This window comes from Eleutherodactylus coqui, chromosome 3, assembly GCF_035609145.1.
Source record: "Eleutherodactylus coqui strain aEleCoq1 chromosome 3, aEleCoq1.hap1, whole genome shotgun sequence".
Classification (NCBI taxonomy): domain Eukaryota; kingdom Metazoa; phylum Chordata; class Amphibia; order Anura; family Eleutherodactylidae; genus Eleutherodactylus; species Eleutherodactylus coqui.
In genome coordinates, this window is record NC_089839.1 from 113,244,064 (window position 1) to 113,316,152 (window position 72,089).

Here is a 72,089-nt window from a genome sequence, read left to right on the forward strand (position 1 = left end):
TTCAGGATCCTCCTCCTCCTCCTCATCCACAGGCCATACACGCTGAACAGATGGGAGGCAAACAGCATGGGTATGGGTACCCTCTGCAGTGGGCCCAGCTGTCCCCTCCTCCTCCTTCTCCTCCAAAACGCGCTGAGATATAGACATGAGGGTGCTCTGACTATCAAGCGACATACTGTCTTCCCCCGTCTCCTGTTCCGACCGCAAAGCGTCAGCCTTTATGCTTTGCAGAGAACTTTTCAGCAGGCATAGCAGAGGAATGGTGACGCTAATGATTGCAGCATCGCCGCTCACCATCTGGGTAGACTCCTCGAAGTTTCCGAGGACCTGGCAGATGTCTGCCATCCAGGTCCACTCCTCGGTAAAGAATTGGGGAGGCTGACTCCCACTACGCCGCCCATGTTGGAGTTGGTATTCCACTATTGCTCTACGCTGCTCATAGAGCCTGGCCAACATGTGGAGCGTAGAATTCCACTGTGTGGGCACGTCGCACAGCAGTCGGTGCTCTGTCAGATTAAACCGATGTTGCAGGGTCCGCAGGGTGGCAGCGTCTGTGGTGGACTTGCGGAAATGTGCGCAGACGCGGCATACCTTGCCGAGCAGGTCTGACAAGTGCGGGTAGTTTTTCAGAAACTGCTGAACCACCAGATTGAAGATGTGGGCCAGGCATGGCACGTGTGTGAGTCTGCCGAGCTGCAGAGCCGCCACCAGGTTACGGACGTTGTCACACACGACCATGCCTGGTTAGAGGCTCAGCAGCGAAAGCCAGAGGTCGGTCTGCTCAGTCAGACCCTGCAACAGCTCGGGGGCCGTGTGCCTCTTGTCACCTAAGCTGAGTAGTTTCAGCATGGCCTGCTTAATTGAGAGGTAGAGGTTGCGTAGGAGCAGGAGAAGGGGGAGGGTTTAGAGGAGGTGGCATAGACCACCGCAGATACGCGAACCGAGGAAGGACCCGCAATTCTGGGTGTGGGTAGGACGTAAGCAGTCTCAGGCTCTGATTCGGTCCCAGCCTCCACCAAATTCACCCAATGTGCCGTCAGGGAGATATAGTGGCCATGCCCGACAACACTTGTCCACGTGTCCATGGTTAAGTGGACCTTCCCAGTGAGGGCACGATTGATGTTGCGGGAGACGTGCTGGTGTAGGGCTGGGACGGCACGCCAGGAAAAATAGTGGCGACTGGAGACCGAGTAGCGTGGGACCGCCGCCGCCATCATGTTTTTGAAAGCCTCCGTTTCCACAAGCCTGTATGGCAGCATCTCCAAGCTGATCAATTTCGCAATGTGCACGTTTAAAGCTTGAATGTGCGGGTGCGTGGTGGCGTATTTGCACTTGCGGTCCAAGACTTGCGCTAGCGCCAACTGGATGCTGCGCTGAAAGACATTGCTGGATGGGGCCGAGGACAGCGCAGGTGAGGGTGTGGGTGCAGGCCAGGAGGCGCTCGTGCCTGTGGCCTGATAGGGGGGTTGGATCTGAGTGGCAGGTTGGGGCACAGGGGGAGAGGCAGTAGTGCGACCCGGTGGCGGTGAATGGCCTTCGTCCCACCTTGTGGGGTGCTTGGCCATCATATGCCTGCGCATGCTGGTGGTGGTGAGGCTGATACTGGTGGCTCCCCGGCTGATCTTGGCGCGACACAGGTTCCACACCACTGTTCATCGGTCATCCGCGCTCTCACTGAAAAACATCCACACCTTTGAAAACCTAGGCCTCTGTAGGGTGGCTTGGCGCGAGGGGGTGCTTTCTCAAACAGTTGTGGGAGTCTTCGTTCTGGCCCTGCCTCTACCCTTGGCTACCGCACTGCCTCTTCCAACCTGTCCTGCTGCTGCACTTGCCTCCCCCTCTGAAGACCTCTCCTAAGTTGGCTTAGCGAACCAGGTGGCATCAGTCACCTCATCGTCCAGCGGCTCTTCCTCCGAATCCTTTGTGCGCTCCTCCCTCGGACTTACTGCCCTTACTACTACCTCACAGATAGACAACTGTGTCTCATCATCATCGACCTCCTCACCCACTGAAAGCTCTTGAGACAGTTGCCGGAAGTCCCCAGCCTCATCACCCGCACCCTGGGAACTTTCCAAAGGTTGGGCATCCGTCACGACAGACTCCTCAGCTGAGAGAGGAACCATTTTTTCCCAATCAAGGCAGGGGCCCGAGAACAGTTACTGGGAGTCTGTCTGCTCATCAGAATGTGTCATTTTCATGGAGTAAGGAGGCTGGGAGGAAGGAGGAGCAGCAGCGAGAGCATTCAGAGTTGCAGCAGTGGACGGCATAGAAGACTGGGTGGTCGATACATTGCTGGATGCATTTTCTGCCATCCACAACAGGACCTGCTCACACTGCTCAGTTTGTAATAAAGGTCTACCACGTGGACCCAAAAATTGTGATATGAAGCTGGGGACCCCAGAAACTTGCCTCTCTCCTAATCCCGCAGCAGCCGGCTGCGATTCTCCTTGACCAGGAACTCGGCCTGTGCCCACACGCTCACATGGACCTCCGCGTCCTCGCCCGCGTCCACGTCCACGTCCTCTAGGCCTACCCCTACCCCATAGCATGGTGGATTACGAATAGAGCAGACACAGAGCAGTCTGAATAATTATGTAATTATTGGTGTGCAGTTGGAAGCTGACAGCGGTTATGTAACGCACACTGCAGTCCCAAAAAAATTATACGCAAGGCTGCAAAAAGGCCTAGCTGGGTAATAGTGAGGCAACTCCCAGCAGCGACGCAGTATAATGCACACGGTCACAGGTAGCCCTAAGAAGGTGCATTTCTTCTAATTTTTTTGAAGAAGCTAACAGCCTAGAGAGCGCGTATATGTCTTTCCCTCTATCAGGGGCTGTCGCCGCACGCTGTGCGTGAATTTGCAGGCACACACAGAGCGGTCTTAATAATTATGCAATTATTGGCATGCAGTTGGAGGCTGACAGCGGTTATGTAACGCACACTGCAGTCCCCAAAAAATAATAAGCAAGGCTGCAAAAAGGCCTAGCTGGGTAATAGTGAGGCAACTCCTAGCAGCGAAGGTCACAGGTAGCCCTAAGAAGCAGTTTTTTTGGGGTACTTGTTGACAGGATTCTACACTACCCTATACTCTGTATAATTGACTGCAGACTGAGAACGCAATAGTCTGCACAGCCCAAGATGAAAAAAAAAATTGTGCAAAACTGCTCACAGCAACCACAACAGCAATGCACACGGTCAGATGTGTCCCTAAGAAGGACCGTTGGGGTTCTTGAAGACACAAACAGTAGCCTAACACTCTCCCTATAGCAGGAACAGCACTCTCCCTAATCTCTGCCAGCGTGTGTGTGAGGCGAGCCGTGGGCGGGACCTCTTTAAATACTCGGCGGTCACTTGATCTCACCAGTCACTCACTGCAGAGGGGTGGGATAGGGCTGGAACGTCACAGGAGGAAGTTGTAATGCCTTCCCTGCATGTCTATTGGCCAGAAAATAGCGCAAAACATGCAGGGAAGGAAATGGAATTGACTCGAGTACCGCGTGGTGCTTGTCTCGAGTAACGAGCATCTCGAGTACCCTAATACTCGAGCGAGCATCAAGCTCGGATGAGTACGTTCGCTCATCTCTAGCTATTATGCCTAGTGGGGCTGGAGGAAGTTCATGTCCTACTGTTTGAGATATGAAAGTCCAGGATTGCAATGTAATCTCCAGCAAGTAGTTGCTGGAGATGTTTTCTTTAAAAGTCTTTGGGCCTGGATTTTTGTAGTGGATAGCAGGTTGGTAGTGGGGCCATCCATTCCACTTCCTCCACTCCGGGTTAATCAGCACAGGTGCTAAGAATTTGCCAGGAAGAGGTATATAAGTGGCAGTTTTCACAGACACAAAAGAGACTGGATGGCTGCTGGACCCAGGCGGCCTGTTAGACCTACTGAAGGTAAGTCTTGTTGTTTTGTACACCTGCAGCAAGTGACCTGTACAGACAAGGACTGTCTCTGTGAAATTAATGCTGGAGAAGCTGGACTGTTGTTTTCATGCCTGAAGCCAAGGCTGTATTTGCTTTGATTTATTGGACTGAAAAATAAACACAGGTCACGACTGTACTTGGACTTTAAAATGTGTCTCTGTCTCTGACTGCTGAACACCCCGCAAACCCACACTCTACCGAGCTGTCTTCCCACAATGCCAGTAGTAATAGGCCTATGGTTAATACCTGTAACAAATCAAGTCACAGACTTTGTCTTAGATTTCTTTGCCTGTGTCTTGTACAGCAGTTCGGGAGCATCTCTGTGGAGTGTCCAGCAGTAGTCAGCCTCCATGGTAGTGGACAATTTTTCTCTAGTATCTTTGTTCCATTGCCACGATATCTTGAAGAAAACATTTGCCATGTTTAACCAATACCATAGTTGTCTGGAAAGAAATCCAGATGGGAATGAAAGAAGTGGATCTTTAGAGACTAGAGATGAGCGAGCGTACTCGTCCGAGCTTGATGCTCGTTCGAGCATTAGGGTACTCGAGATGCTCGTTACTCGAGATGAGCACCACGCGGTGTTCGAGTCACTTCCATTTTCTTCCCAGAAAAGTTTGCGCAGTTTTCTGGCCAATAGAAACACAGGGAAGGCATTACAACTTCCTCCTGTGAAGTTTCAGCCCTATCCCAACCCCCTGCAGTGAGTGGCTGGGGAGATCAGATGACACCCGAGTATATAAACTGGGGCTGGCCGCGGCTCGCCACAGATGCACGCTGAGAGACATTAGGGAAAGTGCTGTCCTGCTGTAGCTGCTATAGGGATAGTGTTAGGCTGTTATCTTCGTCTTCAAGAACCCCAACGGTCCTTCTTAGGGCCACAGCTGACCGTGTGCAGTACTGTTGAGGCTGCTTTTAGCAGTTTTGCACATTTTTTTTTTTTGTATATTGGGCGTGCGGACCATAGCGTTCTCAGTCTGCAGTCATTTTACTGAGTATAGGGGCAGTACTGGTGAGGCAGGGACAGTGGTACAGGGAAAGAGATATACTGGCCATATAGGCAGTGGGCTTTTTCAAAAAAATTGGAAAAAAAAATCTTTGGGCTGCCTGTGACCGTGTTCAGTTTACTGCATGTCTGCTGGGGGTAGTAGTCGCTCACTATTACCCAGCTAGGTGTTACTGCAGTCTTGCGCATAATTTTTTCTGGCTACACTGTGCTTTCAATAACCACAGTCATCCTCCAACAGGGAAATCCATATACAGGCTATATAGGCAGTGGGCTTTTTCCCAAAAATTGGAAAAAAATACTATATTTGGGCTGCCTGTGACCGTCTTCAGTTTACTGTGTGTGTGCTGGGGGTAGTAGTCGCTCATTATTACCCAGCTAAGCCTGTGACCGTGTACAGTTTACTGCGTGTCTGCTGGGGGTAGTAGTCGCTCATTAATACCCAGCCTTGCGCATAATTTTTTCTGGCTGCACTGTGCTTTCAATAACCACAGTCATCCTCCAACAGGGAAATCCATATGCAGGCTATATAGGCAGTGGGCTTTTTCCCAAAAATTGGAAAAAAATACTATATTTGGGCTGCCTGTGACCGTCTTCAGTTTACTGCGTGTCTGCTGGGGGTAGTAGTCCCTCATTATTACCCAGCCAAGCCTGTGACCGTGTACAGTTTACTGCGTGTCTGCTGGGGGTAGTAGTCGCTCATTATTACCCAGCTAAGCATTACAGCAGGCTTGCGCATAATTGTTTCCTGGCTCTGCTGTGTCCGTTACATGATCGCCGTCATCCCGCCAGAGGGAAAGAGTATATATATACGCTGCATATGGTGTCTGTCTGGTTTTTCACCTCACCATTTTAAAAAATTGAAGCAAAATACTTGACTGGTTCTGCCCTGTGAATTCCAGTAGCTCAGTCATATGCACCTAGGTCTAACTACAGGCTTGCGCATAATTGTTTCCTGGCTCTGCTGTTCGTTTCGTAAGCGAAGTCAGCCTCCAACCACAGGCCAATAAGCGGCACATTTAATTACAGCGTTCTGTTTCTGCTCTACTCGTAATACACCATGCTGAGGGGTAGGGGTAGGCCTAGAGGACGTGCTCCCCCTATACTGCTGCTAGTGATATGTTACTGGGGCCTGTCTAGACTGCAACTACTACTGAAATGTAACTAATACTGTGCTCCCCCTATACTGCTGCTAGTGATATGTTACTGGGGCCTGTCCAGACTGCTACTACTACTGAAATGGAACTAATACTGTGCTCCCCCTATACTGCTGCTTGGAAATTGTTACTGGGGACTGCTACTATTACTGAAATGGGCAGTTGGGCAGCATGTTACCCAGGAGAAGTGGCAGCGGAGTGTCATGCAGGCAGTGATTGTACTTTGTTGGAGGTAGTGTGGTGCTTAGCTAAGGTATGCCTTGCTAATGAGGGTTTTTCAGAAGTAAAAATTGTTGGGGGGTGGGGGGGGGGGCACTCTTGCCGCTATTGTGGCTTAATAGTGGGACCTGGGAACTTGAAATGCAGCCCAACATGTAGCCCCTCCCCTGCCCTATCCGTTTCTGTGTCGTTCCCATCACTTTCTTGAATTTCCCAGATTTTCACAAATGAAAACCTTAGCGGAGCATAGGTCCCATACAAAAATGCTCGGGTCGCCCATTGACTTCAATGGGGTTCGTTACTCGAAACGAACCCTCGAGCATCGCGGGAAGTTCAACTCGAGTAACGAGCACCCGAGCATTTTGGTGCTCGCTCATCTCTATTAGAGACATATTGCAGCCAAGTTTCTGATACTGCATCAGCATGTCTTGTACTATTTCCTTGTAGTTTTCTGCCCTAACATTCCCAAGAAAGGTTGTAGACGCTAGGCAAAAAGCATTCCATGCTTGTTTCACATCACCCTGCAGCAAGTTGTTGATCCGGTCATCTTTGAAGAGCTCTCGAATCTGAGGACCCACAAAAACTCCCTCTTTAATCTTTGCCTCGCTGAGTTGAGGGAATTTTTTATGAAGGTATTGGAAAGCTGACAAAGTCCAGTCCATAGCTTTAACAAAGTTCTTCATCAAACCTAGTTTTATGTAAAGGGGTGTTAGCATGATTTTATGAGCCGCGACCAAAGCTGGGTGCTGGATATTCTTCTCTCCAACTGCTATATTTTGTCTGTGAGTCCATTCTTTCCATAGATAGCGTAATTCCCTTGCTCAGCTATCTCACTCTCATAAGAAACACATGTATTCTGTATATCCCATGGAACTGGTCTCAATGCAAACGGAATGTGGGACTAGAGTATTCTCGACTTATTTTGCTTCATTATCCCATCGGAAAGAGGAGGAAACAAGCAGAAGTAACAGTTATTTGTGTGGTTGCTTGGCTCTCTCCACACCATGGGGACGGCATTGGTGGTCTTTTGCCATTCAACCACTGTGAAAGCTGTGTTGTACATGTAGCACAGCATGCATACGGGGCCCAAGGCTTGTCTTGGTCGGTAATCTTGCATCCAAAGTAAAGATTATATGCCTTCTTCACTTGAGAAATGATGTTTTTTTTCTGGTTGGTAAATGTCACTTCCCCACAAATATAGCAAAAATTGTCCAAGATATTTACGCATTTTCGAGGCATTAGTGTTCTCATTGTAACTAAATGGAAAAAATAACAGTTTTACGTAACAGCAGCTTAAACTGTATCCCACGAAGCATGAAATATTTTAAATGCTCAACCTTTCCGACTGGGCTTTATTAGCGATTAGGTGTTGATACGGATACGTACACTAGTAATGTGGGAGTTAACATGGTGTATTGGTTATGTTGGGATTAGGTGTGAGGTAATGAGCTCAGTGGCAGTGACTGATCACATGATGTGACATCTTCACAGCTCCTGTAAGCACACAGCTGCCGTCTAGCTCAAACTGTAAGGATCTTGTTACAGTCCTACTGGATAAATTTACACAGTGAAACACAGCAAATGAACTATACGAAATATCTTCAAAACGAGATCCAATAAAAAAATGTTCATGGTCATATTTGCGTTCAATACACCAAGATAATACAGAGTAGGACCTTTTTAAGTCAGTAACAATTTCAGTGTTTTAATAACCGTGAAACTGACCTCAAATGTTATCAATGCCTAAACTAATGTATATAATTCCAGAAAAATCATCTTGCAGTGTCTCTAACCCAATTTTATAGGGTTCGATTATAAGTAGAGATTAGCGAGTATACTCGCTAAGGGCAATTGCTCGAGCGAGCATTGCCCTTAGCGAGTACCTGCCCGCTCGAGACAAAAGGTTTGGGTGCCGGCGCGGTGGAGTGGTGAGTAGCGGCAGTCAGCAGGGGGGGGTGGGGGGGGAGAGGGAGAGAGAGATCTCCCCTCCGTTCCTCCCTGCTCTCCCCCACAGCTCCCTGCCCGCCGCCGGCACCCAAACCTTTTGTCTCGAGCGGGCAGGTACTCGCTAAGGGCAATGCTCGCTCAAGCAATTGCCCTTAGTGAGTATACTCGCTCATCTCTAATTATAAGTCATCATGAAATGCAGGGGCTTTGTACCATTCTTGTGTGTATAGTTTGTGTCTGTTGTGGGAAGCACAACTCTATACCAGGGGCCTAGCCAAACAAAATCTCAAAGAATTAAGTGACATATATTTATTTGGTTTGTTCCTGATAGAGTATAACGTAATGAGTAGACATTATTAATGGTTTCTGTTTCTTCTCTTTGGCCTCACTAATCATAAAGTTTCAGGCTCCCATTGAGCCTTTCTTCCTTGCCCCTACTTTGAAAAATGTGAAGTTTGAGACACTTGTATAACAATCAAGAGACTCTGAATCCTCTCAAAACTCTATTAACAAAATGTGATCTCCTATCATCCTTAGGGACTTCATTTTGATATACTACCTCAGACAATAGCTGCTTAGTCATATTCTTATCCGTAGCTGTGGTCACAACTTAAAAGAGATCAAAACAGACATATCAGTCCACCTCTAGCAGTTGAATGAAGCCCACTTGCAGTCTCTGGAATGGGTAAGATGGTCATATAGCACATTGGGCAGGTAACTTTAACATTTTACCTGTGCTGTGACAGGCACAGACCATGCTGGCTTGTACAAACCTTGTTGCAGTATTAATGAACCCCTGGGAAATCCAAGCAGAAGACTATACCACACATAACCTCATTTGACTTGTGAGTAGAGATGAGCGAGCACCAAAATGCTCGAGTGCTCGTTACTCAAGTCGAACTTTCAGTGATGCTCTAGAGTTCGTTTCGAGTAACGAACCCCATTGAAGTCAATGGGCGATTCGAGCATTTTTGTATATGACTGGTGCTCCGCTAAGGTTTTCATTTGTGAAAATCTTAGCAAATCACCAAAGTCATGTAAGAAACACAGGAATGGATAGGGCAGGCGAGGAGCAGCATGCAGGGCTGCATTTCGGGCTCCGAGGTCTCACTGGCAAGAGTGAGACCCCCCCCCCCGCACTATCAGCATAAAGATCGTTCTCCTCTGCCACAGCTGTAACAGCTATGGCAGAGAAGAACAATATTAGCCCATTGAATTCAATGGAGCCGGCAATACAGCCGGCTCCATTGAAAGCAATGGGCTGCCGGCGAGCGCGGGATGAATTTTCGGGAAGGGCTTAAAAATATAAGCCCTTACCTGAAAATCATCCTAAAATGTGTAAAAAAAAAATAAAAATGTATACTCACCTTTCCACTGCAGCCGGAGTTCAGCCGCGTCTGGCCGGCAGTTCTTCTGAACTGCACTGAGTAGTATTCAGCAGCCGGGGATTTAAAATCCCCGCCTGCTGAATGAGCTGCCTCTGATTGGTCACAGCCTCACCAATCAGAGACAGCTCTCACTCACACCCCTTCATGAATTCATGAATGGGTGAGTGAGTGCTGCCTCTGATTGACTCAGCGCAGGGACCAATCAGAGGCAGCACTCACCCATTCATGAATTCATGAATGGGTGTGAGTGAGAGCTGCCTCTGATTGGCGAGGCTGTGACCAATCAGAGGCAGCTCATTCAGCGGGCGGGGATTTTAAATCCCCGGCTGGTGATAGATAAGCAGTTCAGCACCACAGTGCAGGGGACAGCAGGAGAAGACGCGGCTGTGCCCCGGCAGCTGAAGGGAGGTGAGTATCTATTTTTTTTGTTTTTTAAATCACTTTTAATTCATTTCCTGGGAATGGCTTATATGTAAAGCCCTTCCCTGAAAAAGAATTCAGGTGTGCCAGCAGACCATTGTCCTCAATGGAGTCGCCGGCAGCAGCAGCGGCTCCCTTGAAGAGAATGCCTGCATTTTTATGCTTTTTTACACTAAAATCTTTCTTTTTCAGGGTAGCGCTTATATGTAAAGTCCTTCCCTGAAAAGGAATGCAGGGAGCCAGCAGGCCATTGTTTTCAATGGAGCCGCTGGCAGCAGCCGCGGCTCCATTGAAAACAATGCGTGCATTCCCTATGGTGCACGCATGTCCTATCTTTGCAGGCACGCACCTGCAAAGTACGGACATGTGCACACACCATAGGGAATGCAGTGTTGTAAATACAAGCGTGTTTTTGTGCGTGCGTATGCACGCACCAAAACACGCTCGTCTGAACGCACCCTTAAGGATGATTTTCAGGTAAGGGCTTATATTTTTAAGCCCTTCCCGAAAATTCATCCCGCGCTCGCCAGCAGCCCATTGCTTTCAATGGAGCCGGCTGTATTGCCGGCTCCATTGAATTCAATGGTCAGTGCTCGTTTAATCGAGACGAGTACTGCGTGGTGATCGTCTCGAGTAACGAGCATCTCGAGCACCCTAATACTCGAACGAGCATCAAGCTCGGATGAGTATGCTCGCTCATCTCTACTTGTGAGTTAGTCCGTAGCTCAAATGGGAAATCACAGAGTAGAGCATTGAAGGGAAGCATATGTGATTACTTTTCCTCCAGATATCCAGTTTGGTTACAACCAGGTTAATAGCCATTACCTTATTCAAGGGGAGTCAGGCTGCTGTTTTGGCTTTCTAGGCCCTCAGGTGTAGTCTCCTTGGTTTGAGCTTGGACTCTGATAATGCCTACCTGTTTTGGAAGAGCTAAGGCCTTGTACAACAAAGACACTGCTTTTGCGTTCCATATTGGTTTACCAAAAGATCCCACAAAGCTTCTGCTACACTAATAGGCCCATAATTGCGGGACAATTCCCAAAGAGTACCTGGAACTTGTGTGCAGCTTACCTTTTACCTTCAGCCATCCTACATACTTCAGTGAATGCTTTCATTTCTAACTACTAGGAAGAGTGGTTATCATAGTAGTACTTTAGGGTGGCTTCACACGAACGTGTTTTTGTGCGTACATAGGTGCGTACATAAGTGCAAAAACACGCGTGAATGCATGTCCTTGCATTGTTTTCAGTGGAGTCGCGGCTGCTGCCAGTGGCTCCATTGAAAACCGCGGTCTGCCGGCACACCTGCATTGTTTTTCAGGGAAGGGCTTTACATATAAACCCTTCCCTGATAAACAAAACTTTTTAGTGTAAAAAAAAACAAAACTTACGTGTCCGCCAATGCATGCGGCACATGTTTCCATCATCCCCGCTAGTAAAAGTAATTCCCTGCTGCTACATCTGCCACATCTGTGACAGATGCAGCAGAGGAACTCTTAAATTTTCTACCGCAGCTGTCACACATGACAGCTGCGGTAGAGGATTCTGCTGCTGGCACCCCGTCAATTGATTTCAGGGAAGGGCTTCAAATATAAGCCCTTCCCTGAAAAGCCAGTAAAAGTGCTGTAAAAAACAAAAAAAATAGATACATTGCTTCAGCTGCCGGGCTCCTGCCGTCCCCTGCTCTGTGGTGCTGATGTATCAGCAGGCGGGGATTTTAAATCCCCGCCTGCTGAAAGAGTTGAATGTGATTGGCTGAGGTGCTCAGCCAATCACAGGCAGTCCTCGCCCATCATTCATTTGGCAAGAGCTTCTTCAGCCAATCACATTCAGCTCTTTCAGCGGGTGGCAATTTTAAATCCCTGCTGCTGATAGATCAGCACCACAGAGCAGGGGACAGCAGGAGAAGATGCTGCTGAGCCCCAACAGCTGAAGCAAGATGAGTATCTATTTTTTTTGTTTTTTACAGCACTTTTACTGGATTTTCAGGGAAGGGGTTATAGCCCTTCCCTGAAATCAATTGACGGGGTGCCAGCAGCAGGATCCTCTACTGCAGCTGTCATGTGTGACAGCTGCGGTAGAGATTTGAAGAATTCCTCTGCTGCATCTGTCACAGATGTGGCAGATGTAGCAGCAGGGGATTCTTTTTACTACCAGGGATGAAGGAAACATCCCGCAGGTGGCACAGCAGTGGCGGACAAGTAAGTTTATTTTTTTATTTATTTATTTTTTACACAAAAATTTTTGTTTTTCAGGGAAGGGCTTATATGTAAAGCCCTTCCTTGAAAAACAATACAGGGGTGCCGGCAGACCATTGTTCTCAATTGAGCCGCTGGCAGCAGTCGTGGCTCCATTGAAAACAATGCGTGCATTCACCATGGTGCACATATGTCCTATCTTTGCAGGCACACGCCTGTAAAGCACGGACATGTGCACACACCATTGGGAATGCATTAGGGCTAATAGACGCTCCTCTGAAGCCACCCTTACTTTGCATAGTCAGTGCATATCCTGTCTTGCATGACCCATCTTGTAATACTTGAATCCATCTAAAAATAAAAACTACATTAGCAATTGGAATTCTCATTCTTAATTTTTTTGATTTGATGAGTTAAAGGCTGTTGTGGGTTGTGGTCTTTACCATCTTTCTGTTTATTTTCACCTTTATCTCCTTTTTGGACCTATATAGGTGGGGTCAACGCAAAACATATCCCAATGGTGATATTAAGTATAAGCTTTTCCCTGAAAAACATCCCTTTTAGTGTAAAAAATTAAAAAAACAAAATATATATATATACTCCCCTCTCCGCCGCTGTCGTGTAAATATTCCCGACGCAAGTCCCCTTGCCATTGAACACTGTGACAGCACTGTCACAGTGATCAGTGCCAAGGGGAATCCCCGCAGGGAGTAAAGAATCCCCTACCACAACTGTCACAGCTGTTACAGCTATGGCAGAGGATCGCAATGTTCTCCCATTGCTTTCAATGGGACCGGCACTTCTGCAGTCCCATTGAAAGCAATCGGCGGCTGTGAGCCCTGCAGGGATTTTCAGGGAAGGGCTTTAAATATGAGCCCTTCCCTGAAAATTATCCCTAGCATGTGGTAAAAATAAAAAAATATATATACTCACCTCTCCTCAGCTGCCGGGGCTTAGGCGCGTCCAGCCTGTCTTCTCCCTGCACTGCTCTGAAGCTCTTTCAGCAGGCGGAGCTGAAATAGCTGTATCTGATTGGCTGAGCGCTCAGCCAATCATAGGCAGCTCTCAGACGTTCATTGAATGACAGCTGAGTGCTGCCTGTGATTGGTCACAGCACTCAGCCAATCACAGGTAGTGCTTGGCCATTCATTGAATTCTATGGCATTCTCATCATTCTCGGTTATGTGCAGTTGATCCATGTAGAAGCCGGTGACCACGCATGGGAGGGAAGCGGGACATGGTGGCGATTGGATACCTTATCATGTCACACCTGTAGGTGGTACTTACTCTGTCCAAAATGATTGATTTTATTGGTTGAAGTATTATTAAGTTGGTTGGGATTCTGTATAAAGTCGGTATACTGTGTAGTCACAAGCAGCTTGACAAAGTCTCCAGAATTGGGGTCAAAACGTTGCTGCTGGTTTGTAAAGAAAATAAAGTTGCCCCATTTGGGGGTTGAATTTGCACCTGTTTTGCTGCTGGGTATTTCTTTCTCTCTTATATTGACTGTAATTTCCATAGTGACATATTTTGTAGGCAACAACTTGATATTGGATGAAACTTTTATAATTTTGTGATACATGCATGGTATGATTTATATATTTTGAAACTCCTTGATATCCACTTACTTAAAGGGGTTTTCCAGGCACAAAATTGAAATTCTAAAAAAATGCTGAACTGTAGGAGGTATAACTGAGTAGTGGCAACCTGTACCTTTTATCTGCCATTCTGGACACTCTTCTGAACTATGTGCAGCCACTGATCTGCTGCTTCGCACATGCAACAGACTTACCTACAACTTCCAACATGCATAGAGCTTTACTCCCGATCAGCGCTGTATCTCTGCCCACAGGTCCACCAGCTTACTAGCACCAACATCCATCTCACTCAGCGTGCCAAAGAAAGCCTACTGAAGCATACAGACAGTGTAATGGTCTGGGGGGTTATTGCATATAACAGGGAAAATGACAGCTTAGCAATATGTTCAGGACATCCTGAAACCACATGTATTGCCTGTCATGGCAGCTTCAAAGAGGCATTTTCCAGCAGGATAATGCTTGGCTGCACACACAAGGCTGTCACAGAAATATTCCCACAACATTGTCACACTTTCATGTCTTGCCTGGTCAAATGATTTATCACCAATAGAACATGTATGGGACCATCTGGAAAACCAAATTTGATAGCCTACTAGTTTGCATGATTTAGATGCTCAGTTACAGCAAATGTGGACCAATATTCCCCGGGATACCATACAGAACCTGTATGCCTCCATTACCACCTGTATCATATCCTGTATCCAAGCTACAGGCAGCACAATGGGGTACTAGAGCCTTCATGCCCGCCCATATCACATCTTGTATCCAAGCTAGTGGAGACCCAACAGGATACTAGAGCCTCTATGCCCATCTGTATGGCATCTTTTATCGAAAGCTAGAGGCAGCCCAAAAGATTACTAAAGCATTTATGCCAATCTGTATCACATCTTGTATCAAAGCTACAGGCAGCCTAACAGGGTACTAGAGCCTCCATGCCCATGTATCACATCTTGCATCCAAGCTAGAGGCGATACAACAGGGAATTAAAGCCTCCCTTCAAGGGGTCAGTTTTTCACAATACATTCTCCTTTTGCTCTGATTTTGTAATCACTTACGTATATCAACACTAGCTGATATATCCAGCTTCACCCAAGTTAATTTGGTACAGGTGTTTACCTGTTGTTCACACAGAAAATTTTATGAAGTCATGGTTAGTTCAAAGGAACCAAGGAATAAAATATGTATACCCATAGAGGAGCATTAGATTCTCCTCAGACTGCATGTACCAATATCCCTCTGCAGAATGTGTCACCCCTCATACTCTCCTCACTTTTTAGCCTTAAATGCAATGCCTCTTTTTATTCAAATTTAACCCCAGATTGGAGGTTGCAGTCCCTTCTTAGCCTTAAAGGCATACTCCATCCCTGCAGTCTATGGCCGCTTCCTTATGTACTTTGCAGCCTTTCAGTACATGCACATAAAGGTCAGTTAGATTGTTCTTGGAATATACGCACAGCAATCAGTTATATTATTCTCAATATATACACATGTTTAGCACTTAAATAATGGGCGTGCCAAATGTCATGCTTGTATGACACCGGGAAGTTAGAGAATGAGATTAAGTATGTTACATAGGGGGTCACTTATTTTTGCACTTAGAATTTTATAATAAAGTTGCAACCCCTTTACTTCTCCTATTTAGAATCTAAAGAATGCTCGTGCCAAATTTCACGCTTGTACGACACCAGGAAGTTATATAACATAGGAGGTCACTAATTTTTGCACTTAGCATTGAATAATCAGGTTGCAAGCCCTTTACTTGTCCTGTGTAGGACCTAAAGTTTGGTTGTGCCAAATTTCATGTTTGTATGACATCGGGAAGTTAGACAATTAGATTAGGTACATTACACATGGGTGCACTTACTTTTGCACTTATCATTGAATAATCAAGTTGTGACCCCTTTACTTTTTCTATTTAGGACCTAAAGAATGGTCGTGACAAAAGTCAGTGAGTCAGAAGTTACATTACATAGGGGTGCACTTACTTTTGAATTAGCACTGAATATCGAGTTGGGACTCTTTTACTTTTCTTATTTAGGACCAAAAGAATTATAGTGCCAAATTTCATTCTTGTACGAAACCGGGATGTTACATTACATAGGGGTGCACTTACTTTTGCAATTAGCATTGAATAATGAAGTTGTTTTCGACAGCAGGAAATTAAAGAATTAGTGGAGAGTCAGGCAGTCAGTCACTGAGTGGTTTCACCTTTATTTTTATATATATATATATATATATATATATATATATATATATATATATATATTTTTTTTTTTTTTAAATATATATATATATATATATATATATATATATATATATATACAGATTACAATCACACAGGGAAAGTTGCTGCAATGTCTTACCAGTGCTGGATAGGAGCCATGCATGTGATAGGCGTGCGGGATCGGACTGTAGTCAGGAGGAAGCCGGGAGTTGTTATCAGGTAGTTACGTTTGCAGTACAGATGGAGGAGGCAGGAAGCGTAGTCAGATGGAAGCCACGAGTCATTATCGGGTAGTCACGTTTGCAGTAGAGGAGCAGGGTTAGGAGGTGCCGTTTGATCAAGGCAAAGAGCATAATAATCTTGCACTGAGCAAGCGGCAAGGCCAGGCTTCTATAGAAAGTCTGCTCAAGACAAAGGCTTGGATGGCTCAACAGAGAAAGCCTCTGGTCTGGGAACCGGAGGTTCTGGATTCGAGCCACGATAGTTGCATTCAATTCCAACAATTAATTCTACGTGCTTGATTTTTTTTTTTTTTTTTTACGAGTGTACATTAGATATTAAAACTTTAGTCTGTGCCCAGAACATACCTTTAAGGGCTTTTACCCACTAGTGTCTTTATATAAGGCTGCGATATCGCTGCATTTTTTTCAATGGGACTTTCTAATGTTACAATTGCATTGCACAAAAATTGCAAGTTTGTGCTTTTGTGATTGTTGTGTGATGCGACTTTAACTTTAGAAAGTCCCATTGAAAAATATGCAGTAATATTGCAGTGTAAAAAAAAAACGCTAGTGGGTAAAAGCCCTAAATTTACATCTCTCTGAGCTCATTATTCTGTATGTATGCTATGGATCAAGCCTATGACAATATTCTTTGACAAATAAATCAAAATGGGCTCAAGAAAATAATAAGACCATAACATTTTCAAAACATGTTTTTAAACGTGACATTTTTCAGATAGTGTACCTTTAAACTGAGAATAGCAGGAAGTGCATCTGTTTGCAAATACTAAATAGCTAAACCTCAAATTTAAATATTTGGTCAAAAATGAGTTATTCCAGGCTTTGTTATATACAGTATTTACTCTGCATAGTGTTAATATCCACACACAGAAATCGAAGGCTTTCATTCTCTCTGACTACAGTATGCTGATTTGAACAATGTTCTTACTTAATGCACTGACTTTGATAAATGATAATAGTGTAAACTAACAATTCTTGCTTCAGGGGAAATTAATATTTTATATTGCATTTGGTAACAGAATATTGCACTCAAGTATCCTAGCTAAAAACATTAACAGGCATCAAGCTATTTTATGATTATACACATTCTAATCTTATTTATAATCTCTAATTGAAAGTTAACAAAAACATTGATATCTAAGTTTACCTCCTTCTAGATGTCACCTATTATATTATTATAATGCCAAATGATATTTGTTCTTACGTTAAACAAAAGGAATAAACAAGAGAAAACAAAATAATCACACAAGATTTGTCAAAGGAAAAAAGTAATTTGACTCCCATAGTCTAGATTTACATATGTGTTGGTGGCTCTGCTCGGAGCCTCCGTCGCAGATTCTCTCAAAATTGCTGGTAAAAATAGTCCAGCATGCAGCACTACTTTTTCCGGTAAAATTATGGAACCCATTGTAAGTTAGTGATGGTCTATTAGTGTCTTTCATATGATGGATCTAGCTCTCCATCATTTTCGGTTATCGGTTCATATGATGGAATAGACAACCGGAAATGATTATTTTAGATGTAAACCTAATCTTCACTACTCAATATGGTGTTTCTACTTGAACACTTTAATGACCAAAGGAAATTTCAATTTAAAAAAAAATGTTTAAGCATATCAGATTGACAAAGGGGGAAAAAAGGAACCAGGAGAAAGGGTAAAGTGGGACCATGGAGCCATTCAAAAGGAAGAACTGAGAAAATGTAGTGGATTAAATTTATTCAGCAATGTGTTTTGGTGCTGGAATGGCACCTTTATCAGTTCAGTTTTTTTGGTTCCTGTATCTTCGGACGCTTTGGTTATTCCATCCCAGACTGGCTGTTGGTGTGCTGACAGGCTCTTATACATGTTGCACAGCTTCAGGAGGTACCAATATTCCTTATATGTGATTATTCTTTTCTATTTGGATCCCTCTGCACTATGAAGCACTGTTTCTGCTATTTTTTCTAATGGGAAAAAAGGCATTTTAAAATGGAATATTTTGATAGAAAAGCTCCTATTGTCTAAATCATGCTTTTATTTTTTATGTTTGATGCTTTTTTCAAATTTTTCATTTCCTTATCTATATTTAAGGAAATCCTAAAAACTTGGAGTTTTGACATTGACCATTCCTATTCAGTACAAATCAGTATACAGAGCAGTTACAGATGTATCTTTCCTTAACTTGTTCGTAAATCCAACATATACTCAAATGTATGTTGTGAGATGCTACTATAAATAAGCATGAGAAAAAAACGCACAGCATATGTGCAATGAATGAATATGTCAAAAAAGTGTATACGTTCAACATTAACTTTTTTACTGGATGGTTGTGATGGATGTCTTCGACTGATGCCATCTGTCACTCAAAGGCTCCCATCTTGTAAAAAGTATACATTCAACATAGTATTTTTTTTATTGGATGTGCAAGATTGCAGTGAATTAGTATCATGACAAATTGGGTGCTGAAACTTAACTCTATTCAAGAAAAATTAAGGATTAGAGATGAGCGAACGTACTCGGTAAGGCCGATTTCACAATCGAGCACCGCGATTTTCGAGTACTTCACTACTCGGGTGAAAAGATTCGGGGGTCGCCGGGGGGCGGGGCGTGGCGTGGTGGAGCAGGGGGTAGCAGCGCAGAACAGGGGGGAGCTCTCTCTCTCTCCCTCTCCCCCCCCCACTCCCCTCTGCAACCCCCCGCTCACCCGTAGCACCCCCCGAATCTTTTCACCCGAGTAGTGAAGTACTCGAAAATCGCGGTGCTCGATTGCGAAATCGGCCTTACCGAGTACGTTCGCTCATCTCTATTAAGGATGAAAACATCTCTAACTTATTTTCATCACAGGCAGAATTACAATAAGAAGGTAACACTTGTATTATAAAGCTAAAGTCAGATAACACAGGATCACATTATGGGCAATAGATTATATGAACACAGTAGCCAATGGTGTCACAGAAGAGAGGGCACCCCATAAAAAGAAAAAAATGGGCTATTTTTAAGGTACCGGATTTTGGCACCCAGGACAAAAGGCTCTTGGCTTTTTTTACCCTTCCATTCCCTTTCCATAAAATGTTTTCCAACCACTTTGTTTTTGAACAATTCAGTTACTTTTGAAAGCAGAGTATTGCACTGGCTGCAGCCACCCAGTAGGAAAGGGGTAGAACTAACATTGCTGTCCTCCCTCTCTGTGGGTCACAAAGCAGCCGCATAGTCGGCTTCTAAAGTAATAATAATATAATAATAATCTTTATTTATATAGCACCAACATATTCTGCAGCACTTACAAAACAGGGGAACAAAAAACAAAACCACAGTTACATCTAGTAATCAGTTGATGGAGACAGTAGAGGTAAGGGTCCTGCTCCAACGAGCTTACATACTACAAATAATGGGTGATACAGAAGGTAAAGAGGCTGGAGATGTGCAAGATATGGCGAGGTGTAGAGTGTGGGATGCTATACACATAGACAATGGTCAGACGTAAGCCGTACAGTGGCTGAATTGGTATGACAGCAGAGGGCAGTTGATTATGGCTAGCAGGAATTGCAATCAGTAGGACAGGGAGCATGTTATCATGTGGAGTACAGAGGGGTTTGGTTTAGGAGATGTGGTATGCCTCCCTGAAGTGTGTTTTGGGAGCACGCCTAAAGTTTTGTGTGTCAGGGATTGCTCAGATAGTTTTGGGTAGTGCATTCCAGAGGACTGGTGCTGCTCTTGAGAAGTCTTGGAGGCAGGAATGAGAGGCTCGAGTTAAAGGGATGCTTAATCTGATTTCCTCAGCGGAGCGGGGGGTGTGGGCAGGGTGGTGGATTGAGATGAGGGATGCAATATAGGGCAGCGCGGTGCTATAAGGAGCTTTGCGGATGAGGGTAGTGAGTTTAAATTGAATTTCTGCATTTGCTGGGCAGCCAGTGCAATGACTGGCACAGGGCAGAAGCGTCTGAGTAGTGGCTGGACAGAAAGATGATCCTGGCTGATGCATTCAGGATGGACTAGAGAGAGGAGAGTCTGGTGCAGGGAGGTCAATCAGCAGCAAGTTGCAATAATCAAGCCAAGAGTGGCTGAGGACAACATTGAGCGTTTTTAGCATGTCCACAGTGAGAAAGGAGTGGATTCTTACGATGTTCTTGAGGTGCAGGTGACATGTTCAGGCAAGAGATTGGATGTAGGGGGTAAAGGAGAGATCAGAGTCTAATATAACCGCAAGCAGCGGGCATGCTGTCTGGGAGTTATGGTGGTGCCACACACTGAGATGGAGATGTCAGTATGAGATCGGTTAGTAGAGGGCAGAAACAGGAGGTCAGTTTTTGAGTGGTTCAGTTTTAGGTAGAGAGAGGACATAGTGTTAGAGACAGCGAACAGACAGTCGGTGGCATTTTGAAGGAATGGTGATGTAATGTAATGGAAAGAGGTGTATAACTGGGTGTCATCTGCATAGAGTTGGTACTGAAAGCCTAATATCCTGATGGTTTGTCCAATAGGGGCAGTGTAGATAAACAGGAGGAGGGGGCAGAGGACAGATAGGTAGGAGGAGAACTAAGAAAAAGCAGTGTCCTTTAGGTCGATGGAGTAAAGCATATTGAGGAGGAGTTTGTGGTCAACAGTGTCAAATGCTGCAGAAAGGATGAGGAGGATCAGTAGGGAGTAGTTAGCCCTCGATTTAGCTGTCAAGAGGTCGTTTGATACTTTTGTTATGGCGGTTTCTGTCGAGTGTTGAGGATGGAAGCTGGACTGTATGGGGTCAAGAAGAGAGTTTTCTGAGCAATAGCTTCTAAGGAGGGAGTAAACCAGGCACTCCAATAGTTTGGAGATGAAGGGAAGATTTGAGATGGTTCAGTAGTTGGTAGTATCGGTCGAGTCAGGAGTCGGTTTCTTTAGCAGTAGGGATATGATAGCATGTTTGAATGAGGAGGGGAAAATGTCAGATGTCAGAGAGAGGTTGAATATAGTGGCGAGGTCTGCTTCTGCAGTAGAAACACATTTGCGAGTATCCCATCTCCTCCCCCTTCCCTCACAGTGACCTCTAGATAGGTCACAGGTCACAGAGCATGCTAAAAGCACTCTTGCATAAACTCAATGAGGCACATTTATTACAGGCACTGTACCAAAATTCTGGCCCAAATTGTACCTTTTTCCAGTGCAAATTGATTTAAAGCAATTTACCATTGAAGTTACATCTGTTACTCCACTTTTCAAAAGTTTCTAGAAATGGGAGGGGGTTTGAGTGGATAGAATGTTATAGAAACATGTATGACATTTTTTTTTTTTTTATAGTTAGAAAAGTTGTTGCAGTCTCACTTTCATAGCTAGGTGGTGTACACAGTGACTCTACATCTCTACGCATATTTAAAGATGCAACAACTTTTTATCAAAATCATGCGTCATTTGATATGTTTGTTTCACCTTTAGGGCTCTTACCCACTAGCATTTCTTTTTATCGCTGCGATATCGCTGCGTTTTTTTCAATGGGACTTTCTAATGTTAAGATCGCATCGCACAAAAATCGTAACTGCACAAACGTGCGATTTTTGTGCGATGCATTTTTGCCATGCAGAATAAATAATATTTTATAGCTTTGGTTGTTACAGCTGCAACTACAACAATTCTGTAAACAAAGCAAAAGAGTTTAGTTTTTTTCTTTCTTTCACCTTGGATTTTTTTTCTGTAGACTTTGTTGAACTTTTTCTTCTATTATGTTTGTGCCCTACTATAGCACCTCTAAATAAAATACCTGGTGGCCATTGAAACCTCTCTGTTACATCAGAAGCCTCAGAAAATTAGAACATGATTGAAACTGGCTAGCACATATAAATGTTAATGTGCCTGTATATCTATTGCTATATTATATTATCATAGCACAACAAAATTCAGACGTCATTGCAAGGCAATCTAAGGGGCAAATGAACTTTGGCACAAAGCTTTATTTTAACACATTAAGGGCTCAAACACACCTTTTTTTTTTATGCGATTGTCAATGGGACTGTTAATGTTAAAAACTAGAGATGAGCGAGTATACTCGCTAAGGCACATTACTCGAGCCAGTAGTGCCTTAGCCGAGTATCTTTCCGTTCGTCTCTAAAGATTCGGGGCCCGGCGGGGGGCAGGGAGCAGCGGGGGAGAGCGGGGAGGAACGGAGGGGAGATCTCTCTTTCCCTCTCCCCCTCCCCCCCCCCCGCTCCCCCTGCTCCCCGCTGCAACTCACCTGTCACCGGCGCCGGCCCCCGAATCTTTAGAGACGAGCGGAGAGATACTCGGCTAAGGCACTACTCGCTCGAGTAATGTGCCTTAGTGAGTATACTCGCTCATCTCTATTAAAAACGCATCGCAAGTTGGTGCTTTGCAATTTTTGTGCAATGCATTTTTAACATTAGAAAGTCCCATTGACAATCGCGTTAAAAAAACGCAAGTGTGTGGGAGCCCTAAGAGTTCAGTTAAACTTTTCTACATATGTATATACATGATTTCAAAGGTTGCGTATTCTAAACCCAAAAATTCATGTTTTTCAAGCATATGAGGACCTTTAAATGACTTGTAGCAGTATGAATTTTTCATGAAACAAGTGCCTTTGTTGCCATAAAAGTTCTCTCATCCATTATCGTTTTTCATTAATAAACAAAACTCCCTTTTAAAGATCACTTAACAGTGGTTTGCAACTCAGTTTGTGTATTTCAAGCTTCAGCTGAGACTTCCAATCTCTCTTTTATAACTCCACATCATTTTAAAGTTTATTTCTGCAACATGGAAATACTGTTAACTTTCGGTTTATTGAAGCAAAATAGTATAATTTTCATATATTCACCATGTTTATTATTACTTATGTTTTCCTGTGAAACAAAAATAAATTTAAATCAGAACTGACATAAGAAATTGTGCACCCATGCTAATAAATAATATAACTCTAACAAAGGCTGGCACTGCCGAGATATATTAGGCACTTCTACTTGCCACACACTAATAAAAACGTATTGATACAAAAGAAAAAGCAATGTGTAAAAATGGCAAAGCAGCTCACAATACATATAGAACAATAGTTAATCATAATTAGAAAGGACAGACACAGATTTTCTAAAAACAATTTCAAAAATACCATATTGGTACATAAAATAGACTAGCTAATATACCCGGCTTCGCCCGAGTTAATTTGGTACAGGTGTTTACCTGTTCCTCACACTGATAATTTTATGAGTAATTGTTACTTCAAAGGAATTAAGGAATAAAATATGTATACACATAGAGGAACATTAGATTCTCCTCAGATTCCTTGTACTGATGTCCCTCTGCAGAATGTGCCACACCTCCCACTCTCCTCATTTTTTACCTTTAAAGGTAACACCTTTTTTTATTCAATTTTAGCCCCGGAATGCAGGTTGCAGTCTTAAAGTAATGCTCGAGCCCTGTAGTCCATGGCTGCTTCTTTATGTACTTTACAGCCTTTCAGTATATTCTCCTCAGTATATTCACATAGAGGTGAGGAAGATTCTCCTCAGTATATGCACACAGAGGTCAGTTAGATTCTCCTTGTTATATAGATTCATAAGAATATAGTCACGTGACGCACGAGGGGCGGAACGAATGCGCCGAGAAAGCCTGGTAGCGTGTTGAAGGGCCTCGTCATGTGAATATATACAAATGGCCTCCGTGACCATGGTAACGTCGGCAGGTCCCGGTGCGTCCGACTTGTCATGTGACGCCGCGCGTCATAGAAGGTGTCATGTGACACCGAAACGCTGGTATAGATGCATTGTAGTGGTTCAGTAGCCACTACCCAGTTTATTTCTGGGAATTAATATATTCGAAATCCCGGAAGAACCCACTGTGTGGGGGAAACGCGTTGGGTTACGTAATATGCTTAGTGTTCGCACATGTCATGGTTCTCCCACTAGAATGACACCTGCGTAACAAATTGCGACATATCTCAGACTAACGAGTCTCCTTCAAGACCAATGATATGCAATAGCTGGATAGATCCTTTTCATTCAGCGTGCTTGGTCTTTATCTGCTAATTAGAGTGGCATTGATTCAGCCTAGTTCTTTGATTTCTTCTATCTATCCAGTATTTGTGTTTGTTCTTCTCCTTTTTTAGCTATTTATAATAAAAGTTATATTTTAAGATTATTAGTTTGAGGGGTCCACGTAGTAAATTTCTCACGTTTATTCTGACTGCTCTTGTGACCCCGGCTTTTCTGACCTCTGCTTTTGGACTTGACTACGTTTTTGCCTTCCCCTCTGTACTGCGTACCCTCCTGTTGCCGACCCGGATTGTCTGACCATTCTACCGTTTGTTTGTCTTCAGTGTCTGTTTGTCTTCCCGTGTCCCGCTTTCCTAGTGAGGGTAGGGACCGCCGCCCAGTTGTCGCCCTGGGGGTTAGACCAGGGGGGCAAGTAGGCAGGGACAGGGGTTGCGGGATTTCTCAGGGACCCCCATATCCCGGACACTGTCCTGACAGTAACACTGGCCGAAGGAAAGTCAGACCCTTGTATCCGCCTGGCAACTTTGAACCCCTCGATGGAGGCCGTGGCGGCTTTAGCAAACCAGGTCCAGGTCCTTACAAACCTTGCCCAGGACCTAACCGCCCGCTTGCAGCTACAGGAACAAGTGGCGGCTGCAGGTCCCATGCAGCCCCCTTCCGCTCCAGGGACGATGTCAGAACCTTGAGCCACGCTTCTGGATTGCTTCTCTGGAGAGAGAGGTCAGTTTTTTGCATTCAGAGAGAGCTGCAAGCTCTACTTTGATCTCCGACCCCACTCCTCTGGTACTGAATACCAGAAAGTGGGAATTGTAATTACCCGCCCGACTATCCCTTGACGCCTTTTTTTTCGCCTTGGGTCAAATTTATGATGAACCCGACCGGGCCGGCTACGCAGTCTCCAAGCTTCTGGCCCTGCGCCAGGGTTGCAAGATGGTGGAGGACTACTGTTCCCAATTCCGCCAACATTGTACGGAATCCGGGTGGAATGATGCCGCCCTAAAAGACTTATTTTTGGCCGGTCTGTCTGAGGGTCTTAAGGACCTACTCGTGGCCCACTAGGAGCCAAGAACCCTGAAGCAAGCCATGTCGCTGGCTATTCGGGACGACCGACGTTTGAGGGCCAGACACGCCGCTAGGACCACTCCACTCCCCACGCCCACTTCTTCTACTGACCCGACATTTTCACCTCCCACCACCGGGCCCGTGGAGCTGGGAGCCATGAACCCCAAGCAACGACGGGAATATCGCCTGAAGAAGAATCTCTGCTTCTACTGTGGGGAGCCGGGTCACCGCATTGCAACCTGCGCCAAGAAGCCACAGCAGAAAAAACTTCCGCTCCTAGGCAGTTGTCGGGAGGACTGTCTAGGAGCCAAGGTACTCCCTGTGTTGTCCAAAATGTTATTGCCCTGCACCCTAGAATTCCATTCTTTCTACTGTACTGGGCAAGCCTTCGTTGATTCTGGGGCTGCAGCAAATTTCGTTAATTTTAATTTCGTTGCTCAACTGTCCGAGGTTTTGTTACGCTTAGAGACTCCGATTTTTGTTTCAGGAGTGGACTCCACTCCATTGCAGGCAGGGGTAGTTAATCTGGTTACCCCTGAGGTAAGGTTTACTATAGGAGCCCTACATGTTGAAACCTGCACATTTCTGGTGATGAGAGATTTGTCTGTGGATGTTGTCCTAGGTCTCCCCTGGCTCCGGTTGCACAATCCTGTAGTAAATTGGGATATGTTAGAACTGGTAGAGTGGGGTCCCCGCTGTGCCGACCACCTCCGTCCAGTGGAGGTGGGTATCTCCACCTGCGAGGGGATTCCTGTACTAGATTACCTCTCCGAGTTCTCGGACGTTTTCTCCAAGCAATTATCTGAAGCCCTGCCCCCTCATAGAGAATGGGACTGTAAAATCGATTTGATTCCTGGGGCCAAACTTCCTAAGGGCCGCATTTATAATGTTCCTGTTCCAGAGAGAGAATCCATGAAGGACTATATCCAGGACAGCTTGGCCAAGGGGCACATCCGGCCCTCAGAATCCCCGGTGGGTGCCGGGTTTTTCTTCGTCGAGAAAAAGGATGGGGGTCTCCGGCCCTGTATAGATTATAGAGAGCTAAATAAAATCACAGTCAGAAACCAGTATGCTCTTCCGCTCATTCCTGACCTCCTCAACCAGGTCGCTGGTGCCCAATGGTTTTCTAAACTTGACCTCAGGGGAGCGTACAACCTCATTCGCATTCGGGAGGGGGATGAGTGGAAAACCGCCTTCAATACGCCTCTCGGTCATTTTGAATACCTAGTAATGCCTTTTGGATTGTGTAACGCCCCCGCCATTTTTCAGGGGTACATGAATTCTGTGTTTCAGGATATCATGGGGGTGTTCGTTGTTGTATATCTAGACGACATTCTGATTTTTTCCTCCGACTTGCCGAGTCACTGTACTCATGTTCAGACCGTGGTAGCTCGACTCAGACGTAACAAGCTGTTTGCTAAGCTCAAGAAATGTGTTTTCGGGGTACAAAAGATATTTTTAGGGTATATCATCACGTCATGTGACTTCTAGATGGATCCTGGGAAGGTGAAAGCCATCACGGAGTGGGCCCGGCCAGGTACCTTGAAAGCTCTTCAACGCTTCCTCGGCTTCGCCAATTACTATCGCAAGTTCATTAAAGACTTCTCCGTGGTGGCTAAACCTCTAACGGACCTCACCAGAAAGGGAGTAGATGTGAGTACCTGGTCTTCTGATGCTCTTAGGGCCTTCGATACCCTAAAGGCGGCGTTCTCTTCAGCGCCCGTCCTAGTACAAACGGATCTGTCCTGCCCGTTTGTTGTGGAGGTAGATGCCTCAGAGTTTGGTGTGGGAGCGGTACTGTCCCAAGGTCCCTCCACACTCACTAACCTTAGACCGTGTGCTTATTTTTCTAGAAAGTTCTCCTCCACTGAACGGAACTACGACATAGGCAACCGGGAATTGCTGGCTATTAAGTGGGCTTTTGAGGAGTGGAGGCATTTTTTGGAAGGAGCTCGTCACCAGATCACGGTACTCACAGACCATAAAAACCTCACCTATTTAGATTCCGCTAAGAGGTTAAATGCTCGGCAAGCCCGCTGGGCCTTGTTTTTCTCTCGGTTCAATTTTGTTGTTACCTATAGACCCGGCTCAAAGAATGTCAAGGCAGATGCCCTGTCTAGGAGTTTTGGTTCCCCGGAACCTTCCGAGTCTGAGCCTGAGAGTATTCTCTCCCCTGGGGTGGTGCTCGCTGCTGTCTCCTCCGACCTTTCACCTCCCATACACGCCGCTCAACAATCCGCCCCTGAAGCCCTTCCGGAAGGCAAATTTTTTTGTTCCGTTGTCACTGAGACTGAAAGTGTTAGAGGAGACACATGCTTCAGTCCTAGCTGGTCACCCCGGTATCAGGGGTACTCTAGAGTTAGTAGCCAGAGTCTATTGGTGGCCGCATATGGCCAAGGATGTACGGTTATTTGTGTCCGCGTGCCCTGTTTGCGCAAGGGGGAAGAATCTCAGGAGACGTCCTGAGGGTCCTCTTCTTCCCTTTCCCATTCCGTCCAGGCCATGGTCCCATTTGTCCATGGATTTTATTACTGATCTGCCATCCTCGATGGGGAATATGGTCATTTGGGTCATAGTTGACCGTTTCTCTAAAATGTCACATTTCGTTCCGCTTTGCAAGTTGCCTAACGCCAAACATCTGTCTGAAATGTTCATCAAGGAGATTGTTCGGCTACATGGGGTCCCCGAGGATATTGTGTCAGATAGAGGGGTACAGTTCGTCGCTTGCGTCTAGCGAGCTTTCTGTAAAAATCTAAATATTAATTTGTCTTTTTCCTCCGCCTTCCATCCCGAGAGTAACGGACAAACGGAACGGATGAATCAAGAACTTATCCAGTACCTGCGACTTTTTGTCTCCGATAACCAGTTTCAGTGGGCCAGCTACTTACCTCTCGTTGAATTTGCTATTAACAACCATGTTAACTCGTCGTCCCAATTGTCACCTTTTTTTTTGTAACTATGGGTTCCATCCCTGGTTCTCGCTTTCAACTGCTTTTGTCTCAAACAATCTGGCCGCGGACATATCCTCTGAGGAACTGTGCACTGTTTGGGCCCAGGTTCGTAAGAACCTTCAGGGTTCCCAAGAGAAACTGCGTAAATACGCTAAGAAAAGATGTACTATCTCGGCACCTTTTGTGGTCGGGGAGCAAGTTTTATTGTCATCCAAGAATCTGAGACTTAAGGTTCCCTCCCTGAAACTTGCTCCCTGGTTCATTGGCCCATTTACTGTTTCGCAGGTTATCAACCCGGTGTCGTATAAGTTGTCACTTCCTGACTCCTGGAAGGTCCACAAGGTTTTTCATAAAAGTTTGCTTAAAAAGTACATGACTCCAGTTCTACCCACCCAGAACCCGCCCCCTCCTTCTCTGGTACAGGGGGAACTGGAGTATGAAGTAGAAAGGCTTGTTGATGCCCAACAGGTTAGAGGTGTGCTGCAGTACCTGGTCCACTGGAGAGGGTTTGGCTCTGAGGATAGGACGTGGGTCCCTGCCAGGGATGTTCATGCGCCACGCCTAGTCCAATCGTTCCACAGGGCTTTCCCGCTCAAGCCCGCTCCTGGCCATGTTGGTCCGGTGTCCCCAGTAGAAGGGGGGGGTACTGTCAGAACCAGCAACTCTCGGGGCCCACACCACCGGTCCTGCCACCCGCGTTACAGGAGTGCGGCGTAGGGGAGCCCCGCTTCTAGTGATCTCCCCGGGCCGCTGTAAAACTGGTCGCCGCCGGGTTGCTAGGGAGGCAGCAGGTGCTTCTCTAATTCCTTGACTACCAAGCTGCTTTCTTGGTAACTGTCTTTTCAGCAAGGCGGGGTGTGTGTCCCCAGCACCTCCTTGATGGGCCCTGCTGCTGTCAGGCTCCCCGCCCCAATCAGCTGCTGGGGCGGGAACTCTGACAGCATTTAAATGTGTGTATTTTCCTTCCAGCCCTTGCCAGTGTTAGTTTGGTTCTCCAACTGCACCCGCGTTTATTCTGACTGCTCTTGTGACCCCGGCTTTTCTGACCTCTGCTTTTGGACTTGACTACGTTTTTGCCTTCCCCTCTGTACTGCGTACCCTCCTGTTGCCGACCCGGATTGTCTGACCATTCTACCGTTTGTTTGTCTTCAGTGTCTGTTTGTCTTCCCGTGTCCCGCTTCCCTAGTGAGGGTAGGGACCGCCGCCCAGTTGTCGCCCTGGGGGTTAGCCCAGGGGGGCAAGTAGGCAGGGACAGGGGTTGCGGGATTTCTCAGGGTACCCCATATCCCGGACACTGTCCTGACATTAGATTTCTAGACAATTGAGTGCATTATCTATACGAAGGACTGCTTGCTAGAGATGGGTTGCACTGTAAAAAGCATGGAAGCACATATTTGGTGGACACCTTGCTTCACTCATTAGGAGAGCTTTAAACTAGAACAACATAGGAAGGGAAGTGAAAGGTCAGGTAAAAATATACAGCTAATTAATACATTTGAGAACCTCGCTATTAGAAGTGGAATGAAAGAACAAAGACAAAAAATTCAGAAGGAAAGTAGAGGAGCAAGAGACACCGATCACAAACTAAAATATTTCTACACAAATGCCCAGAGCATGGGAAAGAAACAAGGAGAATTGGAGCTCCTAATGCAAAAAGAGAAATATGATGTCATAGGCATCACAGAAACTTGATGGAATGATACACATGATTGGAATACAAGTAGAAATGAGCGAGCGTACTTGTCCGAGCTTAATGCTCGTTCGAGTATTAGGGTACTCGAGATGCTCGTTACCACGCGGTATTTGAGTCAATTCCATTTCCTTCCCTGAAGGTTTTGTGCCATTGTCTGGCCAATAGACATGCAGGGAAGGCATAACAACTTCCTCCTGTGACGTTCCAGCCCTATCCCACCCCCCTGCAGTGAGTGGCTGGTGAGATCAAGTGACCGCCGAGTATATAAAGTGGTCCCGCCTGTGGCTCGCCTCACACACACGCTGGCAGAGATTAGGGAAGGTGCTGTTGCTCATTCAGGGATAGTGTTAGCGTCTACAAGAACCCCAACGGTCCTTCTTCGGGCCACATCTGACCATGTGCATTACTGTTGTGGCTGCTGGTAGCAGTTTTGCTCTTTTTTTTTTATATCGGACATGCAGGCTATAGCGTTCTCAGGCTGCAGTCTGTACTACATAGCATAGGGGCAGTATTGGTCAGGCAGGGAAAATGGTAGTTTGGAATCCTGTCTACAAGAACCCCAACAGTCCTTCTTAGGGCTACCTGTGACCGTGTGCTGCTGGGAGTTCTAGTACCTCACTATTGCACAGCTAGGCCTGCTTGCAGGCTTCTGTATAATTTTTTTTCTGGCTGCAGTTTGCGTAACATAAGCGCTGTCTCCCTCCAACTGCACGCCAATAATTCAAAATTTTTTTACACTGCTCTGTGTCTGCCGTCAACTACATGCACAGCGTTCGGCGACAGCCCCTGATAGAGGGCAAGTCAGATACACGCTATATAGCCTGCATTGCATTTCCCAAAAATTAAAAAAAAAATCCGTCTTACGGCTACCTGTGACCGTCTGCATTTCACTACGTAGCTGGTGGGAGTTCAGGTGCATCACTATTGCATATTGCACAGCTAGGCCTGCTTGCAGCCTTCCGTATAATTTATTTCTGGCTGCAGTTTGCGTTACATAACCGTTGTCTGCCTCCAACTGTACGCCAATAATTCACAAAATTTTTTTCAATGCTCTGTGTCTGCTCTATTCGTAATCCACCATGCTGAGGGGTAGGGGTAGGGCTAGAGGACGTGGACGCTGGCGAGGACGCGGAGTTCCAAGTGAGAGTGTGGGTATTGGCCGAGTTCCTGGTCCAGGTGAATCGTAGCCAGCTGCTGCGGGATTAGGAGAGAGGAAAGTTTCTGGGGTCCCCAGCTTCATATCACAATTTTTGGGTCCACGTTGTAGACCTTTATTACAAAATGAGTAGTGTGAGCAGGTCCTGTCGTGGATAGCAGAAAGTGCATCCAGCAATGTATCAACCACCCAGTCTTCTACGCCGTCCACTGCTGCAACTCTGAATCCTCTCGCTGCTGCTCCTCCTTCCTCCCAGCCTCCTCACTCCATGAAAATGACACATTCTGATGAGCAGGCAGACTCCCAGGAACTGTTCTCGTGCCACTGCCCTGATTGGAAAAAAATGTTTCCTCTCCCACCTGAGGAGTTTGTCTTGACCGATGCCCAACCTTTTGAAAGTTCCTGGGGTCCGGGTGATGAAGCTGGGGACTCCCAGCAACTGTCTCAAGAGCTTTCAGTGGGTGAGGAGGTCTATGATGATGATGAGACACAGTTGTTTATCAGTGAGGCAGTAGTAAGGGCAGTAAGTCTGAGGGAGGAACGCACAGAGGATTCGGAGGAAGAGCCGCTGGACGATGAGGTGACTGACCCCACCTGGTTTGATAAGCCAACTGAGGACATGTCTTCAGAGGGGGAGGCAAGTGCAGCAGCAGGACAGGTTGGAAGAGGCACTGGGGTGGCCAGGGGTAGAGGCAGGGCCAGAGCGAATAATCCTCCAACTGTTTCCCAAAGCACCCCCTCGCGCCAAGCCACCGTGCAGAGGCCAAGGTGCTCAAAGGTGTGGCAGTTTTTCACTAAGAGCGCGAACGACCGACGAACAGTGGTGTGCAACCTTTGTCACGCCAAGATCAGCCGGGGAGCCACCACTACCAGCCTCACCACCACCAGCATGCGCAGGCATATGATGGCCAAGCACCCCACAAGGTGGGATGAAGGCCATACACCGCCTCCGGGTTGCACCACTGCCTCTCCCCCTGTGCCCCAACCTGACACTCAGATCCAACCCCCCTCTCAGGACACAGACACGAGCGCCTCCCGGCCTGCACCCACACCCTCACCTCTGCTGTCCTCGGCCCCATCCAGCATTGTCTCTCAGCGCAGCGTCCAGCTGTTGCTATCACAAGCGTTGGAGCAAAAGCGCAAATATGCCACCACGCACCTGCACGCTCAAGCTTTAAATGTGCACATTTCCAAATTGATCAGCCTGGAGATGCTGCCGTACAGGCTTGTGGAAACAGAGGCTTTCAAAAACATGATGGCGGCGGCGGCCCCGCGCTACTCTGTCCCGAGTCGCCACTATTTTTCACTGTGTGTCGTCCCACATCTCCCCCAACATTGTACGCGCCCTCACCAACGCGGTTACTGGGAAGGTTGACTTAACAACGGACACGTGGACAAGCACAAGCGGGCAGAGCCACTATATCTCCCGGACGGCACATTGGGTGAATTTAATGGAGGGTGGGACCGAGTCAGAGCCTGGGACCGCTCACGTCCTACCCACCCCCAGAATAGCGGGCCCCAGCTCGGTGCTGCTATCTGCGGTGGTGTATGCCACCTCCACTAAACCTTCACCCTCCTCCTCCGCAACCTCTACCTCGCAATTAAGATGTGTCAGCAGCACGTCGCCAGCAGTCGGTGTCGCGCGGCGCGGCAGCACAGTGGTGGACAAGCGTCAGCAGGCCGTGCTGAAACTATTCAGCTTAGGAGAGAAGAGGCACATGGCCCACGAACTGTTGCATGGTCTGACAGAGCAGACTGACCGCTGGCTTTCGCCGCTGAGCCTCCAACCGGGCATGGTCGTGTGTGACAACGGCCGTAACCTGGTGGCCGCTCTGCAGCTCGGCAGCCTCACGCACGTGCCATGCCTGGCCCACGTCTTTAATTTGGTGGTTCAACGGTTTCTGAAAAACTACCCACACTTGTCAGACCTCCTCGGCAAGGTGTGCCGCGTCTGCGCACATTTCCACAAGTCCAACACGGATGCTGCCACCCTGCGGACCCTGCAGCATCGGTTTAATCTGCCAGTGCACCGACTGCTGTGCAACGTGCCCACACAGTGGAACTCTACGCTGCACATGTTGGCCAGGATGTATGAGCAGCGTAGAGCTATAGTGGAATACCAACTCCAACATGGGCGGAGTAGTGGGAGTCAGCTTCCTCAATTCTTTACAGAGGAGTGGGCCTAGATGGCAGATATCTGCCAGGTCCTTGGAAACTTTGAGGAGTCTACCCAGATGGTGAGCGGCGATGCTGCAATCATTAGCGTCACCATTCCTCTGCTATGCCTGTTGAGAAGTTCCCTGCAAAGCATAAAGGCTGACGCTTTGCGGTCGGAACAGGAGACGGGGGAAGACAGTATGTCGCTTGATAGTCAGAGCACCCTCATGTCTATATCTCAGCGCGTTTTGGAGGAGGAGGAGGGGAAGGAGCCAGAGGAGGAGGAGGAGGGGGAAGAGACAGCTGGGCCCACTGCAGAGGGTACCCATGCTGCTTGCCTCTCATCTGTTCAGCATGTATGACCTGTGGAGGAGGAGGAGGAGGAGCCGGAAAGTGATCTTCCTAGTGAGGACAGCGATGTGTTGCATACAGGTACCCTGACACACATGGCTGACTTCATGTTAGGATGCCTTTCTCGTGACCCTCGCGTGAGACGCATTCTGGCCACTACGGATTACTGGGTGTACACACTGCTCAACCCACGGTATAAGGAGAACATTTCCACTCTCATTCCCGAAGAGGAAAGGGGTTCGAGAGTGATGCAATACCACAGGACCCTGGTGGACAAACTGATGGTAAACTTCCCATCTGACAGCGCTAGTGGCAGAAGGCGCAGTTCTGAGGGTCAAGTAGCAGGGGAGACGTGGAGATCAGGCAGCATGTTCAGCGCAGGCAGGGGAGCACTGTCCAAGGCCTTTACCAGCTTTATGGCTCCCCAGCAAGACTGTTTCACCACTCCCTAGTCAAGGCTGAGTCGGAAGGAGCACTGTAAAAAGATGGTGAGGGAGTACGTAGCCGATTGTACCACCATCCACCGTGAGGCCTCTGCTCCGTACAGCTACTGGGTGTCAAAGCTGGACATGTGGCACGAACATACGCTGCATGCCCTGGAGGTGCTTGCTTGCCCTGCCGCTAGCGTCTTGTCAGAGAGGGTGTTTGGTGCAGCTGGGGGAATCATCACGGATAAGCATACCAGCCTGTCAACTGCCAGTGCCGACATGCTTACACTCATAAAGATGAACAAAGCCTGAATTTCCCCAGACTTCTCTTCTCCACCAGCGGAGAGCAGCGTTACCTAAACATTCTTTTCGCTGCAACCGCTGATGCAAGCATTGTTCTCTATCACCGTAAAAAAAAGTGACATTTACCTTTGTCAATCTGTGTATGATATTGCTCCTCCTCCTGAAACATCATGTCATCACGCTGAACTGCCAATTTTTCTGCAGCCCAAAAGGCTCATATAACTTTTTTCAAACAATATTTCTACGTTTCTAACTGAAGCATTGAAACTTCAACATGAACCAATTTTTTTAACAGGGCTGCCTCCAGGCTCTGTTACAAATTAAGCCACAGTAAGCTAAAATATTAATGGGTTTCACCTGCCCTCTCAGTTGAGCAATTTTTCTGGGGTACATTTGTACTGTTGGTACACTAATTTTTTGGGCCCTCGCCTACACTGTAATCCAAGTCATTTTTCTGGCCTTCGCCTACACTCATGGTACACCAATGTTTCAGGGGTTGGCCTACACTCTTGCTACAGAAATGTAACTCGGGTCTGCCTGCCTATACTTCTGCCATAGTAATGCTATAGGGGTCTGCCTGTATTTCTGCAACAGAAATGTTACTTCGGTCTGCCTATACTTCTGCTCCTGAAATTTTACTGTGGTCTGTCAATACTGTTACTACTGAAATGTTACTAATACTGGGCTCTGCCTATACTGCTGCTACTGAAATGTTACTGGGGTCTGTCTATACTGTTACAACTGAAATGTCACTAATACTGGGCTCTGCCTATACTGCTGCTACTGAAATGTTACAGGGCTCTGCCTTTACTGCTGCAGCTGAAATGTTACTGGGCTCTGCCTATACTGCTGCAACTGAAATGTTACTGGGCTCTGCCTATACTGCTGCTACTGAAATGTTACTGGGGTCTGTCTATACTGTTACTACTGAAATGTTACTGGGCTCTGCATATACTGCTGCAACTAAAATGTTACTGGGGTCTGTCTATACTGTTACCACTGAAATGTTACTAATACTGGGCTCTGCCTATACTGCTGCTACTGAAATGTTACTGGGCTCTGCCTATACTGCTGCTACTGAAATGTTACTGGGCTCTGCCTATACTGCTGCAACTGAAATGTTACTAATACTGGGCTATGCCTATACAGCTGCTACGGAAATGTTACTGGGGTCTGTCTATACTGTAACTACAGAAATGTTACTGGGGTCTCCCTAGACTTCTGCAACATAACTGTTAGTTGGATCAGCTTATACCTTTGCTACAGGAATATTACAGGGGTCTGTGCATAGTATGGGTGAACTACATTTTCCCATCGCAGTGTTCTACGTTTCTGGCCCTTAAAAAAAAAACAGACTGACTAGGGCATGGAGTGTGGGCTGAAGCCAACCTGTATTTTATCTCACGTTACCGCAGCTATCCGGGGCACTGCATTGGGCCAAACAAGAGGAGTGAAACAGCGCTAATGAGACGTTCACAGCTACGCTAGCATTGGAGTCCGCTCTAGGCCCGCGATTGCTGAGGGTTTGTGCAGAGGCCTATGTCCTGGGTGCAGTGAAAGTCCGCTTCCTGCCTATGATTACTGAAGCTGTTGGCCAAGGCCTATATCCCAGGGGAACTGCAACTGCGCCAGCTTGGGGCTGTGAAACTTTTTCCTGGCTAATCCAGTCATTGTAGCAAGGAAAGAAAACGTAAGTGATTTACTTAGCCAGCTTGGCCTTTCTGCAGGCAAGCATATAATTTTTTTGGCCTACAGTATGCGTTACAGTACCGCTGTCAGCCTCCAAGTGCAGGTCAATAATCGCCTAATTTTTTACAACGCTCTGTGTCTGCTGTATTCAAAATACACCATGCTGAGGGATAAGGGTAGGCCTAGAGGACGTGGCCGTGGACGCGGGCGAGTACGCGGAGGTCCAAGTGAGGGTGTGGGCACAGGCCGAGTTCCTGGTCCAGGTCAATCGCAGCCGACTGCTGCGGGATTAGGAGAGAGGCAATTTTCTGGGGTCCCGAGCTTCATATCACAATTTTTGGGGCCACGTGGTAGACCTTTATTACAAAATGAGCTGTGTGAGCAGGTCCTGTCGTGGATAGCAGAAAATGCATCCAGCGATGTATCAACCACCCAGTCTTCTACGCCGTCCACTGCTGCAACTCTGAATCCTCTCGCTGCTGCTCCTCCTTCCTCCCAGCTTCCTCACTCCATGAAAATGACACATTCTGATGAGCAGGCAGACTCTGCTGTCCTCGGCCCCATCCAGCAATGTCTCTCAGCGCAGCGTCCAGCTGTCGCTAGCGCAAGCGCAAATACGCCGCCACTCACCTGCACGCTCAAGCATTAAATGTGCACATTGCCAAATTGATCAGCCTGGAGATGCTGCCGTACAGGCTTGTGGAAATTGAGGCTTTCAAATCATGATGGCTGCGGCGGTCCCACGCTACTCGGTCCCCAGTCGCTACTATTTTTCCTGGTGTGCCGTCCCAGCCCTACACCAGCACGTCTCCCGCAACATCAATCGTGCCCTCACCAATGCGGTTACTGGGAAGGTCCACTTAACCACGAACATGTGGACAAGTACTGGCGGGCAGGGCCACTATATCTCCCTGACGGCACATTGGGTGAATTTGGTGGAGGCTGGGACCGAGTCAAAGCCTGGGACCGCACACATCCCACACACACACAGAATTGCGGGTCCTTCCTCGGTTTTGGTATCTGCGGCGGTCTATGCCACCTCCTCTAAACCCTCCCCCTCCTCCTCCTCCAACAATAAAAACATTCTTTGCAAATGCTTTTGCTTTGGTCCGTCTTGCGCCAGTCCAAGAATTTCACCTAAACCGGCACAATAGGAATACCCCCGGCCGTCCCTCTTAATCATGGCCACAGTTCTGAAAACAAACTAAATACAACAGGGATCGTATTTGATTACTCCTAGCTGAAGCATTCCATCTTGTTGGTACTGATAATAAATTCATATTTCAGTGTACAGCTGAGGTAGGAATAGAGCCGACTATAGAACACAGCATCTCTGCAGGGCTTGTGACAGAGTAGCAGCAGGCACATATCCTTGGTGGAAGCAGGCCAGCTGAGATCCACATACTCCCGGACTGATTTTGGACTGATTGATGAGGCCTTTACTTGTGATCATCTTTGGTAATTCCTGACAAAGATGAATGGTATAGCCAGAAACTTGCATTGCTAACACTTTGAAATGGTCAACAGAAAACATATGAATGAAGCCTTTCCATATTACTGATTGAGATGAGGTGCAGTTCAGACTTTTAGTACCTAGAATATCCTTTTCATTACTATCAAATGCCCCTCTTGTCGTGGAAAATACTAGCTTTTTCACATAGCTGTTGTCGCTTCCACTTTTGTTCTGTGGCTTTACTTTTGTCCATTGGCTCTTATTCGTATCTGAAGGTTTGATTTTGCCCATGGGGGCAAAATTCAAGGTATAGGCTTGGAAATGAGCCTGACCCTGGGCCCGCTAACATGCTTCCCACACAGACTATAGCGGGTCCTGGTCATGGTGTCTTGGCCTTGTAATGCCACCTCCTCCTCCCGGTTGGGGTCAGGGGATCAGCAATGCGCATCATGTATTTTCTCTCGTGTTACCACAGTTATCGGAGAAACTTGTTTGGGCCAAAAGAGAGCAGCGTAACTGCATTAACATTACAGGGGTCTGCCTATACTTCAGTTGCAGAAATGTTACAGGGGCCTGCCAATACTGCTGCTACATAAATGTTTATGGGGTCTGCGTAAACTTCTGCAACTAAAATGTTGCTGCGGTCTGTCTATACTCTTACTACTGAAATGTTACTAATACTGGGCTCTGCCTATACTGCTGCCAATGAAATGTTACTGGGCTCTGCCTATACTGCTTTAACTGAAATGTTACTGGGGTTTGTCTCTACTGTTACTACTGAAATGTTACTAATACCGGGCTCTGCCTATACTGCTGCAACTGAAATGTCACTGGGGTCTGTCTATACTGTTACCACTGAAATGTTACTAATACTGGGCTCTGCCTATACTGCTGCTACTGAAATGTTACTGGGGTCTGTCTATACTGCTGCAACTGAAATGTAACTGGGGTCTGTCTATACTCTTACTACTGAAATGTACCTAATACTGGGCTCTGCCTATACTGCGGCTACAGATATGTTACTGTGGTCTGTCTATACTGTTACTACTGAAATGTTACTAATACTGGGCTCTGCCTATACTGCTGCAACTGAAATGTTACTGGGGTCTGTCTATACTGTTACTACTGAAATGTACCTAATACTGGGCTCTGCCTTTACTGCTGCTACGGAAATGTTACTGGGGTCTGTCTATACTGTTACTGCTGAAATGTTACTAATACTGGGCTCTGCCTATACTGCTGCTACTGGAATTTTACTGGGCTCTGCCTATACTGCTGCTACAGAAATGTTACTGGGGTCTGTCTATACTGTAACTACAGAAATGTTACTGGGGTCTACCTAGGCTTCTGCAACATAACTCTTAGTAGGGTAAGCTTATACCTTTGCTACAGGAATATCACAGGGGTCTGTGCATAGTATGGGTGCACTAAGTTTTACCATCGCGGTGTTCTATGTATCTGGCCCCCCAAAAAACCCAGACTGACTAGGGCATGCAGTGTGGGCCGAAGCCAACCTGTATTTGATCTCACGTTAGCTCAGCTATCCGGGGCACTGCAATGGGATTTATTTATGTACCGTCGGTGGCTTCCTGGGACCCACCCATGCTGTGGGTCCACGCAGACTTCCCATAGTGGAGTTGTACCTGCCTGTGACTATTAAAAAAACCCAGTCTGACTCGGGCATGCAGTGTGGGCTGAAGCCAACCTGTTCTTGATCTCACGTTAGCTCAGCTATCCGGGGCACTGCAATGGGATTTATTTATGTACCGTCGGTGGCTTACTGGGACCCACCCATGCTGTGGGTGTACACAGACTTCCCATAGCAGAGTTGTACCTGCCTGTGACTATGAAAAAAGGCCAGCCTGACTAGGGCATGCAGTGTGGGCCAAAGCCAACCTGTATTTGATCTCACGTTAGCTCAGCTATCCGGGGCACTGCAATGGGATTTATTTATGTACCGTCGGTGGCTTCCTGGGACCCACCCATGCTGTGCGTCCACACAGACTTCCCATAGCGGAGTTGTACCTGCCTGTGAGTATTTAAAAAACCCAGTCTGACTCGGGCATGCAGTGTGGGCCGAAGCCAACCTGTATTTGATCTCACGTTAGCTCAGCTATCCGGGGCACTGCAATGGGATTTATTTATGTACCGTCGGTGGCTTCCTGGGACCCACCCATGCTGTGGGTGCACACAGACTTCCCATAGCAGAGTTGTACCTGTCTGTGACTATGAAAAAAGGCCAGCCTGACTAGGGCATGCAGTGTGGGCCGAAACCAACCTGTATTTGATCTTACGTTAGCTCAGCTATCCAGGGCACTGCAATGGGATTTATTTATGTACCGTCGGTGGCTTCCTGGGACCCACCCATGCTGTGGGTCCACACAGACTTCCCATATCGCAGTTATACCTTCCTGGCACTATGAAAAAAAACCAGACTGACTCGGGCATGCAGTGTGGGCTGAAGCCAACCTGTATTTTATCTCACGTAAGCTCAGCTATCCGGGGCACTGCAATGGGATTTATTTATGTACCGTCGGTTCGCTACCTGGGACCCACCCATGCTGTGGGTCCACACAGACTTGCCACAGCGCAGTTGTACCTGCCTTTGACTATTAAAAAAAACCAGACTGACTCGGGCATGCAGTGTGGGCTGAAGCCAACCTGTACTTTATCTCACGTTAGCTCAGCTAACCAGGGCACTGCAGTGGGATTTATTTATGTACCGTCGGTAGGTTCCAGGGATCCACCCATTCTGTGGGTGCACACAGACTTACCATTGCGGAGTTGTACCTGCCTGTGACTATGAAAAAAGGCCAGACTGACTAGGGCATGCAATGTGGGCTGAAGCCAACCTGTACTTGATCTCACGTTAGCTCAGCTATCCGGGGCACTGCATTGCGACAAACAAGTGGAGCAATACAGCGCTAATGAGACGTTCACAGCTATGCTAGCATTGGAGTCCGCTCTAGGCCCATAATTGCTGAGGGTTTGTGCAGAGGCCTATGTCCTGAGTGCAGTGAAAGTCCGCTTCCTGCCTACGATTGCTGAAGCTGTTGGCCGAGGCCTATGTTCCGGAGAAACTGCAACTGCGTCAGGTTGGGGCTGTGCAGGTTTTTTCTGGCTAATCCAGTCATTGGAGCGGTGAAAGGAAAGGTAACTGATTTACTGAGCCCGTCGCAGATGAACTAGCATCGAAGTCCGCTTCATGTCCGCATTTGCTGAGGGTGTGGGCTGAGGCCTATGTCCTGGGGGAAGTGCAAGTACACAAGGTTGGGGCTGTGGAGCTTTTTCCTGCGAATCCAGTCATTGGAGCGGTGAAAGGAAAGCTAACTGATTTAATAAGCCCATTGCAGATGAACTAGCATCGAAGTCCGCTTCATGCCTATGATTGCTGAAGCTGTGGGCCGAGGCCTATGTCATCGGCGCGGTGCAAGTCTGCCATGTTTAGCCGCTCTGATTTATTTATTGTTCATGTCTTGGGTTGCCTAGGACCCACCTATGCTGTTAGTGCACACTTAGTTCCCATCGCGGTATTTGACCTGTCTGGCACAAAGACACTGACTGACTTGGGTAGGGGACAGAGTGCAGATGGCTTTCCCCTTGCGGTGTCGATTGAGCTATGTGACACCTAGACTGAATGAATACTGTGTGGGCACATGGATTCCCCATAGCTATGTAACTCATGCCCACGTTTGCAGCTCCTGACGGAGGTGGCACAGGATTGGAATGAAGATCGAACATCAATTTCTCATCGATTCTCTACAGCATTGTGGGCTATCGCTCCGCCCCTTTTAAAGAGGGTCGCTACCTGGCCCTGCCCACCCTCTGCAGTGTGTGCCTCTGGTTCCTCCTCATGGCAGACACACTTGTAAATAGACATGAGGGTGGTGTGGCTATGAGGCCAGCGTGTGGCATGAGGGCAGCTGAAGGCTGCGTAGGGAAACTTTTGTGTGTGCTGCGGATGCAGGGTCGTGCGGGTGGGTTGGGCAGCATGTAACCCAGGAGAAGAGGCAGCGATATGTCCCACAGGTAGTGCTTGTGCTTGGTTGGAGGTAATGTGGTGCTTAGCTAAGGTGTGCCTTGCTAATGAGGGTTTGTTCGAACTTAAAATTGTTAGGAGGGGGGCTCACTCTTGCCGATATTGTGGCTTAATAGTGGGACCTGGGAGCCTGAGATGCAGCCCAGCATGTTGCCTCCCACCTGCCCTATCCGTATCTGTGTCGTTTCCATCACTTTCGTAGGTTTTGCAGATTTGCACAAATGAAAACCTTAGCGAGCATCGGCGATATACAAAAATGCTCGAGTCGCCCATTGACTTCAATGGGGTTCATTACTCGAAACGAACGCTCGATAGAGATGAGCGAGCGTACTCGGAAAAGCACTACTCGCTCGAGTAATTTGCTTTATCCGAGTATCGCTGTGCTCGTCCCTGAAGATTCGGGTGCCGCTGCGGCTGACAGGTGAGTCGCAGCGGGGAGCGGGGCAGAGCGGGCGGGAGAGAAAGATCTCCCCTCCGTTCCTCCACGCTCTCCCCTGCAGCTCCCCGCTCAGTGCCGGCACCCGAATCTTCAGGGACGAGCACAGCGATACTCGGATAAAGCAAATTACTCGAGCGAGTAGTGCTTTTCCGAGTACACTAGCTCATCTCTAACGCTCGAGCATCGCGGGAAGCTCGACTCGAGCAACGAGCACCTGAGCATTTTGGTGCTCGCTCATCTCTAAATACAAGGCTTGAAGGATACAACTTATTTATAAGAAACAGACCTAAAAAAAGCGGAAGAGGTATTGCATTGTATGTTAGAAAAATATTCATCTCCATCGAGATTCAAGCTTCAGAACATGGTAGTTCTGTTGAAACAGTTTGGGTAAGAATACAAGGAGAGAACAACAGAAAGGACGCCATTGTATGCTTTTACTATAGGCCGCCTGGACAAGCAGAAGATATAGATGAACTCTTTCTACATCAGATGGCCAAGCTCTCAAAAAAGCATGACATAGTGATTATGGGAGATTTTAAATATCCAGACATTTGTTGGCAATCTCTCTTAAGTAAAAGTAATGGATCCCACAAATTCTTATCCGCTCTTGCTGACAACTTTATCTTTGAAAAGGTAGAGAAAACAAAGGGATCTGATATCTTGAACCTAATCCTTACCAACAGGGAAGGAATAGTTGAGGAACTAAGAGTGTCTGGGACCTTAGGAGGCAGTGATCATGCTATCCTTGAGTTATGGATAAAAAGAAGAGGAAGACCTGAGAAGACTCAGACCTCAAGGTCGGATTTCAGAAAGGCAGGTTTTAATGAACTCAGAAAGAGGATAGGAAGAATCTAATGCTTGGATGTTCTTAGGGACAGAAATGTCCAAGAAGGTTGGGAAATATTACGAAATGAAATTCTTAAAGCACAATCGTTAACAATCCCTAAAAGAAAGAAAAAATGGGAAGCATTTAAAGACACCAGAATGGATGAACACAGAACCTGCACACATGTTAAAAAGAAAGAAAAATATGCTTATCAAATGGAAAGAGGGGGAATTATATGAAGAAGAATATTATGCAGTCTGCAGAAACTGCAGAGTAAGTGTCAAAAAAGCTAATAATGAATTAAGGCTTGCAACAAAGGCCAAAAGCAATAAAAAGGATTTGGGGGGTATGTCAAAAGCAAAAGAAAAGTCAAAGATGCTATTGGATGCTTACAGGATGAAAATTGTGAATTGGTTAAGAATGATGTTGAGAAGGCCGAACTTTTAAATTCCTATTTTGTATTTGTTTTCTCTCAGAAAGTAGATGTAATATACACTGATCTTCCCTGCGCTGTTGGGGGAATAAAAGAATGCTGGCTATCTATAAGCAGAGAGATGGTGAGGGAAAACTTAGCTAACTTAAATAAATTCCAGATGAATTACATCCTAATATACTAAAGAAAGCAGCAAAGGGAATTGCTGAACCACTCGCCATAATTTTTAATAATTCCTGAAGAAGAGGAGAAGTCCCAGAAGATTGGAAAAAGGGGAGAAGGTGGACCCAGGAAACTACAGGCCTGTGAGCCTTCCTTCTATACTGGGAAAGATCTTTGAACAAATTATTAAACAGCATGTTTGCAAGTATTTGGATAAAAATGAATTAACCAGACCCAGCATGGGTTTGTAACAAACAAGTCATGCCAGACGAATCTAATTTCCTTCTATGTCAGAATCATCAATTGGGTTGATCAGGGAAATGTGGTGGATATAGTATATCTTGACTTTAGTAAAGCATTTGATGATATTCATACCATACTTATTGAAAAAACGACCAAATATGGGATTGACAAGGCAACTGTTAGGTGGATTCACAACTGGCTGAGTGATCGTACTCAAAGAGTGGTCATAAATGGCTGCACATCTAAGTGGAAAAATGTATCAAAGGGGGTACCACAAGGCTCTGTCCTAGGCCCAGTGTTCAATATTTTTATAAATGATCTGGAGGGGCGAATTGATGGGAAACTGATCAAATTTGCCAATGACAAGAAGCTTGGAGAGATGGCTAACACTAGGTAAGAGAGGGAGAGTATTAAAAAGGATCTAGAAAAGCTTGAACAGCGGGTATTTAACAAGGAAATGCAAGCTCTGCAAGAGTTACAAAGATGATGGGCGGTCTGCAAATTATGCCCTATGAGGAACAGTTGAAGGATCTGGGAATTTTTAGCTTGCAAAAAAGAAGGCTGAGAGGAGACTTAGTAGCGGTCTATAAATACCTGAAGGGCTGTCACAGTGCAGAGGGATCAGGCCTATTCTCATTTGCATAAGGAAAGACTAGAAGCAATATGATGAAACTGAAAGCGAGGAGACACAAATTAGATATTAGAAAAAACTTTCTGACAGTGAGGGTGATCAATGAGTGGAACAGGTTACCATGGGAGGTGGGGAGTTCTCCTTCAATGGAAGTGTTCAAACAAAGGATGGACAAATATCTCTCTGGATTGATTTACTGAATCCTGCACTGAGCAGGGGTTTGGACCCGATGACCCTGGAGGTCCCTTCCAACTCTACCATTCTATGATTCAATGATTTACTCCATAAAGAAGGGAATGTTTTGATAGTGTAAATACAGTTTATTATTTTATGTTCATAGAGTACTGATCGCATTCCTCAGTGCTGCTCCCTTCTTATAAATGTATTTGCCCCATGGAAGGCTGACGGGTCAGAAGCCTTGCTTTGGAGCGCATACCACAATAGAAAACTTCCCTACAGAGTGTTGTCTCTTGGTTGTGCTTCTGACAACCTGTGTCTTCTTAGTATATACACATAGAGGAGTATTAGATTCTGCACAATATATACACATAAAGGTGAGGTAAATTCTCCTCGGTATATACACATAGAGGTGAGCTATATTCTCCTCAGTATATGCACACCAAGGTCAGTTAGATTCTCTTTAGTATATACACATAGAAGACCATTAAATTTTTCTCAGTATATACACATAGAGGAGTGTTAGATTCTGCTGGGTATATACACATAAAGGTGAGGTAGATTCTCCTCATTATACTGGGCATTTCCCTAGGCTTTATAGTTTCTGAGAAAAGAGCTATGTCATGTTTCATGGATTTTCCCAGTATTTAATGCTTAGAATTGAATATTTAAGTTGCAACCCTGTACTTTTCCTATTAGATTGGTCATGGCAAATTTAAAGTTTGAATGATACCAGGAAGTTACATAACATAGGGGTGCACTTACTTTTGCTCTTGGCATTGAATAATCAAGTTTTGACTCCTTTATGTTTCCTACTTGGGAACTAAAGAATGGTCATGTCAAATTTCAAGTTTGTACAACACCAGAAAGTTACATAACCTAGGGGTGCACTTACTTTTGCACTTAGTATTGAATTTTCGAGTTGCGACCCCTTTTCTTTTCCTATTTAGGACCCAAGAATTGGTCATGCCAAATCTTTATGTTTGTAAGGCAGCGGGAAGTTAGAAAATTAGATTAGGTACATTACATAGGGGTGCACTTCTATTTGCAATTAGCATTGAATAATCAAGTTGTAACTCCTATACTTTTCCTATTTAGGACCTAAAGGATGGTTATGCCAAATTTCAACTTTTGACAACATCGGGAAGTGAGAGAATTAGTTTAGGTACATTACCCAGGGGTGCACTTATTTTTGCAATTAGAATTGAATAATCAAGCTGTGACCAGTTTACTTTTCTTATTTAGGACCTAAATGATGGTCGTGCCAAATTTAACGTTTATATGACACCAGGCAGTTAGAGAATTAGATTAGGTACATTACATAGGGGTGCTCTTACTTTTGCAATTAGCACTGAATAATCAAGTTGTGACCCCTTTACTTTTCCTATTTAGGGCCTGAACAATGGTCGTGCTAAATTTCACTTTTGTACCACACTGGGAAGTTAGAGAATTAGTGGCGAGTCAGTAAGTGGGTCAATCAGTCATTGAGGGCTTATATAATATACTGGCTGATATACCCGGCTTCGCCCAAGTTAATTTGGTACTGGTGTTTATCTGGTGTTCACACGGAAAATCTTATGAAGTCGTGGTTACTTTAGAGATACTGAGGAAAAAAATATGTCAACCATTTTGCGTGGTTCTTGCGTTACCCAGGAAACACCACCTGGAGGTAACCATGTGATGTTTCCTTTATATAAAATAACATCAGGAAGTGAGAGAATTAGATTCCGTACGTAAAATTTGGACGCTAATTCTTTTATGCTTAGAATTGAATAATCAAGTTGGGACCCATTAACTTTTCCTATTTATGCTATAATAATCAATGCTCATGCCAAATTTCAAGTGAGAGCATTAGATTCTGTACGTAAAATTTGGATGCTAATTCTTTTGCGCTTAGAATTGTATAATCGAGTTGGGACCCATTACCTTTTCCTATTTATGCTCGTGCCAAATTTCAAGTTTCTATGACATTGGGAAATGAGAGATTTAGATTATGTACGTTAAATTTTGATGCTAATTCTTTTGCGGTAGAATTGAATAATCGAGTTGGGACCCAATTACTTTTCCTATTTTGGAGATAATCTATGCTTGTGCCAAAATTCATGTTTCTACGACATCGGGAAGTTGGAGAACTTTTGGAGAGTCAGTCAGTCAATCAGTGAGTGAGTTAGTCAGTGAGTAAGTCAGTGAGGGCTTTCGTCTTTATATATATATAGATAGACTAGCTGATATACCCGGCTTTGCCCGCGTTAATTTGGTACTGGTGTTTATCTGGTGTTCACACGGAAAATCTTATGAAGTCATGGTTACTTTAGAGACACCGAGGAAAAATATGTTGACCATTTTGCATAGTCCTCTGCGTTACCCAGGAAACACCATGTCAATCAATGCTTGTGCCAAATTTCACGTTTTAATGACATCGGGAAGTGAAAGAATTAGATTACGTACGTAAAATTTAAACGCTAATTCTTTTGAACTTAGAATTGAATAATCGAGTTGGGACCTATTAACTTTTCCTATTTATGACATAATCAATGCTTGTGCCAAATTTCAAATTGCTATGACATTGGGAAGTGAGAGAATTAGATTACATATGCAAAATTTGGATGCCAGTTCTTTAGCGCTAGAATTGAATAATCGAGTTGGGACCCATTAGCTTTTCCTATACAGTATATGACATAATCAATGCTCGTTCCAAATTTCAAGTTTCTATGACATTGGGAAGTGAGAAAATTAGATTCCGTACATAAAATTTGGACGCTAATTCTTTTGCGCTTAGAATCAAAGAATCGAGTTGGGACCCATTAACTTTTCCTATTTATGACATAATCAATGCTCATTCCAAATTTCAATTTGCCACATAGGTAAGTGTAAATCAGGCACTTCAGAAGGTGTTAGATCAGGTTCCAGCTCTCAACGACCTACTATTCTTAACATATTCACAAAAAATCAGATGCTAAAACTCCCTAGCAGACTAAGGCATGACTGCTGTCTCAGCTACTGGTTGCTTGGTAACTGCTCAGACCCTGCTGTCCTCCTCCTAAGCTCGACAGGCACAAGGGCTCTGTGTACTTCAGTAAACCAACATATCTAAATATATTTGCGACAAATGTAAATCAGGTACTTTGGAAAGTTTTAGACTGGATTTTAACACTCTAATACCTCTCGATATATTTGCAAAAAATCGGAATACAAAAGCAAATATTAATTATCTCTTAAGGACGCCACTTGTGAGATGTCAAATTTTCTGTGCACAACAACCCAGACACCTTTATTTACTTGCTATGACTCTACCTACTGAATCTGAGCAATCTCTTAAATTAAAACCCTTTCTGATCAGTCATGCCTCCAATATATATATATATATACACATATATATATATACACACACACACATATACACATACCCCGGGGCCCAGACCACTTCTCTTTGTGATAGCAGCAGGATAGGTAGACGCAGCAGTCGCCATCCAGCAGGAGACAGGGGCAGCACGATGTTGACATCATCTCTGTGCTCAATTCCCTGCCGGCCCATGTAGCTGCCTCCCTCGCCCTCCCCCTTGCTCTTGTCTGCTTCCTCTCAGGCTGGCCGCACTGCCTGCTGTGTGATAGGTGAGGTGCTGCAGACAGAGCAACCAGCTGGTAATGCACTGAATGTGCATATGTACATGGCGGAGGCGGCCTTTGGGCCCCCTCAGCACAGGGGGCGGGTCGACCCCAGCGACCTCTGATGGTAGGCCTATAGACAGTAGCACACCTGCATCCAGCACCTCCTCTGCTGTCACCATCACCACTACCTTCACCGACATTAACATCTACCCCATATGCCAGTATGTCCCAGGTCAAGGACAACAAACTTCAGTGGCAGCAGTAGTATGGTGCAAAAAAATATAAAAAGATATTTATTCTTCCATGATAAAATTCAACATTTCGACAGCATGCTTGAAAAAGACAATATGGCGGTCGAAACGTTACATTTTATCATGGAATAAATATTTTTTTTGCACCATACTACTGCTGTCGCTGAAGTTTGTTGTCTTGGATTGCTGTATGGGGATTCATTGTCCATGATCCCTGCAGCAGCTTTACAGATATACTGCCTCCCCTGGTAAAGGTGCTGGAACTGAGTGCTGCTGATAACCTGCTTGTGATACTTAGTATGTCCCAGGTCAGCAGCCAGCCCTCCATCCCCCAGCTATGGGAACGTAAAACAAAATACCACTCTAACGATCCACCATCACAGAGTCTGAATGCAAGCATTGCACACAGACACAGTGGACACAGACGCCTTCTGTAATATGATGCTCTATGCTAACCCACAGTGTAGATTGCCTGACATTTATAAAAATGAACCAAGCCTAGATTTTACCTGATTTCTGCAATCCCAAGGTAGATTACAGTAATTAGCACACTAGCAATCTTTATTTACATATGATTGAACATAGTTTTATCAAATACCACACTGTGCCCTCAATGTGCTGTTGCTGGTGGTTGTACTGCTGTCCTCATTTTCCTGCTTACACCATGTTTCCTTCTCTTACTTCCATCCCAAATGAAAAATATGGAAATATGGGGCGACAGCTCTCATGTTTCCACAAGGAGCACACTCTGCCTCAAGGTACTGTTGCTGGTGGTATTGCTGCTCTCTTTCTCCTGCTTTCATTCTTTTTCCTCCTCTTCCTCATTCCCTGAAAACAAAGATTTTCTTAAGCACAAGAAACAACTGTGGCTCTAAGGGCTCATGTCCACGGGGAAAATAGGATTTAGGATCCGCAGCGGATCTCCCGCGCGCGGATCCGCACCCCATAGGGATGCATTGACCACCCGCGGGTACATAAATACCCGCGGATCGTCAATAAAAGTGATTTAAAAAAAAATGGAGCATGAAAAAATCCGGACCATGCTCCATTTTCATGCGGGTCTCCCGCGGGGACGGCTCCCGCGGGCTTCTATTGAAGCCTATGGAAGCCGTCCGGATCCGCGGGACACAAAAATCATATTTTACTTACCCGCTCCGTTTCTTCTCTTCGGCGCTGCGCCATCTTCTCTCAGCCGCGGCCGGATAATTTTGCTTCGGCCCGGCGCATGCGCGGGGCACGTCACCGACCTCATCGTGCACATCCGCCGGGCCGAAGAATGAAGATCCGGCCGCGACGAGAGAAGATGACGCCGCCGCGAAGAGCAGAAACGGAGCGGATCGGAGGTAAGTTTATTCTCATTTATTCTCCTTTTCGGCGCTCATGTCCGCGGGGCAGGAGGGACCCGCTGCAGATTCTCCATGGAGAATCCGTAGCGGGCCCGATTTTCCCCGTGGACATGAGGCCTAAAGGTTTTCTGTGTAGAAGACCCAGGCTTGGCTGTTCTGTTCATCTGGTAGAATTTGTTTATTGAAAACTTATGACATTATTTTTAAACAAGCACTACATCTGTTGTCTTCTTTCGTGAAATTTTTTATCTAGAAGACCCTATGTGGGGCCTTTTTTGGTTTTCAGTGAGATCCCTGTGCTACGGTTGACCACTGCTCACTACTTTTACCAATTTTTGGGAGAAGCAAAGTATTTTCCAGATGTGTAGCTGTACTCCCATGCAATTTAGGGAGCTTTGGCTGCATTAATAACCTTCCGGAGGGCAAATTACAAAATTTTTACTCCCATTGATTTCAATGGGAATCGGAATCGACTGTCTTGAATCAGGATGATTTTCGAGAAGATGGCCTGATACCGACACAAACATATTATTGCACTAATCGCTCATCACTAGTGACAAGTTCCCTTTAAGGCTAGTACTGATGTTTGCTGTATGTACAGTAGCTATGTATCATCTTTTTGTTAAAAAAAAGTGAACTACATTGGATATAAATGCCATGTGATATCATTGTGTACTGTGCTATCAGGGTGGTTTAATTACACCTTGAATTACTTTACAATGGGCTTTGCTGTGTGAAAATACAAGAACAATAGGTTTTTAATGGGTTAAGATCAGATAACTTTCTGTGCTATCACAATCAAGCTAAAATTTGCTGCATCTGTAACAGTTCTGTGAAGAACATAAATGTTGATTGAAGCATTATGCTAAATTCTGAGAGATATAAGAACTGTTTATATAGCTCCGATGTAATGAGAGCAATTCAAAATGAAGACTAGCTTTTGTCTGGAAGCGCTAGGCTTTTACAAGAAAGCTGACTCTATGAGGCTGAGCTGGAGACTTTATTTTAGTTTTGTTTTAAACATTATTTTCTATAATATTTTAATTGCCAATGTTTTGCTAATAAAATTAAGATTTAGAAAAGCAAAACTGCTGAAGAAAAATAAAAAAAACTTGGCATAAGAATGTATCTAAGAGCCACGTAGTTTTGTTGCTGCATATATACATCAGTGACAACAGTGGCATCTCCAGGCTATAGGAATCTACTACACATTTATAAAGAAAATATGAAACCTCCAGTAATTCCTAATTCTTGGTAGCACCTTCATTTTCTTTCTGAGAATAGAAATTATTTGTAGACCTATTTTTAAATATAAAAATTTTATTACTGTTCATAAAACCATTGATATTTCAAGTGGTTCTCCAACCTGCAGTAAATATTCATAACTTTGACTCCAAATAGTTCAATTATGCCCTAATATTTTATTTGTGTAGTAATCATGCTACTGAATACTCTATTTTAAACTTAGGGCTTCTGCAGACAAGCATTTTTGCGCACATGTTCGCAAATGCAACATCGTTCGCAGAAACAGCAGACAATACAACCTATTGATTTCAATGAAAATACAAACCAGAAAACAGCTTCTCTGCAGTCACTCCGACACAAGGACTGTCTAGAAATCACAACAGATGCACAGGGAAATGGAGTAAGTTCAGCAGGCGGGTAAAAAACTCTTTCTCTTTTTGAAAAATCCAGACAGACACGGAGGAACAAGAAGGATGTGCCTTTTTATATGCTTCAGGGCGCCCACCCACTGGCGATTTTTTTTCCTTTGCGTTTTGCGTTTTTTCTCAAGAGCAATTAGTTTTGAATGTACTCCTGTCCACTGGCGTTTTTTTTTTCAGTCCGTTGCAATTTTTAACATAGGAACTGTCAGTTGCATATGTGTCCTTATTTTTCTCTTAATGCACCCATGAATGTCAATGTAAATTAACGGAAAAAGCCGTGAAAACGCACGAAAATCGCAAACGCCAGTGGGTGGGCGCCCTCAGGCAAGAATGTTACCCTTATCTTGGTCTAGCCTACACTGGACCTACTCCCTTTTCCTGTGCATTGATTTCAATAGGTTCCCTCACATTCTGTGTTTTGCCTCTAAAATATACACAACATGCTCTATTTTTGTGCACATTTGCACACCCAAGGCAATATAGGAGTCCATGGGGGTGCGCAAATGCACATGCTGTCCACATGAAATTGCGCACTGAACTGCAGGCAGTCACATGTAAAAATGCTAACAGCCGTGTGAATCCAGCCTTAGGGCTTATTTACACGAACGTATATCGGCCGGCCGTGAAAACGCTTCTATCTTCTATCTGCGCAGTGCCCCCCCCCCCTTCCCTCCCCCTCTCTCCTCCATTCCGATGTTTGCAATGGGAGGGGGCGAGGCGGGCGTTGCTAAGCCCTGCTCTGTCCCACCCAGTCCTATTGCAAACCATTCAGAAGGGAGGAAAGAAGCAGAGAGCCGGTGAGGAGGAGGGAGGGGGTGATTGCACAGATGGAAACATATATCATCCGGAAGTGAGAACACTGGCCGATATACGTGTAAATAAGCCCTTACTGCATAAAAAATGCAGTAAAACGCATGTACATGCGCACAAAAATGCAGCTCTGCACACAGTAAAATGCTGTGTGAAAAAGGCTGTGTTTTTACATATGCTTTTGTGTAAGTTGCCTAAAGAATTAGAAAAGATAAAATAAAATACAAAAACACTGGTGTGTGACATACCAAAACAGGAATGCAAAATTACAGTTGCAAAATCAAATAAACAATTGAAATGAAAAAGTGTTTATAACAAAAAATATTAATAAAACATATATTACAGAAAGGCGTACATGACATAAAATTGCAGTACAAAGAATAGGCATGTCTCCAAAAAATGTTTAAAAGCCAAATCGCAGCATAAAACTGCTTAAACTGACAGTAATGTGTAGATGAAAATTAAACCACAAAATAAAATAAAATGAGAGGGGGTAAGCGGAACACCACAAAAATGAAACTGCAACGTACACAAGAGGTACATAAAACAAAAAATATCCAAAATGATCACTATAAGGCCGGGCTCACATGAACGGGTCGAGTTCCACATGCAAGAGGACTGCAGCAAATTTCGGCTATGAGCTTAGCCAGTGACCCTGTGTACCTCCCTTAACTGGCTCACAGGCGGTCACAAGCAGTACAGTTTTTTTCGTATGTATTTCCAGTGCTGCTGCTTAGTGATGATGCGGATAGCCGCAATTTAATTGCGTATGGGCTGCCGGTTGAATGTCTCCATTGAAATCAATAGAGGCCATCCACGTGGATTCCGTGGCAAAAAAGAGCATGCTGCGATTTCTCTTTCACTCACCGAATATGCAATTTGTATATGCAAGAGTGAAGGAAAAATAAAAAATGCATGCCTTTCAACATCTGCATTTTACCACGGATCCTATGCACGGATGGCGATCTTGGAATCCTCAATACAAATCTGGTTGTGTGAGCCCGGCCTAAGGTTTCATTCACATGAGCGTATTATCGGCCATGCATTCACACCCGGCCAATATATGCTGCCCATTTGATGCATTGATTTAAAATGCATCAATTCAGTTGGGCGCATTCCCGCGTCGTAAAAGCGCCCAGACGGCCAAGATAGCGCATACGAGCGCATTTAAGTTGGGCTCTTTTACGTCAGTCAGGAAAGGTAGTTCAGGAACTATCTTCCTGGCCGGAATTAGGCTCCTATGGGAGCCTATGGTAGCTGCCGGAGAAGGGAGGTGGAAAGGGAAGGGGGCGGAAGCAAGTGTGCTAAACTCCTGCCCCCTCTCTTCGCCCTTGTGGCTGTTTGCAATGGGAGGGGGCAGGACAGGGCGGGGGCTAGTTGCTAAGCCTCATTCCACCCCCTCCCATGGCTAGCAGCTGACAAGGGGCAGAGAGTGGGCGGGAGATTAGCACACTAGCTCCCGCCCCCTTCCCTTGCCGAGAGTCGGCGAGGTGGTGGAAAAGGGGAGACAGTTTAGCAGAGCTAAACTGTCTTCTCCTGCCTGACAGCAATCCAGGCTTGGCATATATGCGCCGGACCCAAACTGTCTGAACGGGCGCACAAGGGGCAGATTTGTGCGCCCGTTCATGTGATTTTTGGACAGCTCTAGTGCTGAAATTCTGGCCAGGACACACAGTAATTGTGCCACTGTACAGATTTGCCACTTTGAATTACCTCAGGAAAATCTCTGGGGCTTGCTGCGCTGACATGGTAATAATAAACCTGCCACTGAAGGGGTTACGGCATCACGATTACTTAAAGGGGTTGTCCTACTGTGCAAAATGTATCTATATACTTCTGTATGGCTATTACAAAGCACTTTGTAATATAATGTGTGCTTTGTAATTATGCCATACAGAAGATATATACATACCTGATCTGGTGCCCCCCCGCCCCTATATTTACCTTTCCGTTGCCTTGACTCCGACGATTCCAGTGGTCGCTCTTCTCCTAACCGTCGCGCAGGCTCTGTAGCTGGTCCTGCCTGGTCAGGACCCTGTGAATGAGTCTTCTCCTGCCCCATGGCAACGGCTTCCCCTGGCTCCGGAAGAAGAGGAGCGGCTTCCCCTGGCTCCGGCAGAAGAGGACCATCCTTCTGGGTAAGTCACTGAGGGGAGGGGGGGCGGTGCGGGACTCAGCGGCCTGTCACTTTGCGGGGGAGGGGGGGCGGTGCGGGACTCGGGCGGCCTGTCACTTTGCGGGGGATGGGGGGTGGTGCGGGGCTCGGGCGGCCTGTCACTTTGCGGGGGGGGGGGGGGAGGGGGGGCTGTGCGGGAGTGCGGTGCAGGCCTGTCACTTTGCAGGGGGGGGGGGGGGGTGGGCGGTGCAGGAGTCTGTTGCGGGCCTGTCACTTCAGGGGTGTGTGGGGGATCTGTGAGGGAGTGCGGTGCAATGCGGGCCTGTCACTTTGCGGGGGGAGGGGGGCTGTGCGGGAGTGCGGTGCAGGCCTGTCACTTTGCAGGGGGGGGGGGGGGGCGGTGCAGGAGTCCGTTGCCGGCCTGTCACTTTGGGGGGGTGGGGAAGATCTGTGCGGGAGTGCGGTGCAATGCGGGCCTGTCACTTTGCGGGTGGGGGGGGGGGGGATGTGCTGCCACATAGACTTCTTGCGGAGGTGGATGTGCTGCCACATAGACTTCTGGCGGAGGTGGATGTGCTGCCACATAGACTTCTTGCGGAGGTGGGGGTGCTATCACATACACTTCCGGCGGAGGTGGGGGTGCTGTCACATAGACTTTTTGCAGAGGTGGTGGTGCTGTCACATAGACTTCTTGCGGAGGTGGGTGTGCTGTCACATAGACTTCTGGCGGAGGTGGATGTGCTGTCACACAGACTTCTGGCGGAGGTGGATGTGCTGTCACATAGACTTCTGGCGGAGGTGGATGTGCTGCCACATAGACTTCTGGTGGAGGTGGATGTGCTGCCACATAGACTTCTAGCGGAGGTGGATGCGCTGTCACATAGACTTTTGCGGAGGTGGTGGTGCTGTCACATAGACTTCTTGCGGAGGTGGATGTGCTGTCACATAGACTTCTGGCGGAGGTGGGGGTGCTGTCACAGACATCTGGCGGAGGTGGGGGTGCTGTCACATAGACTTCTGCTGGAGGTGGATGTGCTGTCACGTAGACTTTTTGCGGAGGTGGTGGTGCTGTCACATAGACTTCTTGCGGAGGTGGATGTGCTGTCACATAGACTTCTTGTGGAGGTGGATGTGCTGTCACATAGACTTCTGGCGGAGGTGGATGTGCTGTCACATAGACTTTTGGCGGAGGTGGATGTGCTGTCACAGACTTTTTGCGGAGTTGGTGGTGCTGTCACATAGACTTTTTGCGGAGGTGGTGGTGCTGTCACATAGACGTCTTGTGGAGGTGGATGTGCTGTCACATAGACTTCTTGCGGAGGTGGATGTGCTGTCACATAGACTTCTTGCGGAGGTGGTGGTGCTGTTACATAGACTTCTGGCGGAGGTGGATGTGCTGTCACATAGACTTCTGGCGGAGGTGGATGTGCTGTCACATAGACTTTTTGCGGAGGTGGTGGTGCTGTCACATAGACTTTTTGCGGAGGTGGTGGTGCTGTCACATAGACTTCTTGCGGAGGTGGATGTGCTGTCACATAGACTTCTGGCGGAGGTGGATGTGCTGTCACATAGACTTCTGGCGGAGGTGGATGTGCTGTCACATAGACTTCTTGTGGAGGTGGATGTGCTGTCACAGACTTTTTGCGGAGTTGGTGGTGCTGTCACATAGACTTTTTGCGGAGGTGGTGGTGCTGTCACATAGACTTTTTGCGGAGGTGGTGGTGCTGTCACATAGACTTCTTGCGGAGGTGGATGTGCTGTCACATCAACTTCTGGCGGAGGTTGGGGTGCTGTCACAGACTTCTGGCGGAGGTGAGGGAGCTGTCACATAGACTTCTTGCGGAGGTGGATGTGCTGCCACATAGACTTCTGGTGGAGGTGGATGTGATGTCACATAGAATTCTTGCGGAGGTGGATGTGCTGCCACATAGACTTCTGGCGGAGGTAGATGTGCTGTCACAGACTTCTGTCGGAGGTGGATGTGCTGCCACATAGACTTCTGGCGGAGGTGGATGTGCTGCCACATAGACTTCTGGTGGAGGTGGGGGTGCTGTCACATTGACTTTTTGCAGAGGTGGTGGTGCTGTCACATAGACTTCTTGCGGAGGTGGATGTGCTGCCACATAGACTTCTGGCGGAAGTGAATGTGCTGTCACAGACCTCTTGCGGAGGTGGATGTGCTGTCACATAGACTTTTTGCAGAGGTGGTGGTGCTGTCACATAGACTTCTTGCGGAGGTGGATGTGCTGTCACACGGACTTCTTGCGGAGGTGGATATGCTACCACATAGACTTCTAGCGGAGGTGGATGTGCTGTCACATAGACTTTTGCGGAGGTGGTGGTGTTGTCCCATAGACTTCTTGCGGAGGTGGATGTGCTGTCACATAGACTTCTGGCGGAGGTAGGGGTGCTGTCACATAGACTTCTGCTGGAGGTGGATGTGCTGTCACGTAGACTTTTTGCGGAGGTGGTGGTGCTGTCACATAGACGTCTTGTGGAGGTGGATGTGCTGTCACATAGACTTCTTGCGGAGGTGGATGTGCTGTCACATAGACTTCTTGCGGAGGTGGTGGTGCTGTCACATAGACTTCTGGCGGAGGTGGTGGTGCTGTCACATAGACTTCTGGCGGAGGTGGATGTGCTGTCACATAGACTTTTTGCGGAGGTGGTGGTGCTGTCACATAGACTTTTTGCGGAGGTGGTGGTGCTGTCACATAGACTTCTTGCGGAGGTGGATGTGCTGTCACATAAACTTCTGGCGGAGGTTGGGGTGCTGTCACAGACTTCTGGTGGAGGTGAGGGTGCTGTCACATAGACTTCTTGTGGAGGTGGATGTGCTGCCACATAGACTTCTGGCGGAGGTGGATGTGATGTCGCATAGAATTCTTGCAGAGGTGGATGTGCTGTCACATAGACTTTTTGCAGAGGTGGTGTTTCTGTCACATAGACTTCTTGCGGAGGTGGATGTGCTGTCACATAGACTTCTTGCGGAGGTGGATGTGCTGTCACAGACTTCTGGCAGAGATGGATGTGCTGAAACATAAACTTCTGGCGGAGGTGGATGCAAGAGTGCACTGTGGGAGGGACTGTGGGAGTGCATTATGGGGGTGACACTGGAGGGGGGAACTGTGGTGGGGGCATTGTGGGGGGTGCACTGTGGAGGGGCATGTGTGTGGTGGGGGCACTGAGGGGGTGTACTGTGAAGGGCACAGTGGGGAGGTCATTGTGGGGGGTGCACTGTGTGTGGGCACTGTGTGTGGGCACTCTATGGAGAGATGTGCTATGAATTGAATGTAATATAATAATGTGGTCTACCTAATCGATAACTCTTGTGTTTGTGTAGGCAGCAGTTTAGATCATGTGGTAGACTTATATAATAAACATTGTATTAATCTGTCTTCCAATTCCTTCATTTCTACTGAATTAGACCAGCCATCTCTACTTTTAGGTCAGTCTCACATGACCGGATTTGAATTGCGGATTCCACGAGTGTATGATCCACGGTAATATGCAGATCATTCAAATGCATTGAATTTCGCAGTTCCAATGACATTAGGAATTGCGTAATCTAATGTGAGCATGTTTTATTTTACCATGAATATCCGTGACACAGAGCCCATTGATCTCAAGGATATGTCCACAGCCCATATGCAATAACATTGCATATGGGCGTCGGGTATCCACGTAATCGCTAAGCAACGGCGCAGGAAATATAAACAAGAAATAAAAAGCTGTATGAGTATGCGGTCATGTGCAGTACAATTTTGCAACCATTTCCAGGGTCACAGTTGGGCTCACAGCTGGAATCTTCTGCAGGCCTTTGCAAGCAGATTCCGCTTACGGCTGTGTGAGCCCAGTCTTAGGCTGTATTCACACATGGCATTTTTGTTGCTGTAAAACAAAGCTTGCGTGAAAGTGGCCTTAGTCTTTTGCTCCAATCTTATTCTTCTCCTATCATTGTCTATTTTTAGTATGTAATCCAGATGAACTAATGAAGGAGTTTCGCGCCAAAATGCTAGTTGTCTAAATCACAAAAAGAGGAGAAATTGAACCTAATTGCGCAAGTAATTTGATTGCTTCTGGACCAACAGTTTTTTTTTTCTCACCATTCACCCATGCCCATTTGTGTGGCGCAGTATCTGCTTGGCAGCACCTCCGTAATGACTTGTACACTTCAAACACATACTGCCCTTGCTTTTTCTTTGGGCCACTCCTACTATAGAAGTTTTGTGCCAACCATTTTTCCACTCTGCATCTATATGTGAGAGGAGGTGATGGGAAGCAGTCAGCATGGCAGGGCATGAAGAATAGTCTGTCCAAGATAGGAATATGGGGAAACAGTTTGTGGAAGACAAAGCAACATAGTGTAACATACTGGTCCCGCTACCTTAATAAATCTGAGCACACAACCATCCAGCAAATAGCTAAGATATTGCTATTCATGAATGAATAGCTAAGAGCCATCTGCCATTGGCTGAGCGTTCAGCCAATAGCTAAGCAGTAGCTGCTATTGGCTGAGCCCTCAGCCAATCTGCACAGCCCTTTCAGGAGGCGGGGATTTTTAAATCCCCGTCTGCTGAAAGAGCTTAGTAGCAGTGCCGGGGAGCCAGCCGGAGGACGCAGCTGACAGCAGGAGAGGTGAGTAACTTTTAAAATATTTTTTTAACCACTTTTTTATGATTATCGGGGAAGGGCTTATATTTCAAGCCCTTCTCCGATAATCATACTGCAGGGCTTGTCAGAAACCACTGCTTTCAATGGGATCAGCAGCAGTGCCGATCCCATTGAAAGCAATGGGATAGCATGCCGCTGACTTCTGCCACAGCTGTGACAGCTGTCACAGCTGTGGCAGAAGTCAGTGGCATTCTCCACATCTTTTCAATGGGGCTAGCACTGCTGCCACTGGCCCCATTGAAAAGACTGGCGATGTCGCAGCGATATCCCAGCGATTTTGGGATATCAGCCTGCGTTTTTCTCGCACTGCGATGCGAGACTTTAACTTTAGAATCGCATCGCAGTGGAGAAAAAAACACCAGTGGGTGGGAGCCCTTAGGCTCACTTCCAATGGGAGAGCACAATATGGAGTCGTGAATCCTGCCCCATATCGCGCTCACCACCATGTGAAATCCCAGTGGATGCGAGGCGTTTTCATAGCAAAACAGCCTTGTACCACTTTAGGGATGTAGGGATCTTTCGTTGCGTCTGTCACAGCCGCGGCAGAGGATTGTGAAGTTACTCGCATTGCAGCCCCATTGTTTTTATTGAAAGCAATGCGAGATCACCTAGCCATATAGAACATGCTGCAATATGTTTCCCGCATAGCATCGCGGTGCCATTCAGGAGAACATCGCTCATGTGTATGACCCTATTCAAGAAGAGTGTGGGGATGCAAATGTATAGAGATCTTTGCTATTCTCAACATGGCATAGGCTGTGTCACAAGGATTTATGACAGGCTACAATATTTGAGAAATCTGCTGCAGAAACAGTGGGGGCATTAGGTCTCTGAGCCTACTTCCATTCCAAGACAATAAAACTCCAACTCTTGTTTGTGGACTAATTAAGGATGTACTCTCCAAGCTCATCCAGTTGTTTATTAAAGGACAATTTATCACACAATATTTTGTTATACCTTGCCTGATGAGGAAAGCTAAGTAGTCTCAAAATCTGACTGTTTATAGCTTCAGGCACACAAGCGTTTTATCACGGCTAGCACACACGGAGCGCATTCCGGGCGGCCACTTTTATGCTGACCGGAAAAAGATAGGTCTGTACCTGTCTTTTGCTGGAATATGCCGGTTGTTCCCATAGACTTCTATGGGAGCCTATGAAAGCTGCCGGCAAAGGGAGGTGGAAAAGAGTTTAGCAGCAGATCTGCTAAACTCCCTTCTTCTTCCCACCCCCTCTCCGCCCCTTGCTGGCTACCGGCAAGGGGAGGGGGCGGGATGGGACAAGAGCTTAGTAGAGCTAGTGTGCTAATCTCCCGCCCCATCTCGCCACCTCCCTTTGCTGGCAGTCAGTAAGGGGTGGAGAGAGTGAGGGAAGAGGGAGGAAGTTTAGCAGAGCTAAACTCTCTCTTCCCGCCCAACAGTATTCCAGGCTGCGGTGTAAATATGCCGCACCCAGCCTGTCTAAACGGGTGTTAAAACGGGAGATGCATCTGCAACATGCTATTTTCTTCCGCAATGCGGCCGTGACACGGGCGGCTGAGAACCATAGCGCCCATGTGAAGGAGCCCTAACATCAATTGTTTTTGTTAGCCACTAAATGGAATCATATCTATAAGATTATTAAGTTTTTCTTACTTATAGCAAAAAGATTTAATTTCAATAACAATTTAGGTGCAGATTATATTTACTTGTTGTGCTGTGCCATTCTTTTGTTATTCAGATTGGAAATGTATAAATTGACAACTGTCTGTTACCATTCCCTATGTCAATGTGATGTGTCCCTAAACAATGTGACACTATTAGCTTTGGTTGAACTGTGTCAGGGTGTATATATACAAGCCCATTGACAAGGGAAACAGTAGTGCTCAGCTGTCAAATTATTCAAACATTTCCAGGGGGAATAATAGAAGAATGACACAATACAGAGTTCTAAGAAAATGGGCCGCAGAATTGTTATTTCATGAAGAATAAAAGTATTTATTAAAAGCACTCCAACATTTTTTTCCTACAAAATCACACAGGCTGTTATTAAAAAATAATGTAGCGACTTTTGTATATTTCTTGTGTATCCTGTTTTAATTGATGTACCATAAATGGGCTATCTGCCATCCTGGCACCTTTTTCCATCTCGTATGGTTTCCTGTATGGAGTCTCATGGGCATTTCTGCAGCCTGCATTTTTCATTATGCCTCCGGCTTTGCAAAGACAAAGGAAGCAGAGCCTTATCACACAGGGGGTGTTTCTTAAGGCCCTTTTACACACAGCGATTATTGCTCATAATTCGTTCAAATGACCGAAAGCAAGTGATAATCGTTACATGCAAATGCAGGCAGTCATGCACTTTTCTTTTAACAATGAATTTCAGTCCACATGAAATCCATTGTTGAAGCCACTGATAGACTGAGCTAATTGCCTTCATTTCAATGCATTTCACTGGGTCTTTCAAAAGACTCCATGATAGATGTGTTTACCTTACAAAAAGAATTCATTGATTATGCAAGGCAAACATGCCAGGAAAGAACAATACAATCCTGCTGGGCAGATAATCCCTAAGACTAAATAAACCCCCATGCTGCTACTGAGTTTATTAACTAGCCTCAAGGAGAACAATGGAATGTGTCGGCCAGATGTTTGCTCAGCTGGGTGAAGGGTTTATGAAATGCCTAAACACATGTCCGGCTGAGCAAACAACTCATGGAGGAAAACACTTAGCTAATGAGTGAAATAGAGTGATAATCTGTGCATGTAATTTTTTGCAAAACCGTTGCTAAATCTTTCAATCTGTCGCAGTGTGAGCAATTATCTTTGCGTGTAAAAGGGCCGTTATCACATTACAGTTGCTCTGCTCTAAATCTTATCTAACGGCAGCAAGGGATAGATGAGTGGCAGATCTGTCCTCTAAGGTGAATGGATTTGAATTGTTGATTCCGCACAGAAGATCCATGGTAAAATGCAGTCATCATAAGGTATGTATTTTTAAATTTTCAGTCACACTTGGGGGGTAAAAAATTGCGTAAAGAAAAATTGCAGCATGTCCTATTTTAGTGTGGATTCCATGTTGATGGCCTCCATTGAAGTCAATAGTCGTGTATGCTCTATAGCTAGAGATGAGCGAGCACGTTCGCATAAAGCAGTTACTCGAGCAAGCATCGCTCTTTTCGAGTAACTGCTTACTGGCCTGAGCAGGCTCAGGGGGGCGGCGGGTGTTAGCGGGGGGTAGCTATCCCTCGCCGCCCCCTGCTCACCCCCGCTGCCCCCCTGAGCCTGCTCGGACCAGTAAGCAGTTACTTCAGAAAAGAGATGCTCACTCGAGTAACTGCTTTATCCGAGTGTGCTCGCTCATGTCTATCTATAGCCCATACGCAATTAACATTGTGTATGAGCGGCGGAATTGTAGGTATGAGAATACAGAGAAAAGTCTGATTTCTAAGTTTTCCCTATCTTTTTTTTTTCCGCATGGAAGAAATGCTGTGCATATGCGTACATCTATGCAGAAAAACGCGGGCATCCATAATCTTCCATGACCATTCGCAATTACCTTCCACGATGTTTTGTAGGTCTTTCGCTGCAGAAATCTGCATGCAGAGTCCAATCAGTTTGCGTGAGCCCAGCGTAAGGGTACTTTTAGACTGGACGATTCTTGTTTGCACGAAGGAATGAGCCAATCACGTCACCAATAGCTCATTCGCTCTCGTGCAGCGTATTTAGACAGACAGATTCATCATTGACTTGTTTAACAAGAACCGTTCAGTTTTCTTCAGTTCACATTCACTGTGTGAAACACTGAACAATCAGTGTTTAAGCGGAACGAGAAGCAAACAAGCCAACAAAGATTTTTATGCCTGTATAAAACGAACGATGAGCGAGAAGCAAATGATTCTCATTCACCATTAAGTTATTGGCTTGTGTTTAGACTAAATGATTATCGTTCAATTTCACTCATTTGAATGATTTTTTGAACAATATTCATTCTATCTAAAAGTACCCTAAGAGCCTAAACAGATTAATGCGTTTGCACATATTTTTGTGCGCGTTAAACTTATGACGGCAAAACCTGGCTACATAGACCCAGAAAGCTGCTGCATATGTTTATGTTACGTTAAAAAACTCAAGGGGAAGGGTGTGACCCTGCGGACAACTCTTGATTACACTGAAATACACTCCGTTGTGACAAGTGTATTTGCACATACGTTCATCTGTTGAAGCCCTAAGGGCGAGCACCCACTGGCGTTTGCGTTGTTAGTGCGTGAAAAACGCAGCGATTTCGCATCTACGCGTTTGCGTTTTTCGCGCGTTTTTCGCTGCGTTTTTTTAACGCAAAACGCGGAGAATGTCTCATCCTAAAACGTTGCATAGCGTTTCTATACCAACACACCCTACAGCACCTGTGAAGAATGCCCGCCCTTCCACAGTCTTCAGTAATGTTGTCTGTAAAAACGCCACGCGGCGCGTGCGAATTGCGTTGCGTTGCGTTTTTTCCGGGAGCATTGAAAACCATGGGAGAAGTTAGATTAAAAAAAGGAGCCAGAGTGTAAGGACAGCTGCGATGCGATTTTGCGGGGCGGGGCGATTTTAAAAACGCCAGTGGACATGAGCACACTTTATCTCTATGCCTGTGCAGGAAAAACGCAAAACGCAGGTAAAAAAACGCCAGTGGGTGCTCGCCCTAACTCTTATATTTGATGTAGCCTCACACTGTTCTCACCTGACTAGCAAAATCTTTTAATCACAAGTAGGAGGCATGGGAAAGTAATGTGACATTAGGTTGATCCTAGCCTCCCTACTGTCTGAGGCGAACTACAGAAAGGGGGCAACCCTCTAACAGAAAACTATATAAAAATCTGTGAAAATCAATCCAAATCTACTGTTCACTAGCTGAAAATGACAAAATGTATACATTTTAAATAAGAGAATATCTGGGACATTCATTTATCTCCGTGTTAAGACCTTTAATACTTGACAGATCGCATTTTTAAATATACGTTTTTATTCCCAGCCTTCCAAGAACCATAACTTTATTTCTTCATCCATATAGCTGTATTTGAGGGATCGTTTTCTGTGGGAGGAGTTGTATTTTTTAATGCTACCATTCCATATACAACATAATCTACTGAAAATATTTTTAAAAAATGTTGAATGGGGTAAAATTGAAAAGAAAAATAATTGCACAATTTTTTGGAGGGGGCTGAGCGCTGCCTGTGATAGCCCTTTTAGGAGGGGGGATTTTTAAATTCCCACCTGCTGAAAGAGCTTCACAGCAGTGACAGGGAGCCAACCAGAGGACGCACCTGAGCGGCAGAGAGGTGACTATAAGACTTTTTTATTTTTTCACCAGCTAGGGATGATTTTTAGGGAAGGGCATATATTTTTAAGCTCTTCCCCGAAAATCATCGCTTCGGGGGTTGCCTGCAACCCACTGCATTCAATGGGATAGCATCCTGGACGTCTGCCACAGTGATGAGGGAAACCCCTGCCACAGCTGTCCCAGCTGTGACAGCTGTGGCAGAAGTTTGTGATGTACTCCCTATGTTTTCAATGGGATTAGCGCTGCTGCCGCTGGCCCCATTGAAAACAATGAGCGATATCGCAGAATTTTTTATCTGCTCTGTGAGGCTGCAGGGAAAAAACGCAAATGTATATGAAACAATTGAAAATCATTGGTTTCATAATTATCGCTCTCGCATCGCAGGAAAAAAAAACGCTATTGGGTAGGCACTAGAGATGAGCGAGCACCAAAATGCTCAAGTGCTCGTTACTCGAGTCAAACTTTTAGTGATGCTCGAGAGTTCGTTTCGAGTAACGAACCCCATTGAAGTCAATGGGCGACGCGAGCATTTTTGTATATGACTGGTGCTCCGCTAAGGTTTTCATTTGTGAAAATCTTAGCAAATCACCAAAGTCATGTAAAAAACACAGAAATGGATAGGGCAGGCGAGGAGCAACATGCAGGGCTGCATTTCGGGCTCCGAGGTCTCACTATTAAGCCACAATAGTGGCAAGAGTGAGACCCCCCCCCCCCCCCGCACTATCAGCATAAAGATCGTTCTCCTCTGCCACAGCTGTAACAGCTGTGGCAGAGAAGAACGATGTTAGCCCATTGAATTCAATGGAGCCGGCAATACAGCCGGCTCCTTTGAAAGCAATGGGCTGCCGGCAAGCGCGGGATGAATTTTCGGGTGGGGCTTAAAAATATAAGTTTAAAATCCCCACCTGCTGAATGAGCTGCCTCTGATTGGTCACAGCCTCACCAATCAGAGGCAGCTCTCACTCACACCCATTCATGAATTCATGAATGGGTGAGTGAGTGCTGCCTCTGATTGGCTCAGTGCAGGGCGAGCCAATCAGAGCCAACGAGCATCAAGCTCGGACGAGTTTGCTCGCTGATCTCTAGTAGGCACCCTTATAACAAAGAACATATAACACTGGGAAACAGCGAAAGCTGTATTATGAGGCAACTTAATGAAATGTATGTCAAATCTTGCAAAAAAAATTAATGCTCAGTATGACGCAACCAGTCTTGAACTACACAATGCCTACACCGCCTACTTACAGTTACTAATGCCACAAAACAAAGAGAAGTGGTATTTAGCCAACACAGAATTTGACTTATGGCTAGGCAGGAAAGAGAGGACACCCAACAAATATCTACAAGCCAACTTATACAGACATGGCAATAAGACAAGACATTTGCTAGCATGTTTTTCAAAAGGCCACTATGGCCCAACAAACATCTCCTCTTTGAAAGACAGGACAGGAGAGTTACAGAACCACCCAAGACAGATAAACACAATACTGCAAAAATATTTTGCGGAAATCTACAAGGCCCCATCAGAAAATATAGAGAAGGGGATAGAATTCCTTAAAAATCTACCACTAACCTCTCTTAGTCCAGAACAATTACAAACCTTAAATGAAAGCGAAATAGAAGAAGAAATTAAGATAGCCATAACCACTCTGGCAAATGGCAAAGCGCCAGGCCAAAGCGCCCAGGATTTTCAAGCGTCAAGCCTTTTATGTCTTTTACTGGGAAATAAAGAAGTTGGATTAATAACAGTTCCAGTGTGCTGATCCTGTCTGCCAATTGACTTTTACTCTACTTGTTGGGGTCTACAAGTCCAGACCCTCCTTGGATCCTGCACCAATTGTCTATCCACTCCTACTGCTGTAGTAGTGCTGCTCTCCACCTTGGTTGATGATTTGGATATAAACATGGCATATGGTCATGCACATATGTAAATGCATTTTGGACAACCATAGCACAACATATCTTGAATAAATGGAAGATGAAAATATCGGTAGATATACAATCCATACTATTTCACGCTGAACCACAACAGACGATGGACATGCTAGACCAACAGTCATTACCACCTTTCCTACATATTTTTATCTTGGCAGCCAAATGCACTGGTTAGAACGAACAATGCCAGATGTAATGGAAGTAGAAACACAACAAAGTAGAAACAAAATACATGTAATGATACTAGAAAGAATAGAAATGGAGTGCAACAAGGAAAAAGGGTAAAAACACCATTTTAAAAAATGGAAACATTTTCTAGAATTGCATTTCTCAGATTCTAAGATTTCTGCTATAGTTGCTCTCTTCAAATATATGAAATGCTAACTAATAGAGGAATTGAAAAGAACATTGAAAAGACTAACAGGGCAATAGAGAAGCTAATGTTCCCAAAGAGAACTGACACATAAGCAAGAAAATCACAAGGATCTGACAAACCACAACACAACAGAGGCAAATTAAAATGAAAAAACATCATCATTAAAGGGGTTGTCCCGCGCCGAAACGTTTTTTTTTTTTTTCAATAGCCCCCCAGTTCGGCGCGAGACAAACCCGATGCAGGGGTTAAACAAGAAAACCGCACAGTGCTTACCTGAATCCCCGCGCTCCGGTGACTTCTTACTTACCGGTTGAAGATGGCCGCTGGGATCTTCTCCCTCGGTGGACCGCAGCTCTTCTGTGCGGTCCATTGCCGATTCCAGCCTCCTGATTGGCTGGAATCGGCACGTGACGGGGCGGAGCTACAAGGAGCCGCTCTCCGGCACGAGCGGCCCCATTCAAAAAAGAAGAAGACCGGACTGCGCAAGCGCGTCTAATCTGGCGATTAGACGCTGAAAATTAGACGGCACCATGGAGACGAGGACGCTAGCAACGGAACAGGTAAGTGAATAACTTCTGATAACTTCTGTATGGCTCATTATTAATGCACAATGTACATTACAAAGTGCATTAATATGGCCATACAGAAGTGTATAGACCCACTTGCTTTCGCGGGAAAACCCCTTTAATTCCCCTCAACCAACCCATATTTTCCCCAGGGATGGGGATAGTTCTCAGGAAGTCCTACACATAAGGGAGACAGGCATACTGTTTATACAAAAGAGCAAGCAGTGGTCACATTGAGGATTACATGACACAGCTGACATAATGAAGGGTTCAAAATGTATGGATGCAAGTGAACTAGATGAAACCTTAACTTGACACTTAGCATATTAAATTCTTTACAGCAAAGTATAAATTGACAACACAACAAAAGTCATTTAAAAAGTCAGTTAAGGTTTGCTGCAGTAGGGTATTTAATGTGTTTAGTATCAAGTTTTGGTTTGCTAAAGCTGCATAGCTATAATATTGCTGCTAAAATAGCATTATGTAATGACTGTGGATTTGGAACCACTGTGTCAACCTCCTGGTTGGGTGATGACCATCTAGCATGGCTGACAGCCAACCCCGGTGTTAGAGGTAAGATACCAGATGGAAACTGGGGAAAGTATATTGCCCTGAGCTGGTAACAGGGAGAGGGAATACCCTGCCTTCAGCAGGGCTGGCGTCCTGAAAAGTACGACCCTGCGGTCTTCCTCTAGGTGCAGATTGACCGTGACAGGACAGAACACCTATAAACAAAAGACCGGGGAGTACAAAAACAGGAACAAGCTGACAAGGATAAACAGAAAAGCAGACTCACAGGGATCACTGACAGACTCACAAGGATGGATAATGGTGATCATAGAAAAGTGAAAAAAAAAGTCTAAAAAAACTTAAAGTTTCAGCTGATCGGATCCATGATGGCAGCTGAAAATACTCACCCCTGTCCTCCGTGATGTCCCGCAGCATGATGTCCTGCACCAGCCGCAGGCTTTTGTGCATGCGCCAATGTGGGGCACATGAGCAGAAGGCCACAGAGCTCTGCAAATTTAAAATCTCCCTGCACTCAGCTGTCAAAGAAAGCCGAGTGCAGGGAGATGTCACCGGGGACCACTATATGCGGTTCCTGCTCGCATGATCATCGTTATCCAATGTTAAAGTTTAAAGTTAAAAAGTGTAAAAAAAAAGTTAAAGTTTCATCTCCCCTTATGGATCGTATCTGTGAGGCAAGATAAAATTACATACCTAAGGTCTTTATCCGTGGACCTTTCCCAGCTTCAGCGCATGCGCCCATCTGCATGGTGGCAGACACATGCACAAAAGTCAAGGATTGCCCAGGAAATTTAAAATCTCTCTGCTCCTGGCTAGCTTGGTGATGTTACATTGCAAAACCTTATTATTCTATGCTAAAGTGACACATGTCAGATTTCCAAAATTTGGTTTGGTTATTTGGGCGCAAATAGGCTTGGTCACTAAAGAGTTAAGTGAGAACTATCTTATTGACATGGGGCAGGTACAGAGTTTCCCCATTAAAGACACTTAGCCCCTATCCACAGAATAAGAAAGGTAAAGTCCCCTGGTGCACTGAGTTGTGATTGACTCCTAGACTTTTTTTTGCCAGGTGGTTTGCCATTGCCTTCCCCAGTCATCTTTACCCCCAGCTCTAGATCCAAAGCATAGGGGATAGGGTTCTGATCATTGGAGGCATGACCACTGGAACCTGCAGCTATTTCAAGACTGGTGCACCTAAATACCCCATAGGAATAGAGCAGCAGTACACATGCTCAATCTCCTTTCATTCTCTTGTGTGGGACCGAGGGGGATCAATGTGCTTGGTAATCTTCCTCCGTCCCTACGAGAAAAACCCTTTAAAATGACGTTGAAGCAAAGAATCATGATTTAGTGGGAATTGTTAAACTGTTGATATTATTGATACTTGGGAGGGGGCAATACATTAGAATTCAAAAATTCCCACTTCACATATAAAGTTTGTTAACTGACCTATCCTGTAGTCAGAAGTGATTTTTACTAGAGCCGTTTCATGCTTTCTTGTTGAACAAGTTTCTTGAGGGTAAAGCAGAACTACAGGAAGTACTGGTGCCATTTTGTGCATACTACCAGTTTGATATGTTTCGCCACACAGAAGGATCCATTGCAGGTCATCTGCATCTAGCACAAATAGTCTTGGCATTAACTTGGGAACAATGGCCTTGCTGTCATCAAACAGACATGCAGAAACAACATACAGAATGAGTAACCAAAAAAAAAACGTCCACTGCGCGCCCCCCCTCCTTGTCTCGAGTCACAGCACCATAGGTGTATTCCATTGTCATCATTATCACCTCCTGATAGAGCTGTAGCTCTGGCCTTTGTTCCAGCAAGACCGTCTAGCACTGCTGTTAGTCTGCAATCCTCAAGCTTTGTTTCTAATTTATTTTCCTGATTCTCTTTTCAGTGTTATAACTCAAAAATAAATTAAACCAGCTAGAATTTCAAGAGGAACTAACAATTATTTGACAAACTAATATGCTATAACTATAATGTGAGTAATTTTCTTTCTATATGTTTCTGTTTATTCCCAATAAATTCCGACTTCTATTACAGTTTTCAGTTTCATTAAGTTGGTGGATTTCTTTTTTACAGATAGAACACACTTAAGCTATATCAGGGTTAGGTGTTAATTGGAATTGTGACCTTAGAGGTCAACCTGCCATTAAAATGGAAGAGTTTTCCAAAGAAAGAAAAAGAAAAACCTCAAAACATGGCAGTCAATATGTTTTATGGCCACTAAAGATCCCCTATTTGGTAAATATTTACCTATAAATGTGGAAATATTTTGATTGTTTCAGGTGTTTACATGTTTGTTTTTCTACTAAGGCCAGGCTCAAACAAACGTATTTCCATTGCATATTACGCACACAATATGCGTATATAATATGTGCAAAATGACATAAACCAAAGTACATTGCTTTTCACTGTTCCACTCACACTTGCGCATATTTAATGCATATGTTACAAGCTGAAGAAAGATTGCAGCATGTCCTATTTTTCCGTGTATTACACGCATAAGAGCTCTATTCTCTATGGGTGTGTTCTAAATGCAGCGCAATTACTTTGCATATTTGTTACATTTTTTACGCATGTCTCTACATGCAGAGGATGCTAAAAAATAAACCAAAAAATCAAAGAGGTGAGGGAAAAAAACAAAGACATTATTCACAGAAAAAGCCAAAAATACAATACCTTAAGGTCTGCAAAGCAGACACGGTCGCCATAGGCACGATCGCCATAAGGCAGGCACAATCGCCATCGGCACAATCGCCGTAGGGCAGGCGCAATGGCCATAAGCCCTGGAGATATGCAGTCAGCCAGACAATAAAGTGGAGGAGCTGCTTGTTCTTGGCAGGCTAATATGCAGTCACCCACTCAACCCAGCCCAGATTGGGGAGGAGTGACTGCATATACTAATAGCCTGCACATGTGAACGATACCAAAGATGCCAGCTATAGATGGATGGTGACCCACCATACAGGATATCAACCCTGGCTGATATAACAGCAGGTTGCCCTGTATCTCTAAAGTGGGCCACACTGGCTGACATCTTGGGCTCCCCCACCAACTAGCAAACTACATACAAAAGTACTAATGCATACTAATAAAATGCGGGTGTTGGTACTGCATTTAAGCCAAAACGCATAGGCTGACAGGCCGCGCCGAGGCCACACGGCTTCCGTCAGTACCTACGCTAACTCACTATAAATTACATAAAATCACAGAGGTGAGGGAAAAAAACAAAGACATTATTCACAGAAAAAGCCAAAAATACAATACCTAAAGGTCTGCAAAGCAGACACGGTCGCCATAGGCACGATCGCCATAAGGCAGGCACAACCGCCGTAGGGCAGGCGCAATGGCCGTAAGCCCTAGAGATATGCAGTCAGCCAGACAATAAAGTGGAGGAGCAGCTTGTTCTTGGCAGGCTAATATGCAGTCACCCACTCAACCCAGCCCAGATTGGGGAGACTGCATATACTAATAGCCTGCACATGTGAACGATACCAAAGATGCCAGCCATAGATGGATGGTGACCCACCATACAGGATATTAACCCTGGCTGATATAACAGCGGGTTGCCCTGTATCTCTAAAGTGGGCCACACTGGCTGACATCTTGGGCTCCCCCACCAACTAGCAAACTACATACAAAAATACTAATGCATACTAATAAAATGCGGGTGTTGGTACTGCATTTTGGCCGAAAAGTATAGGCTGCCGGGCCGCGCCGAGGCCACACCGCTTCCATCAGTACCTACGCTAACTCACTATAAATTACATAAAATCACAGAGGTGAGGGAAACCAGTAAATTGTAGGTAGACAGTGCAGGCGTCTCTAGGGGGCACGATCGATCCAAGATGTGGTCTGTGTATATTTGAGACCATTATATACATACCATGACAACTTTTGATATAGGCAGACTAATTGCTTTGATGCATTGAGCCAGACTGTGCAAAAGTGAAACAAACTAGGCAAGCCAGGACAGCATCATCCTCTAGTGAAGACATGGTTCTCAGAGTGCTGCTAACAAGTTTCACCAACATAGGAAAGCACAAGAAAATGGTGCCTATGCGATCATGTGAGCACTAGAAGGGTGTTTCCCTGGGGTTGGGTAACTTCTGACATCATTCCCTGCTTGCGTTCATTTTTTCACACGTAACATATGCACTAAATATGCAAGTATAAGCGTGCAAAAACATACACATACCTGGGTAAAACACTGTGAATTTCACGCTCTGTATTATGATACTGCCGTGTGAGCCCACCCTAAGGACAAAGCAGGAGAAGTGTGTTTAGAATAGTTATTTTAATCTGATTTTATATGGACTCTCTCAGGATAATCTGAAACGATGTATACCAGAATCCGATTCAGCAGCCTTTTTGTTTGACATCCAGAAATACCTCACAGTTGTAGTACTGTACACTTGGGGAGATCTAGAGGTACAC